Below are 71,813 nucleotides of genomic sequence, written 5' to 3'. Positions count from 1 at the left end.
CCTGAAGCAAAGAGCATTTGGTCCCCTTCGGAGGAGGGGGTTTGGGGAGTCCAGCCTCTGGTAATGCCCAGGGAACTTTCACCTATGTGAATGGAACTATGCCTGGATGGGTTCATGATGCCCGGTTGCTGGAGGCATCCAGTCTGCTTCCTTGGCTGGAGAGCTGGCCTGACAGCCGAGGCTGGGGGCTGGGTAAGTTTAGTGCATGGCAAATGGGAGGGAACAGGGGGGACTCATACAGATGCTGATGGCTATTTTTCCCCCACTCCAGCTGATTGGGGCTATCCTCTCCGGCCATTCCTACAGACACCGTATCCTAAGGACCTCCCTGGATGCATCAGCCCCTATAATGAAGCACACAGGAAAAACAGAATGTTGACAGAGCGAGGGATCCTTTGGGGTGGGGAAAGCGCATTTCTGTCTTTTGCAGCACGTAGGGGGTCGCCTGCTCCGCAAATCAGAAAAGGTGTCAAAGACCTTGCTAGTGTGTGCTGTGCTACATAACTTGCCCCCCTAGATCCCCCCCCAGATGTGGGGACTCTTATAGCCATGACTTCCCATGTGTGTTTTGAATGTGACGGGGGAAACATCCCAGGGCCAGGATCCACAGGAGGTACAGTTGTGGGATGACGTGGCCCATGCCTACTTTGGGCCACGAGGCAAGCAAGCTGCTGCAGGATGTGATCCGTCTTGCCCTCTCCCCACTTTTTTGGAACTGCAGAGCTGCCTTTCACATTCCCAAGCATTTCCCAAGGATTCTCCTGCCGAAACCCACCCCCTTGTTCCTAGTGACCTCCCTACAAGCGATGACACCCTCTTTCCGTGTGATGGCCTCGTCTTACTCCCTTTTCCCTCCCTTCTAACTCGACATCAGTGGCAACTATAGCAACCAGAGCTGTGCAGAGTTGGACTTTGGGCAACCATTCCTAGGCTGGGCATGTTAGGGATCACGGGGGCTCTCGTCCCTCTGACACAACTCTACACAGCTCAGGGGCTGACCTTTCACTGTCCATCTTCCTGTCTTCTTTTCTGGTTGGCTAATGTTTAGGGACTTAACTTGGGCTCTTTTCCCCATGACTGGGCAGCCGGGTTGGCTTCCACCCTCTCCCTCCGCCTCCTGGCTCATGATTGGGGGGCTGCGTGGATCCATCTGACCCTAGTCCTGCCCACCCTCAGCCTCCTGGGTCCTTATTGGACAGCCGGCACAGGCCTCACCCACTCCTAGAGCTCATGATGGATGGATGGGCCCCTCTGCATTTGTTATCACTCTCCACCCCATGTTAAAGGCCAGCCATGGGGTTTCTTCCACCCTTCCCCTGACATTATGGTGGAAAATGGAGTTATTGTTCCTTCCTTTTTCCTGCCACATCCTCCCCTAGGAGAAAGGCCTTGGGCCTACTTGTGTAATCACGTAATTACAAGAACAAACAAACTTGACACAGTTGTTGTAGGTGGCGTTTTATTGAGCAGGTTCAAAGAAAGGGTGCTAGGAACATAGTGTTCCTTGGCACTGGCATTTTGCCTCAGAAGCACCCTTGTATCTTCGACAAAGAGAAGACAGACAGACAGACAGACAGACAGCAGAGAGACATTGCCAGTGTCCAGGTGCAAGGCTCAGGCACTGCTTAGTGAAATGGCTGTGGTCACACACGGCTGAGTGCTTCGGGAGCTGCACCCATAGCACAGCTACCTATATAAAAAAGAGAGATGGGGGGGACCACAGTCAAAGCCCTAGCCTAGTATGGAAAGGAGAGGACAGCGGGCCATTGCTTCTTTTGAAGATGTAGAGCACTGGAAATGGCGGTGCTGTTGGGAGATAGCTAAAGAGGTCACCAAGGGGGTATGGACTGATCTGGCTCATGGGCTTTGGTGTCTCCCTGAAGTCTATTGTGAGCATGCAGAGTCTCAGCTTTATCACAACAACTTCACTTCAGCCCTAGAAGACACAGGCAGGAGAAGAAATCAAGTCTGATTTGTTGCTAGTAAGAAGTACTCTCATGAGAAATGCAAGACTGGCATTTCATGGCTTCTTCCCCTTCACTTAACTGGGTTTTCATTTCTAGAAGCTGGAAGCCCCAGGCAGACAGAGAAGAGAAATTACATGCTTTGGAGTGGGTATTTTGTGTGTGCGTGCGTGTGCTGTCCCCACTTTTGTGCTGAGCCTTTTGTGTTGCAAAGTGCCATTTCCCATAGTGAGCTGCCACCACCACCACGACTCAAGTGTCTCCTCGTGAGTCCAAAGTGAGTATGCTGCAAAGCCATGGACCGTACGTTGTCATCTGAGCGAGGGGTATACAGTATATACTGGTGGTGGTGTGCTGTATCTTAATGTCAGCTGAGTGTGTCTCCCTGAGAGGTGGGAGGATTGGGGCCTTAATTATGTTGGGAGCTCCCATTGGGTTCCATGTGCTGGAAATTACTTTGGAGTATTTTTTTTTCCTGGCCTGACTTGTGCCAGCATAAGTGTGAGGAGTTTGAGCTTGGTGTAACTCAGCTCCTCCCCTGCCCCTCACTTTCTCCTCCGCTTCCCCTCCCCCTTTTGGCCCTTCTCCCCATTGATCAGACGGGGGATCAGCCCACACAGAGGGTTAGGCCAGCCTCAGGGGGCTAGGCCAGCAGAAGGATAGTTGTGCCAGCAAAAGGGACTTAGGCCTAATCCAAAATATCTACAGCAAGCCTATCTGAGATTTTGGATTCTGACCTAAATTGGTGCATTAATCCTATTTCCATATTACAATCGTCTACTGATAGCACAATAAAGATTTTGTCTGCCTTATACTGACTGGGAAAATAATCCACTGAAAATTAAGGCCAGATGTGACTAATACTTTCCTCGCCTCCCATCAACCACTGGAACTCAATCTATCGTGGGACAAAAGGGGGAAGGATAGAGCCAGCCTTCTTTCACAGCAGCATTTCAGGGAAGGCTGGTGTCTTCAAGGTCAGTGGTGTGGCCAATCTGCTCTGGGTTTTAGTTTAGACCATGAAAACCCTGAGTGAGTTGCTCAGCTCCTTTTGACAAGAAGGTTCCCTACTTCGGATGGCTCTTGTAAAGTTCAGAATAAAACCCAGAGCAGGTTCACCAACATATTGACCTCTTGAAGCCATCAATCTCCACTGCGCCATTCAGTTGAGGCAAGAGCCTATATTCTTCTATGGGCCGAGTCTCTCTCTGCATTTTCTCACCATCAAACTGCAGTGCCGTGTTGCTCGCTTAAATGGTGAAAGGAGTACACTGGTTCTTTCCAGGCCTCTCTCTGCATTCGGCCCCTCAGCCGTCTTTCCTGGCTATGGTGAGTGACTTGAGTAGATCTACGTGGAACAGAAGGCGATCCGCTAGGTATCGAGGTCCTAAACCGTTTAGGGCTTTATATGTCATTCATTAACACTTTGAAATCTATGAGGAAATGGATTAAATATATAGGAAATGTATTTTATATATATATATGATATAATAATCATTTAAGAAATAATTAATCAATTAATTTTGTAATTAATTATGTAGTTGCTGGCCTATCATTCAGCGGGCTCTCCCCAGGGCTCTAACAACGACTAAGGAAGACAATACCCACAGTTCTTTGGATGAAAGGCCACCACTTGATTGTTTACAGCAGCAGGCCCTAGCCAGCACTGGGGGGATTGGATCCAGTGCATCGAGACGCCCGAGGGCCACCTGGCGCCCACCACTGTTCACTTCAGCAGCTGCTGAAGTTTCCACCAGAAATGGCCATCTCCTGGAAACCACACGGGTGTATGCCGCTCTGTGATTCTCACATATCTGGGGCAGATGTTGGGCTTGCGGGCCCCCAAGCGGGACCAGATCCTGCCCCTGCCACAATCCCCCCCCCCACGTACAAGGAGGTGTGTTAACTGTTCTGGGTGAGTAGACTCCTATCATCACCCTTAAGCCATCCAGATCAAACCCCAATGTCCCAAGCCTCCACAAGAGCTGAGCCCTGTTCAGCTCCCGCCAGAGAACTGCAGCTGCAATCCATTTGCTACGGCTACGTTGACATCAACCAACCATATTTCCTGCCCCAAGTCTGATAAGTGGATCCCCGTCAGCCCGGTAGAGGTGTGACTCCTGAAAAGAAATGTCTGGGTGTTTAATCCAGTGGCAAACCCAGCATGCCATCAGTCCAACAACATACCAATGCAACGTTTTGCCTTGCAATATCTACTTATCCTTGGATCTCATGCCCCTTGCCACTCCTTCGTGTCAAGGAGGTCTGACCACATGATATGGACAGTGGGGCAGCGATCATGAATAACTTCCAGATCCACTGTAATGAAAATATCAGGTCCATCCTCTTAGTTGCCAGCAAGTCTCCCTCTCAACCTCTGGGTTTCAATGAGAGGGAAAGTCTCAGTGCCAATGATGGGGCTCTGGGGCCAGGATGAGTGCATGTGTGTAACCAAGGCGGCTTTGGATTTGGTGAATCGCGACAGCCTTCCTCTGACTTTGAATGCCCCTGCATTAATCCATACTCATGGATCTGAATTAGGGTAGCCGCCTCTTTCCTTCCTGGCAGGATGCTCAGTTTTAATAGTTACATGGCGAGCAGCAAGAACCTGGCCCTCTTTCCCCCTCGTGTCGAACCTGTCCGCTTCAGGTTGTTAGGAAACATGTTCCATTCCTGTTTGACTAGAACTTGCCCAAATCCACAGATGTGTACATAAACACATTGGAAACAGCATGAGATTGAATCACTTCAAACACAAGAGACGGAACAAGTGTCAGACTTGCCCATCTTTTGCACGACTGGAACACCCCGGGTGCCAGAGCTATCCAGTGGCAGCCAGTCAAGAGAGAAATTCTGTAGGGAACTTTCCTCGTTACCCACAGGATCCCCTCAGAAGACCATAGGGGTACGTTCTATCTTCTCTCATTTTTACCACACGTTGTTGCTTTTAATACGTGCGTGGCACAAGAGACAGGAAAAGTAGATTTTTGTGTTTCCATTCAAAGCACAAGCTTTTAACATAACATTGAAAGGTTGGCAATTCATCAATCTGCTTTTGATTGATAGTGCTTTTGGACAAGTGCTCATTATAGCTAGTTTAGGGATTGAGGACTTATCTTTTATACATCAAATTACAGAGACTCCAGTGGCATAGCGGAGCCAGGACTTAAAGGGTCAAAGCCCCAAGGTAATTTGACCACCACAGATGACGAAATGCAACAACTCTCTGCTTTCCCCGATTCCCTTTGAGCCCAGCTGCAACACTCACAGGAGCAGAAAAAGAACTAGGGATATTTTTGTGTTTGTGTGTGCTGAAAGGTATCCCTGTTACATTGCACATTTGGTGTAGGGTAGACTGGACTGCAAAGGGTCTGTTAAAGTCGAGGGGAGGAACGACATGACATTTAACACACTCCTCCTTACCGAACTGCAAAGGACCCTTGATCGATTCTTTCAGCAGAATGTGGTCACGTAGCTGCTCTCTGCTTCCCAACCACGGACAAGGGCTGGAAACCAGCCTTGGTGCCGGAGTGACTTCCTGCCCCTTTTCGCTGCTCCTGGCGCTCTTCTCTTCACTGCAAATCAGGGAGGCCCAGAGTCACTCACAGCTTCCTAGCCAAGGGTCCTCACCTGTCAGCTGTTCTTGGCCCTTCCTCGGCTGATTGTTGCAGCCGCTGGGAGTTCAGCAAAAGGTGGAAGAAGTCATCTGTGGAGCCGCAGCAGTGGCAACACCAGCCCTTGATGCGCAGCACTGTCGCGGTGCGGTGGGGAGCTGGTGTGCAGCATTTGCCTCACCCTGAAAGGTTGCTGATGAGCCTTCACTGGCCTTCAAGAACTGTCGCACAACTACTTTTGAATCCCACTGAATTGTGCCAAACAGAAGACGTGCCCCAAGAATATTGCAAAAAAGGTGCAGGGCAGCTCTTCAAAAGGGAACTAACAAAACCCACCCACCCCCATAAAATCACCAGTCTGATACCTATTTTCATGGTGAAAATCTATCCAAAAGCTGCAGTCATACCTGGAGGAGCAGGACTGCCTTGACCTTTCCAGTCTGGATTCAGGCCACAATGGGGAGGAGCTGTCTCAACTTTCGCCCCTTCAGTGTGGGCTTCTTCAGGGATTGGCACTATCCCCAGTGCTGTTTAACATCTATGTTAAGCCATTGTGGGAGGTCATCAGGAGTTTGGAGTAAGGCATCATCAGTATGCTGATGGCACGTAACTCTATATCTCTGTTAACACCTCTGCAGTGGATGTTGTCTGGAAGCCGGAGCGTTGCCTGGTTGCAGTACTGGAATGGATCCAGGCTCAAACTGAACCCAGACAAAACAGATTTTGTTCCTTGGGGAGACCTCTGATAGGTTGGGGGGTATGGTCCTTAGGCTGGATGATACCTCCAGTTTAGAGACCAAGTGCGTAAGTTGGGTGTTCTTCTGGACCTGTGTCTCTCTTGGGAGTCCCAGATTGCAGCCATGTCTAGATCAGCCTTCAAGCAGCTTAGGCTAATCACCCAATGTTGCCCCTATCTAGACAAGGACTCCTTCAGGACTTTGGTGCATTCCCCAGTCATCTCCCACATCGACTGCTGCAATGCCCGTATGTGGGGCTTCCCTTGAACCTGATCTGGAGACTTCAGAAGGTCCAGAATGCGGCAGCCAGACTGATGGTTGCTGCAAGTAAATTTGACCACTCCAGGTCTAGCTCACCTCCATTGGTTGCCCATCGCGTTCTGGATTAGGTTGAAGGTTCTGACAATCACATACAAAGCCCTCTGTGGTTTGGGCCCATGTTACGTGTCAGAGTGTCTGTCCTTAATGTCATCTGCCTGACCCACAAGGTCATCCCAGTTGAATGGATGAATGAATGATTTAATTAATGAATTAAGTTGGAAAACATGTTGTTCTTGTTACTCTTCTTATTGTGCCTCAAAAAATCCCCCAGCCAGCATGGACCATGACTATGTTCTGACCCTATTTGGGAGAGCTCAGTACAATTTCCCCTACCTGCCAACTTAAAAGCAAACCTAAAAGGCAAATCACAGAAGCCTTTATACATGACAAGGTTTCCTAGGTTCATCATAGCTGACATTACCCCAGTAAAAGTTTAGTTCCACAATGAAATCAGACCATCATGAACAAGCATTTCAAAATTTCATCCGATTACCTTAAGTGTAGGTATTTTCTTTGTTGCAATAATTCCAGGCAACTTTAAAACTTTTTAATTTCTTCAAGTTGTTTTCCACATTGCTTCTATATTTTATACGGTGCTTTAAAATAATCCTTACAGCTCTGAGCAAAGTTGTAGGTACAATTGCTATGAATGAGCCATGTTCAAAGTAGTCTATCCTAGAGAGGATGTTGACAAATATTTCATGTCTTTTTATCAGGGATATGGTTGCTCGGCTATGAACGGCTTCAGCCATCTCCTTGAAAGTCACTCTTCAAGTTCTGCAAAGGATTGGCTGGATCTCAGAGGGACCAGAGCATCAATGCAGATAAGTGCTTTTCATAACAGGATAAGTTGTGGCTGGGCACATACATGTTATTTCCCCCATTGTCATCTACAGGGGCGTTCCATCCTTCCTTTCAGCACTATCCTTCTGTTGCTTGGCTGTATCCTGTAACTACACTCATTCTTCTCGAAAGTAACTTTTTAACTTCTGCAGGAGTACTCTAATTGGCAGCGAACTGCACAAGCCAGAATAATCAACATACCCTTGCCATTACTAAACAGAAGTATCTTTTTTATGAATAGCTGTTTTGCACTCACTGTTCAGATTGCAGAAACCTCTTTGGAGCAGCTGTCAGGTTGCCCTGTTTTGTGTATATATTTAACTTAAGTTGATTCTAGCCTATGGTAGTCAGTCAAAACTACTGCAATGACTGTAAAATATTGGTTTCGATAAACAGACTGCTCCATTCGTGGGTAGTCTGCCTAAATATTTTGGATTTTATAACCACAGACTCCCTGCCCTTCCACGTGCTCAGAAAGAGCAAGCACAACCCAGATGATGGGAGGAGTAAGGGAGAAAGGCCAAGTTTCAGAAAAAAAGCAGCTTGCCAGCATCGTGGCTTGTTCAGTGGGGGGCACTGGAGCAGTTGAAAAAGAAGTCAACATTCCACCCCATTCTGGCTGCATAGTTAAGGTCTCAGAAGTAGGGGATAATTTGTCATGGAACTATTGCGGAGAAGGAGGAGTTTTTGTTATCTACAAATTTCTACAAACTCTTCACCCCCCCGCCAAAGAATCTTGTTCATATCTTTAGGAGGTAACATCTGAGACAAAGGCAAGCAATGTTGTCTGCATCATATTTTGCAGAAGATTCACTGCAAGATCTTTGTCATTATCATCCACTTTCTTATTTAGGAGGAGCAGGTGGAGTGAAATTATTATTATTATTATTATTATTATTATTATTATTATTATTATTATTATTATTATTATTATTATTATTATTATTATTATTATTGTTGTTGTTGTTGTTGTTGTTGTTGTTGTTGTTGTTGTTGTTGTTGTTGTTGTTGTTGTTGTTGTTATCAGCATCAGCATCAGCATCAGCATCAGCATCAGCATCAACAACAACAACAACAACAACAACAACAACAACAACAACAACAACAACAACAATAATAATAATAATAATAATAATAATAATAATAATAATAATAATAATAATAATAATAATAATAATGGAATACTAGAAGCAGATAATATTGTGCATACAAAAGTTAAAAAACTGACACAAAGGGAATATATCAAAAGGCTGCAGAAAATCTTAAAATAAAAATTAAATGTGGGAAATACAATCAAAACCAAAAACACATGGGCTGTTCCAGTAATTAGATACCTAGCTGGAATAATAGATTTGACTAAAAACAAATGAGAAGTACTGGACTGAAAAACACAGAAAGTAATAAACATGCATCACATAGTACATCCAAAAAGTGATGTGGACAGATTAGGACTCTGGCAAGAAAAAGATGAAACTTTTTCTTGGCAGAGAAGGTGTCAGAAAATGAGGAAGTCAAGATCTTGTGGGTTTCCTGGATCCAAATCGATAGATACCTTGAACATAACACATCAGACATAGAAGCAATAGAACGAAGAAATGTCTGGATCACTGACATTGCAATTCCAGAGGACGCCAGCATTGAAAAGAAAGAATTGGAAAAATACAGAGATTTGGCAATCGAAACATTTTGCTTGTAGATGAAATACACTTCAGTGGTCATTGGAGCTATGGGAACAATATCAAGAAATTTCACACAGTACTATAAGCAGTTGCAGATCTTGGAAATCAAAACATCAGAGCTACGAAAAAGGTAATATTAGGAACAGCATACATACTGCGCCGCTCTTTAACAGATACTATTGCTTTTGGTTAAAACTTGTATCTGTCATATACAGTGGAGTCTTGACTTGAGAACTTAATCCGTATTGGAAGGCGGTTCTCAAGTCAAAAAGTCTGTAGGTCAAGTCTCCATTGACCTACAGTGCATTGAAAACCGATTAATCCCGTAACAGGCCGTTTTTGTTCCATTTTGGTTTTTTTCTGGTCTGTAAGTCAAATCTCAGTCTGCAAGTCAAACCTAAATTTTGTGGCCAGAGAGGTCTGTAACTCAAAAAGTCTGTAAGTCAAGCCGTCTGTAAGTCAAGGCTCCACTGTAATGCCAGTCAATATTTTTAAAATTATGATTGTCTGGTGAATTGTTGTTGTTGTTGTTGTTGTTGTTGTTGTTGTTGTTGTTGTTGTTGTTGTTGTTGTTGTTGTTGTTGTTGTTGTTATTCCCCTGTCCCTCCACATAGGGGGAAGTGTTCAATTTGCCAATATCTTGAAGCAGCTTATTTTTAAAGCCATTTCACAATACTGGACATTGACACTGACTATGGAGCTGCAAGGCTAAATTTCAGTGCATTCCCAGCAATTACACACACGGGGAACAGACTAAACTAGAGTTGCACAAACCTGCACCTAAAATGTAGAAGCCCCTGACAGGGATTTAAAACTGTGCACGTGGGGGGGTTGTAGTGGCAAATTGGTTCACTCTAGCAGTTACATTATGTGGTTGTAAGAAAAAAGAGCAAAACATTTGCTCCTGAAGCACATCAAACAATACCTCTCTGAATTAGCCCATACTTTATTTTAGTGTATTTATTAAACTGTGAGCTGCTTTCAGTCCCAGACCTAGTAGAAAGGCAGCATATTTAAAGTTAGAGTAACGGTAAAGGTTCCCCTTGACAATTAGTCCAGTCGCGTCCGACTCTAGGGTGCGATGCTCATCCCCGTTTCCAAGCTATAGAGCTAGTGTTTGTTCACAGACAGTTTCTGTAGTCACGTGGCCAGCACGACTAGAAACGGAACACTGTTACCTTCCCGCCGAGGTGGTACCTATTTATTCACTTGCATTTTAAACATGCTTTCGAATTGCTAGGTTGGCAGGAGCTGGGACAAGCGATGGGAGCTCACTCCGTCGCGTGGATTCAAACTGCTGGTCTTTTGACCTATCAGCCCAGAGGCTTCTGTGGTTTAATCCGCAGGGCCACCACATTAAATGTAATTAATTAAAGGTACTAAGAAGCAAAGCTGGCTTTCTGAGCTCCAGTCAAGACCTCTAACCACCACTACAGTGCTAGGAGATCAGTAGATTTAACCTGTGGATTCAGCCCGTGACCATCAAAAGGCGGTTAGTGGAAGCCTCTTTACTTTTAGAAATCACATTCAGACACTGGCTTATGAGAAAAATGTATAAAGCTAGTATGTCTTAGAGACATACTTTGATATATAAAAGATGTTAGGATTCCTGCTTTCCAACCAACTTCCAACCACCAACCACGTTTTTTCTCCCTAAGGCTATTCATGCTTTCTAGAGAAGCACTTAGAGGCACAAAGGGTTACAGTCAAGAAGCGGGTCGGGAAATCTTCCAGAATTCCCCTCTTTCCCCCGCCCTCCCATCGGCCTCGGCCCACACCTTATTTATGGTATTCAGAGGTCTTTCAAGACCGGACGAGCGTACCTGCTTACAGAGGGAACCAGAGACCATCTGCCGGCCACAGCCCACTGGGTGAAAGGCAGTGGAACTGTGGTTGGGCCCCTGTTGGATGCCAGCTCTTTCTCAAGGGAGCTGGCTCAGCCTTCCCCTGTGCCTGCAGGATCAGGCCCTGCTGCTCCTGGCTGCCTCATTCCCCTCTCAACATGAGCTACATGGCTGGGAGGGAGAGAAGGGGCTTTAGAAAAGTTTTATTTTTAAAATGTTTTTAAATTGTTATTAATTGCCATCAATTAAGAAGAGACCCACAGCGGATCTAATGGAACAGGAAGGGGGGAGGGCATTGGAGGGGGCAGCCATTGAGGTGGTGCTGGGTAGGGGAAGGAATGGCGGTGTGGGTAGGACATGCCCGCGTAGGAGAAGAGAGGTTAGATATCTTACATCTATCCCCTCTTCTAGTCCTGCCCCCAACCAGATGGTATCAGGCGACCATATCAGCAAACCCTCGAGCCACACGGTGCTGTTGATGAACGCCTGGTCAGTACAAAATAAAACTGCCCTCATCCATGATGTAATTCTGGATGAGGCTGCTGACCTGGCGTTCATTACTGAGACCTGGGTGGGAGAGGAGGGTGGTGTTCCCCTCTCCCAGTTGTGTCCGCCTGGGTACTTGGTCCAGCACCAAGGTCGCTTGGAGGGTCGGGGAGGGGGAGTTGCTATAGTCTATAGAAGTTCTATCTCCTTGACCAGGCTTCCTGTCCCTTTGAGAGGAGGTCTCGAGGGCCTGTATTGTGTGTTGGGCTCGCGAGACAGGTTAGGGATTCTGTTGGTGTACCGCCCACCCTGCTGCGTACCAACAGTCTCCCTGCCTGAGCTGACGGAGGTAGTCTCGGACCTGGTGTTGAGGACTCCCAGGCTGTTGGTGCTGGGGGACTTCAACATCCATGCCGAGGCTGCCTTGACTGGGGCGGCTCAAGACTTCATGGCCACCATGACAACCATGAGGCTGTCTCAATGTGTCATCGGCCCGACGCATGAGAAGGGCCACACCTTGGACCTGGTTTTCTCAACGGGACTGGAAGATGGTGGTTTGGATGTGGAGGGGCTGGCCGTGACCCCATTGTCATGATCAGACCACTTCCTGGTCAAGTTCAGTCTATTAGCTTCTTCTTCCCTCTGCAAGGGTGGGGGATCTATTAAGATGATCCGCCCTCGGAGACTAATGGATCCAAATGGATTCCTGAATGCTCTGGGGGATTATCCGTCTGATATGGTTGGCGCTCCTGTCGAAGCTCAGGTCACCCTATGGAATAGGGAGATGACCCGGGCAGTTGACACGATTGCGCCTAAGCGCCCTCTCCCTGCTCGCCGAGCCCAGAAAGCTCCTTGGTATACTTCTGAACTGCGGGCGATGAAGCGAGAGGGGAGACGGCTGGAGCACAGGTGGAGGAAATCCCGCTGGGAGTCCGATCGAACACGACTTAGAGCCCATTATCGGGCCTATTTCGTGGCAATACGGCTGGCGAAACAGCAATATTTCTCCAGCCAAATTGCTTCCTCAGAATGTTGTCCAGCAGAGCTGTTTCGGGTGCTCCGGGTTCTTCTTCAACCGGGAAATCCGGTGGAGGTCCCGGACTGCTGTGATGAGTTTGCCATACATTTTGAGGGGAAAATCGCTCAGATTCGCAGTGGGTTGGACTCTACAGTTACTGCACAATCAGAGGATGTGTCCAGTGTGCCGTGCTTAGGTCCAGTATTAATGGATGAGTTTCAATTGTTGAGACCCGATGATGTGGACAGGGTGCTTGGATCTGACCGTTCTACCACCACTCCGCTCGACCCTTGCCCATCCTGGCTAATTGGAAGATCAGCCAGGGGGGTTCGCACCTGGGTCCAGGAGGCTGTGAACGCCTCTCTGAGAGAGGGAGTGCTCCCTACCGCCTTGAAAGAGGCGGTAATTCGACTATTCCTTAAAAAGCCTAACCTGGACCCAAGGCTGGTGGTCAACTACCGACCAGTGGCGAACCTCCCTTATTTGGGAAAAGTGTTGGAGCGGGTTGTGGCCGGGCAACTCCAGGCGCTGCTGGATGAAACGGATTTTCTGGATCCATTTCAATCGGGTTTCAGGCCGGGTTTTTGTACAGAGACTGCCTTGGTCGCCCTGTATGATGACCTTTGCTGGGAGAGAGACATGGGGAGTGTGACCCTGTTGATACTCCTGGACCTCTCAGCGGCTTTCGACACCATCGACCATGGTGTCCTTCTGGATAGGCTGGCTGGGTTGGGAGTTGGGGGCACCGTTTTACGGTGGTTCCGCTCCTTCCTGGCTGACCATGTCCAGAGGGTGGTGCTGGGGGACAGTTGCTCTGCCCCATGGCAATTGAGTCATGGGGTTCCTCAGGGCTCAGTACTGTCCCCCATGCTGTTCAACATCTACATGAAACCGCTGGGAGAGGTCATCAGGAGGTTTGGGCTGAGGAGTCAGCAATATGCTGACGATACTCAGCTCTACCTCTCGTTTTCCACCAATCCAGGTGACGCAGTTTCAGTGCTGAACTCGTGTCTGGACCTGATAATGGACTGGATGAGGGTTAATAAATTGAAACTCAATCCAGACAAGACGGAAGTGCTGTTAGTGGGTGCTTCACCAGACAGGCTGGAGGGCCATTTCCCCACCCTGAATGGGGTTACACTCCCTCTAAGGAACAGGGTCCACAGCTTGGGGGTGCTCCTAGACCCCAGTCTAACACTGGAAGCCCATGTGGACTTGGTGGCCGGGGCGCCTTCCTTCAGCTGCAGAAATTATACCAGCTACGGCCCTACCTGGACGAGCGGAGTCTCATGACACTCACACATGCACTGGTAACATCCCGCATAGATTACTGCAATGCGCTTTACGTGGGGCTGCCTTTGAAGACGGTCCGGCGACTGCAACTGATCCAGAATCGAGCTGCGCGGCTGGTGAGTGGTGCAGCGGCCAGGGAACATATCAAGCCGATTCTGTATAAGTTACATTGGCTACCAGTTGCTGCCCGGGCCCAATTCAAAGTGCTTGTTTTGACATATAAAGCCCTAAACGGCTTGGGCCCTGGATACCTGAAGGACCGCCTCCTTCCATATGAACCTAGCCGGCAGTTGAGATCTAGCCAGGGGGCCCTTTTGAAAGAGCCGTCCCTTAAGGAGGTAAGAGGGACGGTTTGTAGACAAAGGGCCTTTTCGGCAGCTGCCCCCAGACTATGGAATACCCTCCCCACTGAGATTCGTCTGGCGCCGACGCTGATGACATTTCGGCGCCAGGTCAAAACCTTCCTGTTCCAGAAGGCTTTTAATAGAAATAATATTAGCTGTGGGTCTGATGGCAATTTTAATTGTATTTTAATTGTATTTTAATTATTTTATCTTTTACTGCATTGAATTTTAATTATTGTAAGCCGCCCAGAGAACTCTGGGTAGTGTGGGCGGCATATAAATTGAATAAATAAATAAATAAAATAAATAAATATCTGGAATGCATTAATTTCTGGCCAACGATTTCCATTTCCAATCAAGGAAGAAAGAGAGTGACTGACTTTGTGTGGGGGTGGATGTTTTACCACGGGGGGAGGACACACACGACTGGGCTACTTCATCTGGTCACGGCACCCAGAATACAACCACGTGTTGTAAAGACTCCAAACAACGCCATCTTTCAAAAAGCTCCTTCCCTTTTTACTGCCAAGGCAGGGATGTTCAAGCCCACACAAGGCATGATTTACACAGATGAATTAAATGGGCTAAACTTCTTTGCCTACTTTACTTGCCCTGTACAGTTATCTGACACCTACTCTCCAAAGAGTTGTTTGCGAAGGAAGAAACAAACACACGTCTCCTGAGTGCAAATGGCTGGCTGAAGTTGTGCCAAGAAGAACCGTATGATATGACAAATAATAAAGCAAAAACAATCAGGCAGGGGAGTGCAGCATGAAATGGAGCTACGTGGAAAACATCACAATAAGCCCACAATATGCAAGTCAAAAGATTTTTGCTCTTGTTGCACTGGAAATAATGTACCTGTAAATGCAGAGCAGGGAATCTGCAGATATGCAAAGGATATAACTTCTGAAAGTGAATTGCTATATGTTAAGAACTTTCCATAGTCTGATACTGAGTTACACAAACTGGCATGCAACCGATACATCCTCACAGATTTCTTAACTTACAACCATTCAATTCCAAATGCTACATCTTTTGTTTAACAATGCAACAGGATTTCCGTCATAGAATAAATAAGCAAGGAAAAGAAACAAGCATCCTGGTTTTCAGGCAGCATACTGTTATTCTGAGAGTCATACTTCTCACAAGGACTGAAAAAAATATCTAATTCTATCTTTTCTGTTCTACGGCACATTTTTATTCATATCATAATACATAATCATTATACAGGTTAAAAGAGACGATGTTTGAGACCTAATTGATAAACGGAAGATCAATAAGTTACTGCGCCCAGATGGCAGCCACCCAAGGGTTACTAAGGAACTGAGAAATCAAGTTCCTGATCTCTCAACTAAAATATACACCTTGTCCCTTAAAACAGTCACAGTGCCAGATGTCACACCAATCTTTAAATAGGGAGGAAGGGGGGACTCGGGAAACTACAGGCCGGTTAGCCCAACGTCTGTTCCAGGGAGAAACCTTTTAGAATTCTTTGAAAAGGTCAACAGGCATGTGGATGTGGGCGAACCATTAGAGATTATCTATTTGGATTTTCAGAAGACGTTTGACGTGGTCCCTCACCGAAGGCTGCTGAGAAAACTCCACAGTCAGGGGATAAGAGGGCAGGTCCTCTTCTGAATGGGTTGAAAACCAGGAAACCAGTACTTTTCAATCTGTACAGAAATGACCTGGAGGCAGGGAGAAGCAGGGAGGTGGCCAAGTTTGCCATATGCTTACAAAACGGGAGCATTCCCAGAAAGCATAACTAAATTGTTTCTTTAATTCATGGCTGAAGGATGATACCAGTTCAAGAGTCTAAATTTAGCCTCCAGCTACTGCAGTACAGAAAAGTAAATCAAGTAAAATTAAATGAAATAAACAAGACCTGGAACTCATTATGTCCGATAATAATCATTGTTTGCCATCAATTTAATTCCAACTTATAGCAACTCTAACCAGGGATTTGTAGGTATACTTTTCAAGTGGTCTACATTTTCTTCTTCTGATGGTACCCTGAGACAGTGCAGTTTGTTCAGGACTAAAGAGGTTGGCTCTTTACCTCGGACACACACTGGAGAACTGAACTCAGAACCTCTGACATTTCAGCCAAATATTTAACTCACTGAGCCATCTATGCTCTCCAAGTAATGTTCACCTGGAAACATGCAGTGTATTCTGGTGGTTTGTTACAACTTTCTGCTGCAGAAGCTGGGAGAGTAGAAAGACTTGCACCCTAATACACTGAGCCTCCTGACACAGTGGTTAAACTGACGTACTGCATCTAAAACTATGCTCACCACCCAGGGTTCAATCCCATGTAGCCGGCTCAAGGTTGACTCAGCCTTTTATCCTACTGAGGTTGGTAAAATGAATACCCAGCTCGCTGGGGGGGGGGGGGGCAATGTGTAGCCTGCTTAATGAACTTGTAAACCGCCCAGAGTGTGCTTGAAGCACTATGGGGAGGTATATCAGCAGCACACTTTGCTTTTTGCTAATGCAAAATTACATCTAAGTGAGAACCACTATCCACCCTGGAGTGGAAATGGTGGCCATTTCTTGGCAGAGCACAGCCATGGCACACATGGCACCAGGGCTTGCATCGAGGAGTGAATGATTGGAGGGGAGGGTTTTCAACCGCACTTGAGGTGGGCAGGAAAAGGCCATGGGCATTAGATGAGATGCATCGAGGAGGGACTGACAAGAGGGCAGGGCGAGTGGGAGGGACCATGCTTGGGTTGGGCCAGAAAGGCAGGGTGGGGATAGAGGGGGCTTGAGGGGAGGAGAGAGAAGAGGGTTGGGGGTGAAGGGGGATTTGTGGTAGGCAGGGCACACAGCGGGGAGCAGAGGGGGCATTACGGGAGGGTTTGTGAAAGGAAAGGGGTGGGCCTGGGAGTCAAGATGGACGGACAAGAGGGGTTTATTTGCTTAATGGAGGTGAATGAGAACAAAGGAATGTTATTTTCTTGGGTATATAAGGGGAAAATGAAACCCAGTCTATCAGAGGTGTTTTCTTCTCTCTACACCAAGACAAACTGTTCATAACTGACTGAATCCACCTCAGGGAAGACCATGAAAAGCATTTCCTCGACATCGAACCCAGATAAGGCCCGAGACATATGTCCCCCACCCGAATATTGAAGCCAAGCCTGATGTTGTCTTTGAACAGAAGAGAAATCACCACTTCTGTTCAGGAACGCCCACGGAAGGGATTTCCTTGACAACCAATCGCTCAAGACGGGTAGAGGATATACGTCGCCTAATCCAGTATGAAAGGCGCCTAAGGACGCACGCCACCGAAGTGAAACAATGCAAAGTCTGATAGTTTCCTTCAACCAGAAGAGAAATTACTTCTTCTCTTCAAGAAAGCCATGAAAGTCATTTCCTAGAAATCCAATCACACAGGACGGGTAAAGGAAATCCTTTTCGTAATGAAAATCGCACTACGAACCCAGCCCCCCAATTACGACGAAGCCAAGCCTGATGTTGTCTTTGAACAGAAGAGAAATCACCACTTCTGTTCAGGAAAGCCCACGGAAGGGATTTCCTTGACAACCAATCGCTCAAGACGGGTAGAGGATATACGTCGCCTAATCCAAGATGAAAGACGCCTAAGGACGCACCACGCCACCGAAGTGAAACAATGCATAGAATGATAGTTTCCTTCAACCAGAAGAGAAATTACTTCTTCTCTTCAAGAAAGCCATGAAAGTCATTTCCTAGAAATCCAATCACACAGGACGGGTAAAGGAAATCCTTTTCGTAATGAAAATCGCACTACGAACCCAGCACCCCCAATTACGACAAAGCCAAGCCTGATGTTGTCTCTGAACAGAAGAGAAATCACCACTTCTGTTCAGGAAAGCCCATGGAAGGGATTTCCTTGACAACCAATCACTCAAGACGGGTAGAGGATATACGTCGCCTAATCCAATATGAAAGGCGCCTAAGGACGCACCAGGCCACTGAAGTGAAACAATGCAAAGACTGATAGTGTCCTTCAACCAGAAGAGAAATTACTTCTTCTCTTCAAGATAGCCATGAAAGCCATTTCCTAGAAATCCAATCACACAGGACGGGTAAAGGAAATCCTTTTCGTAATGAAAATCGCACTACGAACCCGGCCCCCCCAATTACGACGAAGCCAAACCTGATGTTGTCTTTGAACAGAAGAGAAATCACCACTTCTGTTCAGGAAAGCCCACGGAAGGGATTTCCTTGACAACCAATCGCTCAAGACGGGTAGAGGTTGTAAGTCACCTAATCCAATATGAAAGGCGCCTAAGGACGCACCACGCCACCGAAGTGAAACAATGCAAAGACTGATAGTTTCCTTCAAGCAGAAGAGAAATTACTTCTTCTCTTCAAGAAAGCCATGAAAGTCATTTCCTAGAAATCCAATCACACACGACGGGTAAAGGAAATCCTTTTCGTAATGAAAATCGCACTACGAACCCAGCCCCCCCAATTACGACGAAGCCAAGCCTGATGTTGTCTCTGAACAGAAGAGAAATCACCACTTCTGTTCAGGAAAGCCCACGGAAGGGATTTCCTTGACAACCAATCGCTCAAGACGGGTAGAGGATATACGTCGCCTAATCCAATATGAAAGGCGCCTAAGGACGCACCACGCCACCGAAGTGAAACAATGCAAAGACTGATAGTTTCCTTCAACCAGAAGAGAAATTACTTCTTCTCTTCAAGAAAGCCATTAAAGTCATTTCCTAGAAATCCAATCACACACGACGGGTAAAGGAAATCCTTTTCGTAATGAAAATCGCACTGCGAACCCAGCCCCCCCAATTACGACGAAGCCAAGCCTGATGTTGTCTTTGAACAGAAGAGAAATCACGACTTCTGTTCAGGAAAGCCCACGGAAGGGATTTCCTTGACAACCAATCGCTCAAGACGGGTAGAGGATATACGTCGCCTAATCCAATATGAAAGGCGCCTAAGGACGCACCACGCCACCGAAGTGAAACAATGCAAAGACTGATAGTTTCCTTCAACCAGAAGAGAAATTACTTCTTCTCTTCAAGAAAGCAATGAAAGTCATTTCCTAGAAATCCAATCACACAGGACGGGTAAAGGAAATCATTTTCGTAATGAAAATCGCACTACGAACCCAGCCCCCCCAATTACGACGAAGCCAAGCCTGATGTTGTCTTTGAACAGAAGAGAAATCACTACTTCTGTTCAGCAAAGCCCACGGAAGGGATTTCCTTGACAACCAATCGCTCAAGACGGGTAGAGGATATAAGTCGCCTAATCCAATATGAAAGGCGCCTAAGAACGCACCACGCCACTGAAGTGAAACAATGCATAGACTGATAGTTTCCTTCAAGCAGAAGAGAAATTATTTCTTCTCTTCAAGAAAGCCATGAAAGTCATTTCCTAGAAATCCAATCACACAGGACGGGTAAAGGAAATCCTTTTCGTAATGAAAATCGCACTACGAACCCAGCCCCCCCAATTACGACGAAGCCAAGCCTGATGCTGTCTCTGAACAGAAGAGAAATCACCACTTCTGTTCAGGAAAGCCCATGGAAGGGATTTCCTTGACAACCAATCACTCAAGACGGGTAGAGGATATACGTCGCCTAATCCAATATGAAAGGCGCCTAAGGATGCACCACGCCACTGAAGTGAAACAATGCAAAGACTGATAGTGTCCTTCAACCAGAAGAGAAATTACTTCTTCTCTTCAAGATAGCCATGAAAGCCATTTCCTAGAAATCCAATCACACAGGACGGGTAAAGGAAATCCTTTTCGTAATGAAAATCGCACTACGAACCCGGCCCCCCCATTTACGACGAAGCCAAACCTGATGTTGTCTTTGAACAGAAGAGAAATCACCACTTCTGTTCAGGAAAGCCCACGGAAGGGATTTCCTTGACAACCAATCGCTCAAGACGGGTAGAGGATGTAAGTCGCCTAATCCAATATGAAAGGCGCCTAAGGACGCACCACGCCACTGAAGTGAAACAATGCAAAGACTGATAGTTTCCTTCAAGCAGAAGAGAAATTACTTCTTCTCTTCAAGAAAGCCATGAAAGTCATTTCCTAGAAATCCAATCACACAGGACGGGTAAAGGAAATCCTTTTCGTAATGAAAATCGCACTACGAACCCAGCCCGCCCAATTACGACGAAGCCAAGCCTGATGTTGTCTTTGAACAGAAGAGAAATCACCACTTCTGTTCAGGAAAGCCCACGGAAGGGATTTCCTTGACAACCAATCACTCAAGACGGGTAGAGGAAATACGTCGCCTAATCCAATATGAAAGGCGCCTAAGGACGCACCACGCCACCGAAGTGAAACAATGCAAAGACTGATAGTTTCCTTCATCCAGAAGAGAAATTACTTCTTCTCTTCAAGAAAACCATGAAAGTCATTTCCTAGAAATCCAATCACACACGACGGGTAAAGGAAATCCTTTTCGTAATGAAAATCACACTACGAACCCAGCCCCCCCAATTACGACGAAGCCAAGCCTGATGTTGTCTTTGAACAGAAGAGAAATCACCACTTCTGTTCAGGAAAGCCCACGGAAGGGATTTCCTTGACAACCAATCGCTCAAGACGGGTAGAGGATATACGTCGCCTAATCCAATATGAAAGGCGCCTAAGGACGCACCACGCCACTGAAGTGAAACAATGCAAAGACTGATAGTGTCCTTCAACCAGAAGAGAAATTACTTCTTCTCTTCAAGATAGCCATGAAAGCCATTTCCTAGAAATCCAATCACACAGGACGGGTAAAGGAAATCCTTTTCGTAATGAAAATCGCACTACGAACCCGGCCCCCCCAATTACGACGAAGCCAAGCCTGATGTTGTCTTTGAACAGAAGAGAAATCACCACTTCTGTTCAGGAAAGCCCACGGAAGGGATTTCCTTGACAACCAATCGCTCAAGACGGGTAGAGGATATACGTCGCCTAATCCAATATGAAAGGCGCCTAAGGACGCACCACGCCACCGAAGTGAAACAATGCAAAGACTGATAGTTTCCTTCAACCAGAAGAGAAATTACTTCTTCTCTTCAAGATAGGCATTAAAGTCATTTCCTAGAAATCCAATCACACACGACGGGTAAAGGAAATCCTTTTCGTAATGAAAATCGCACTGCGAACCCAGCCCCCCCAATTACGACGAAGCCAAGCCTGATGTTGTCTTTGAACAGAAGAGAAATCACCACTTCTGTTCAGGAAAGCCCACGGAAGGGATTTCCTTGACAACCAATCGCTCAAGACGGGTAGAGGATATACGTCGCCTAATCCAATATGAAAGGCGCCTAAGGACGCACCACACCACCGAAGTGAAACAATGCAAAGACTGATAGTTTCCTTCAACCAGAAGAGAAATTACTTCTTCTCTTCAAGATAGCCATTAAAGTCATTTCCTAGAAATCCAATCACACACGACGGGTAAAGGAAATCCTTTTCGTAATAAAAATCGCACTGCGAACCCAGCCCCCCCAATTACGACGAAGCCAAGCCTGATGTTGTCTTTGAACAGAAGAGAAATCACCACTTCTGTTCAGGAAAGCCCACGGAAGGGATTTCCTTGACAACCAATCGCTCAAGACGGGTAGAGGATATACGTCGCCTAATCCAATATGAAAGGCGCCTAAGGACGCACCACGCCACCGAAGTGAAACAATGCAAAGACTGATAGTTTCCTTCAACCAGAAGAGAAATTACTTCTTCTCTTCAAGATAGGCATTAAAGTCATTTCCTAGAAATCCAATCACACACGACGGGTAAAGGAAATCCTTTTCGTAATGAAAATCGCACTGCGAACCCAGCCCCCCCAATTACGACGAAGCCAAGCCTGATGTTGTCTTTGAACAGAAGAGAAATCACCACTTCTGTTCAGGAAAGCCCACGGAAGGGATTTCCTTGACAACCAATCGCTCAAGACGGGTAGAGGATATACGTCGCCTAATCCAATATGAAAGGCGCCTAAGGACGCACCACACCACCGAAGTGAAACAATGCAAAGACTGATAGTTTCCTTCAACCAGAAGAGAAATTACTTCTTCTCTTCAAGATAGCCATTAAAGTCATTTCCTAGAAATCCAATCACACACGACGGGTAAAGGAAATCCTTTTCGTAATAAAAATCGCACTGCGAACCCAGCCCCCCCAATTACGACGAAGCCAAGCCTGATGTTGTCTTTGAACAGACAATAAATCACCACTTCTGTTCAGGAAAGCCCACAGAAGGGATTTCCTTGACAACCAATCACTCAAGACGGGTAGAGGATATACGTCGCCTAATCCAATATGAAAGGAGCCTAAGGACGCACCACACCCCCAAAATTAAACAATGCAAAAACTTGCCAGAACAAACCCTTCTTCAAAATGTGACGATGCCAAACCTGCTATGACCATGGAGCAGAAGAGAAACTAACAATTCTCAAATGCTTAAGTGCTCTCCTTGACACCCTCCCTCCAATGACGGGTAGAAGGAGCTCTCCTGCCTGAAGATTAGAACTTCAGCCAGCTGCAGCACGAGACGATGCCAAGCCTGCCTATTTCCCTCTAAGGGAAGAGAAGCCAATGCTTCCCTTCCTGAAAAAATTGAATACCAGGATTATCTTAACACCCACCCACGAGACGGGTACATGAAATATTTCTCCTGTCTCAGCTTTAAAACAGCACCCCTCTCTAAAAGGCAATGACAAAAGCCAGCTGAATTCACAATAACACTGGAGAAGCTATCACTTCCCATCAGCCAAGGAAATAAGCAGACTTTGCATTGTCTCATTTCAGAAAGTACCACTGATGGGTCAATTTTAATATTGGGGTAGGGGACATGTTTCTCAGCCCCTACCTGGGTGGATGTCAAGGAAATGCTTTCCATGGTCTTCCCTGAAGAGCATTCAGTCAGTTATTAAGAGTCTCTCTTGGGGTAGAGAGAAGAAAAGAAGTCTGATGGGGTTGTTTGTAGCTTCTGGGAATAGCTGATTTGAAATTTGGGATGCAGCACACTATTTTAAGCAGAAGCGTGCATTAAATGGGTAGAAACACACCCATAAAAAGACTGTTTCTCTTTCCCCTTATATACCCAAGAAAATAACATTCCTTTCTTCTCATTCATCTCTATTATGCAAAGAAACCCCTCTTGTCCATCCCCCTCCACTCCCAGGACCACCCCTTTCCTTTCACAAACCCTTCCGCAACGCCCCCTCTGCTCCCTGCTGCGCGCCCTGCCTACCACAAATCCCCCTTCACCTTCAACCCTCTTCTCTCTCCTGCCCTCAAGCCCCCTCTATCCCCACCCTGCCTTTCTGGCCCAACCCAAGCATGGTCCCTCCCACCCGCCCCGCTCTCGTCAGTCCCTCCTCGACGCATCTCATCTAATGCCCATGGCCTTTTCCTGCCCACCTCAAGTGCGGTTCTGCCCCCTCCCCACCCCTCATTCCCTCCTCGACGCGAGCCCTGTCTATCCCCCCGTATTTTTCCGGCCACCATGACCGTGGTTCTCCCCCCCCCCATTCTGCAGTCATTCCCTCCATGACCCAAGCCCTGTCCATTTCCTCCCCCCACCCCACAAGTTTGGTTCTCTCCCCCCCCCCGCGGAGCAAGTTCTGTCATTCAGTGCTTGCCACACCATCTGTCTTTCCCCTCTCAGGTCATTTCCTCCCCAACACACATCCCTTCCTGATGCCAGCTGTGTTCTATTGTTTTTCTTTTGCTATCAAGGGTGCCAACTCAAGTCTCTCATAAGGAGGCATTTTCCCCTCGTTTTGCCAATGGTTGTTGGCCACAGGTTGAAAGAAAAAAGAATGGCTGGACTATGTTTCAAGTTCAGGTTTGGCAAATATAGCACTTCCATATGGTCTAGTGTGGGAACGCTCCCCTCCAGGTCACTAGCTGATGTCTGTTCTTCAGTGCAGAGTACACTCTCCTGGCATAGTGAGAGCGACTCCTGACGGGGAGGGGTGACTCACCCATTCTGCCTATTTTCCCTTAGAGTTAGAGCATAACTTCAAAGGATTTCTCCGGCCTATCCTGAGTGGCCATGAGGTAACTAGTGTCCCATCTGAATTCTGTCAACAATCTGTAAGCTTGTTAAGGTTCATAAAAGGGAGTTCTCAGGGCCTTGCCCAAGGAATTCTGCTGGTGGACATCTACATGTCCAATGACATCTTGCTTCTCTCTAAAGTTAATTGCTTTCTCTTTGTTCTGTGATCACCTAAACCTTTAGCCTTTTCGTTTCGTGATCACTGCAGTCTAGGATGTCTCTCAGGCATGAGACGTTTCAGCAGATGCAGAAGCCACTTTGTTTTATATGCCGTCACTCCAGTTCTTTCAACCAAGAGTTCATGTGCTTGCATTTGATGGCTCACTGAGCTTTCTAATGCAAAGTGCACATCTCCGACGTTCTGCAGGGAGAAAATAAGACAAAATTGCAATGGTCAGAACACTGATTTTTTTCCAGGAATAAGTACTTTTGCACTGAAATACTTCTGCTGCAAGTTCACAAAAGCATTAAAGGCAACACACCTGCATTGTTAAGATTTTGCATTTGGAAACACAGCTCTAAGCAGAAAAACACACTGGAGGCACTAGAAACCTGACATTTTCATCCATGAAAAATCAGTCAAGATTATTAGAATGAGATATGTAGAATAGAAATCTAAAATCTGACACAGAAGATCTTTCTTCTTTACATAAGGAAAAAACTGTCAGATGAGACTAGAGTAAATGTGGGAAAATGCACCTTTATTTTGGCCATTTGACAATCCTGAATCAACTGTATGCTTTGATCTTAACTCCCGAAACTCTCTCATTCACTCTTTTTGACTGCTGCTTTTATTTTTTTTATTCTGAAGTAACCTAAGTGATGCCGTGTACGCTCTCCTAGTCTTTGATCCTTACATGGATGAACACGAGTTTTCACCTATTCATAACCATGTTCTCAACCACTGTGTTACAGTTCTCAACATCAGGTGGAGAACTTTCAAAAAGAATTTACAATATCATAACATTGTCTAATCCTCCATTTCTTTCTCTCTGTAAAGGCGGCTCAGATGCATCCTTTCTCTGAACCTGAAAAGTCGCTTGCACTCTTAGAGAGGCATTTGGCAGGCACATCTGGTTTGCTATGAACGGAAAAGGCCTTGCGACACACGTCCCTTAATAGCTCCTGGACAGACTGTGAAGACAGTCCAATTCCAACCAGCTTTTAATGACGTACTGTGCAAGAACAGATTTACCTTTGCCACTGTTTTAATGATACTTTGCCGACTACTGATTTTGTTTTAATTTTTTTAAAAAAATGCTGTACATCTCTTTATTTTACGTGCCTTAAATAAGTTTCTTTAAAATGAAGAAGAAAAGAAATACTTCCTTCTAAGGTTTACCTGACTTATTCAACAGTTTTCAGTCAAGAGTTTTCATTTCAACCAGACAATCATAGCATTTGGCATCCCGTTTCTGCCATGTTTCTTCCTTGCTACCCATTATGCTCATTCAACCATCGGCGCACAGACGTACTTCAAAAGTCTGAAAACAAAATGCACACCAAATAAACCAAAATGACAATGCAGCAGCTATCAAGACATAACATGCAAAACAGATAAGTACACTCTTAACATAACCTAGATCTTCATTTATTGCTTCATATGGACAATATGAAATGGGGGGGGGGGAATGTACCTGTTAACACCTTAAACTGAAAAGGAAAGCAGTCAAAAACTGTGCAATCTTTTCCTTATCATACCTTAGATGAAAGGGTTTGATCCCCTCCAGACACTTAAGATCAAAAAGCCCTGAGGAAATGATCAGTTTAGAAGAGACTCTACAAGGGTGACTCCCGCCCCCAACGCCCCCCCCCCCAAGCAAGCTGGGACCTTAGAAGGGAAAAAGAGAGACAGACAGAAAGAGGTGGCAGGCAACAAGGCAGCCCCTGGGATGGCATTTTCTTCCACCCCCCTCCCCACTCCTGGTCTTTGGCAAACTGTGGAGTCCTCTGACGTTGGGGTAAAGAAACAAGAACCTGCGCTGACTGGGGCCAAGAGCCCAGCCCTCGGTCCAAAGGGTCACCACCCTCTCCCGCCAGGCGCAGCGACCTACCTGCCTTGCCTTGCCTGGCCAGCTGCCGATGCCCCTTCCGCTAGAGCACGCCAGAATGGGGGATGCCGGAGGGTTGCTCGGCAATGGGTTTGGGCCCTGCCTCAGGGCGGAGCAGCGCCGGCCTTCGTTCGCGGGAATCCTCCCAGGGCGATTTGGGCGGTGAGAGAGCGGAGGACGAGGCTTTCCCTTCGCTGGGCGGGGCTTGCAGGCCCTTCACGAAAGAGGCTGTGGGGCAGAGAAGGGCCCTGGCCGCCGCCTTGGGGGGACACATCCAGTTGCCATAGGCAGCAGCTCTGGTAAAGCGCCCTGTCCACGCCTCACTCTACCTTGGAGGAGGAAAGGCAGACAGAGAAAGAGAGACACCATCAAACTTGAGAACCAGGGAAGGCATGGCTAGAGAAAGAGAGAGAGAACTGCTCTGCTGCCACCTACAGCTCAGACTAAGCCTTGCATGCAGAGAGAGTCAAAGGCCCTTTTATTGCACCGGCTAGGAATGCCCCCAATGGATGGGAGGCAAAAGCAAGGCCATCAAAAGGGCCCACCTGAAACAAAGGAAGCTGAACAAGTCTTCTGCCTAATCAATACTCAAAGACCTAACAGCAAAGTCAACAACGTTTGGGGGAAATGCATTCCCCTGAATAACCAAGCAAAGCTAAACCAGTTGAAAGGAACTGCTGACCCAGCTTAATTGTTTTTTTTTTTCCCCTTAGACTCTTCCAGGTTCACTATTAGTGAAGTGGGAAGCCTCTTACAGAGAGGATGCACTGACCACTTTAGTCATACTTTGAGCCAGGGTGATGCAAAAGCACATCCAGGCTCAAAAGCAACTTTAAGGATAAAAACTATTCTGAGATTTAGGCAGCTAAGAGCTGTTCCCACCAAAAACAATAACAGCTTTCTTACCTCTCGGCTCTCCCCACAGAGTAACAAGGTTCCAGTGCTCAAGCAGAGTTCCTCATAACAGGAGGCTGGAGGACATGTTCCAAACAGAACAAAGCTGCAGCCCAGAACTGCTGAGCTCAGCCATTTCCTCTGGCTGGCCTTCTATCCCATCTCCCTCCATCAGAGCCTGCAGCCTTTCCAACCAATCAGGTGCAGTCCTTTCTGAAGCCAACTAATTGGTAACGCCTGGAAGAGTAGCTCCTGGAGGTCGCCAGGTGTGCCTAATTAGCCCACCAAGGGAAGCCAAAAATTTCCTCCCCAGTTTCAAGGCCTATAGAAAGCATTCTTCACAGCCAGGATGGGTCCTTCGTTGCCTGAGCCTTCTTTCTCTCTTCTCCACTCTTTTTTAGCTGTGAAGTGAATAAGACATCCAAAATATATAAACAGGTAGCTGAACATTTAGGTACACTTGAATTCATACAAAATGCATTTGTGACTGTTTGTGATTTTTGAGCTCAAAATAAACTGCTGTTTTACTCCAAGAAACTCTCTGGTCTTTCCTCTGCTCTGTTTTCTGAAAGATGGTTAGAGTGGCAGCTTTCCTGGTGCCAAAACCAGGAATCTCTGAGTCAGGGAGAGGGACTGAGTTTTAAATGCTTTTGAACTCCCCCACTGCTGGCACCAGGGAGGCAAGGGTCTCTCTGAAGACAGGCAGACGACGGTGTGGTGATGCCCTTGACACGCCCTCTGGCCGAACTCAGTCTTTTTGACTGATGGGTTTCTCGATGCTTCTCCAGCAGATCCCTGGTTCCAGCCCTGCCTGCTGCAGCCTTGGTAGGTATACTGGGAAATGCCTGCTGAGGGAGGGTCACGGCTGTAAAAAGGTGAAAGGGGAAGTGAGAAATCTTTCATAAATGCCATTAACATGATAGCCTCTGGTAATGCCCAGGGAACTTTCACCTATGTGAATGGCACTGTGCCTGGATGGGTTCATGATGCCCAGGTTCATGAAGCCGAGGCTGGTGGCTGAGTAAGTTTAGTGCCTGGCAAATGGGAGGGAACAGGGGGGACTCATCCAGATGTTATCGGCCAGGTTACCCCCACTCCAGCTGATTGGGGCTGTCCTCTCCGGCCATTCCAGAAGACACCGTACCCTGAGGACCTGTTTCTGTCTTCTGCAGCACGTAGGGGGTCGCCTGCTCCGCAAATCAGAAAAGGTGTCAAAGACCTTGCTAGTGTGTGCTGTGCTACATAACTTGCCCCCCTAGATCCCCCCCCAGATGTGGGGACTCTTATAGCCATTACTTCCCATGTGTGTTTTGAATGTGACGGGGGAAACATCCCAGGGCCAGGATCCACAGGAGGTACAGTTGTGGGATGACGTGGCCCATGCCTACTTTGGGCCACGAGGCAAGCAAGCTGCTGCAGGATGTGATCCGTCTTGCCCTCTCCCCACTTTTTTGGAACTGTAGAGCTGTCTTTCACATTCCCAAGCATTTCCCAAGGATTCTCCTGCCGAAAGCCACCCCCTTCCTCCTAGCGACCTCCCTACATGCGATGACACCCTCCTTCCGTGGGATGGCCTCGTCTTATTCCCTTTTCCCTCCCTTCTAACTCGACATCAGTGGCAACTATAGCAACCAGAGCTGTGCAGAGTTGGACTTTGGGCAACCATTCCTAGGCTGGGCATGTTAGGGATCACGGGGGCTCTCGTCCCTCTGACACAACTCTACACAGCTCAGGGTCTGACCTTTCACTGTCCATCTTCCTGTCTTCTTTTCTGGTTGGGTAATGTTTAGGGACTTAACGTGGGCTCTTTTCCCCATGATTGGGCAGCCGGGTTGGCTCCCACCCACTCCCTCTGCCTCCTGGCTCATGATTGGGGGGCTGTGTGGATCCATCTGACCCTAATCCTGCCCACCCTCAGCCTCCTGGTTAATTTCTGGGAGGGTGGTTTGGGTCCCTTAAGAGTAGCATTCTGCCCACCCTCAGCCGCCTGGGTCATTACTGGACAGCCGGCACAGGCCTCACCCACTCTCAACCTTGTTCCTAGAGCTCATGATGGGTGGATGGGCCCTCTGCATTTGTTTTCACGCCCCACTCCATGTTAAAGGCCAGCCATGGGGTTTCTTCCACCCTTCCCCTGACATTATGATGGAAAATGGAGTTTATGTTCCTTCCTTTTTCCTGCCACATCATCCCCTAGGAGAAAGGCCTTGAGCCTACTTGTGTAATCATGTAATTAAAAGAATAAACAAATGACATGTTGTAGATGGCATTTTATTGAGCAGGTTCAAAGAAAGGGTGCTAGGAATATAGTGTGCCTGGGCACTGGCATTTTGCCTCAGAAGCACCCTTGTATCTTCGACAAAGAGAAGACAGACAGACAGACAGACAGACAGACAGACAGACAGACAGACATGTGCAGGGAGCCTTCGTGTAGCTGTGCTGCACCTGACCCATAGCTGTCTGGCCATACCATTGCCAGTATCCAGGCGCAAGTCTCAGGCAGTGCTTAGTGAAATGACTGGGGTCACACAGGGCAGAGTGGTTCGGGAGCTGCACCCGTAGCACAGCTACCTGTGTAAAAAAGAGAGATGGGGGACCACAGTCAAAGCCCTAGCCTAGTATGGAAAGGAGAGGACAGCGGGCCATTGCTTCTTTTGAAGACGTAGAGCACTGGACATGGCGGTGCTGTTGGGAGATAGCTAAAGAGGTCACCAAGGGGGTATGGGCTGACCTGGCTCATGGGCTTTGGAGTCTCCCTGAAGTCTATTGTGCGCATGCAGAGTCTCAGCTTTATCACAACAACTTCACTTCAGTCCTAGAAGACACAGGCAGGAGAAGAAGTCAAGTCTTGTTGCTAGTGAGAAGTACTCTCATGAGAAATGCAAGACTGGCATTTCATGGCTTCTCCCCCTTCACTTACCTGGGTTTTCTTTTCTAGAAGCTGGAAGCCCCAGGCTTCGGGGTGTTTGTGTCTTGCAGCTGCATTCCGGGATGGCTCTACCTGTTAGGATACGAGGCAGGCAGATTAGTGGCCCTACCTGTTAGGACAGTGGTCCCCAACCTTGGTCCTCCAGATATTCTTGGACTACAACTTCCAGAAGCCTTCACCACCACCTCTGCTGGTCAAGATTTCTGGGGGTTGAAGTCTCTACCTGTTAGGATACGAGGCAGGATGCGAGGCAGACAGATGTTAGAGAACTTACACGCTTTGGAGTGGGTCTTTTGTGTGTTTTGTGTTGCAAAGTGCCGTTTCCCATAGTGAGCTGCCACCACCACCACGACTCAAGTGTCTCCTCGTGAGTCCAAAGTCAGTATGCTGCAAAGCCAGAGAGAAAGAATCCCCTGGCCCGTATGTTGACATCTGAGTGAGGGGTATATATACCGGTGATGGTGTGCTGTATCGTAATCTCAACTGAGTGTGTCTCCCTGAGAGGTGGGAGGATTGGGGCCTTAATTATTTTGTGAGCTCCCATTGGGTTCCATGTGCTGGAAATTACTTTGGAGTATTTTTTTCCTGGCCTGACTTGTGCCAGCATAAGGGTGAGGAGTTTGAGCTTGGTGTAACTCAGCTCCTCCCCTGCCCCTCCCTTTCTCCTCTACTTCCCCTTCCCCTTTTGGCCCTTCTCCCCACTGATCAGACGGGGGATCTGCCCCCACAGAGGGTTAGGCCAGCCTCAGGGGGCTAGGCCGGCAGAAGGATAGTTGTGCCAGCAAAAGGGACTTAAAGGCCAATCCAAACCTTCTACAGCAAGCCTATCTGGGATTTTGGATTCTGACCTAAATTGGTGCATTAATCCTATTTCCATATTACAATCGTCTACTGATAGCACAATAAAGATTTTGTCTGCCTTATACTGACTGGGAAAATAATCCACTGAAAATTAAGGCCAGATGTGACTAATGCTTCCGTAGCTTCCCATCAACCACTGGAACTCAATCTATCGTGGGACAAAAGGAGGAAGGATAGAGCCAGCCTCGTAGTTTATCCCTCACAGTGGCATTTCAGGGAAGGCTGGTGTCTTCAAGGTCAGTGGTGTGGCCAATCTGCTCTGGGTTTTAGTTTAGACATTGAAAGTCCTGTGTGAGATGCTCAGCTCCTTTTGACAAGAAGGTTCCCTACTTCGGATGGCTCACGTAAAGTTCAGAATAAAACCCAGAGCAGGTTCTCCAACATATTGACCTCTTGAAGCCATCAACCTCTACTACGCCATTCAGTTGAGGCAAGAGCCTAGATTCTTCTATGGGCCGAGTCTCTCTCTGCATATTCTCATCATCAAACTGCAGTGCCGTGTTGCTTGCTAGAATCTCGAAAGGAGTCCACTGGTTCTTTCCAGTCCTCTCTCGGCGTTCGGCCCCTCAGCCGTCTTTCCTGGCTATGGCGAGTGACTCGAGTAGATCTAGATGGGAGAAGGCTAGTTATCGAGGTCCTAAACCTTTTAGGGCTTCATATGTCATTCATTAACACTTTGAATCAATGAGGAAATGAATTAAATATATAGGATATATCATCATTTAAGAAATAATTAATCAATTAATTTGTGATTAATTATGTAGTTGCTGGCCTATCATTCAGCGGGCTCTCCCCAGGGCTCTAAAAACTACAAAGGAAGACAATACGCACAGTTCTTTGGATGAAAGGCCACCACTTGATTGTTTACAGCAGCATTCCCTGGCCAGCACTGGGGGGATTGGATCTGGTGCATCGAGACGCCCGGGGGCCACCTGCCGCCCACCACTCTTCACTTCAGCAGCTGCTGAAGTTTCCACCAGAAATGGCCATCTTCTGGAAACCACACGGGTGTATGCCACTCTGTAATTCTCACAAACCTGGGGCAGATGTTGGGCTTGCGGGCCCCCAAGCTGGACCAGATCCTGCCCCTACCATAATTCTCCCCCCACCCCTCGGTACAGGGAGGTGTGTTAACTGTTCTGGGTGAGTAGACGCCTATCTTCACCCTTAAGCCATCCAGATCCAACCCCAATGTCCCAAACCTCCACAAGAGCGGACCCCTATTCAGCTCCCGCCAGAGAACTGCAGCTGCAATAAATTTGCTACGGCTACGTTGATATCACCCAACCATATTTCCTGCCCCAAATCTGATTAGTGGATCCCCATCAGCCTGGTAGAGGTGTGACTCCTGAAAAGAAATGTCTGGTTGTTTAATCCAGTGACAAACCCAGCATGCCATCAGTCCAACAACATACCAATGCAACGTTTTGCCTTGCAATAGCCACTATCCTTGGATCTCATGCCCCTTGCCACTCCTTCGTGTCAAGGAGGTCTGACTACATGATATGGACAGTGGGGCAGCGATCATGAATAACTTCCAGATCCACTGTAATGAAAATATCAGGTCCATCCTCTTAGTTGCCAGCAGGTCCCCCTCTCATCCTCTGGGTTTCAATGAGAGGAAAAGTCTCAGTGTCAATCATGGGGCTCTGGGGCCAGGATGAGTGCATGTGTGTAACCAAGAAGGCTTTGGATTTGGTGGATCCTCTGACTTTGAATGCCCCTGCATTAATCCATACTCATGGATCTGAATTAGGGTAGCCGCCTCTTTCCTTCCTGGCAGGATCCTCAGTTTTAATAGTCACATGGCGAGCAGCAAGAACCTGGCCCTCTTTCCCCCTCGTGTCAAACCTGTCCGCTTCAGGTTGTTAGGAAACATGTTCCATTCCTGTTTGACTAGAACTTGCCCAAATCCACAGATTTGTACATAAACACATTGGAAACAGCATGAGATTGAATCACTTCAAACACAAGAGACGGAACAAGTGTCAGACTTGCCCATCTTTTGCACGACTGGAACACCCCGGGTGCCAGAGCTATCCAGTGGCAGCCAGTCAAGAGAGAAATTCTGTAGGGAACCTTCCTCGTTACCCACAGGATCCCCTTAGAAGACCATAGGAGTACGTTCTATCTTCTCTCATTTTTACCACACGTCGTTGCTTTTAATATGTGCGTGGCACAAGGGACAGGAAAAGTAAAGAGAGAAAAAAAGACTTTCTGTGTTTCCATTCAAAGTACAAGCTTTTAACATAACATTGAAAGGCTGGCAATTCATTAATCTGCTTTTGATCGATAGTGCTTTTGGACAAGTGCTCATTATAACTAGTTTAGGGACTCAGGACATAGTGGCATAGCGGAGCCAGGGCTTAAAGGGTCAAAGCCCCAAGATTGTTTGACCAACACAGATGATGAAATGCAACACCTCTCTGTTTTCCCCGGTTCCCTTTGGGCCCACCTGCAACACTCACAGGAGCAGAAAGAGAACTAGGGATATTTGTGTGTGTGTGTGTGTGTGTGTTTTGAAAGGTATCCCTGTTACATTGCACATTTGGTGTAGGGTAAACTGGACTGCAAAGGGTCTGATAAAGTCGAGGGGAGGAACTGCAAAGGACCCTTGATCGATTCTTTCAGCCGAATGTGGTCACATAGCCGCTCTCCGCTTCCCAACCACGGACAAGGACTGGAAACCAGCCTTGGTGCCGGAATGACTTGCTGTCCCTTTTCGCTGCTCCTGGCGCTCTACTCTTCACCGCGAATCAGGGAGGCCCAGAGTCACTCACAGCTTCCTAGCCAAGGGTCCTCACCTGTCAGCTGTTCTTGGCCCTTCCTCGGCTGATTGCTGGGAGTTCAGCAAAAGGTGGAAGAAGTAAACATTGGAGCCGCAGCAGTGGCAACACCAGCCCTCGAGGCGCAGCACAGTCGCGGTGTGGTGGTGAGCTGGAGCATAGCATTTGCCTCACCTTGAAAGGTTGCTGATGAGCCTTTCCCTGTCACACAACTACTTTTGAATCCCACTGAATTGTGCCAAACAGAAGACGTGCCCCAACAATATTACAAAAAAGGTGCAGGACAGCTCTTAAAAGGGAACAAACAAAGCCCTACCCCCTAACCCCATCAAATCCCCAGTCTGATACCTCTTTTTATGGTGAAAATCTATCCAAGAGCAAAAGACAGAGATGAACATACACTAAAATTGTTCTCACATACTTTCCAATTAATCCAACCAAACTCAAGTCATGACTCACTAACTGGCACCACCAAGCCCAACAAAGATACCAGGATATAATTCCCTGTGTCTAACTTTTTATGTCTGGACTTGAATGCAGCAGGATCCTTATGCACTAGCAATTATTTTAATAGAAATCTTGGCATTCAAAGGCTCTTCTTTTTCCTTTAGATACCCTGCCAGCAATTCCAGTAACGCCCACCAGAGGGCAGAACGTACACTGTCATGTAGTTTTGCAAACTGGGAGCTCGGCTCATTTGCTTTCTTTTTAAAAGATTTGGTGGAGGAAACCCTTTCTGAGTATGCAGCCCATGAGTGCCCCTTAGTGTCTTAGTATCCCATTGGCTTCTCTTCTGTTTGGCATTAAGAAAACTCAAATCCCAATTACTCAAAATATGCTGGGGAGAAATGTAAAATTACTATCTGTTGGGTCTTTAAGCAGCATGACTCACTCCTTGACTTTTAACATCCAGAGGAACGGGTGAGGCTGTGAACCGACAAGTGGAATTATTCTGGGTGGCCCATGACCTTACCAGTTCTGGCCATTCAGGGCCTCATTTGGAGTTCACCAGTGATCAGTGTGCAGCCTTTTTTAGAACAAGAATGGATGCCATTCGTGCTGACCTTGACTCTACCAGCAGTTTAGCTGATCCGGGGAGTGACCATTGCTGCTCCATCTCCCATTGCCCAGTTAGTTCAGTTTGACCCTGCAGTAAAGGAGGAAGCCTCCCTGGTGATGGCTAGCTGTAGACCCACCTCCTCCTCGCTGGATCCTTGCCCGGTGTGGCTGATCAGAGCCACAAAGGAGGCTATCACTGATTGGTCATGAACATTATTAATTCATTACGGAGGGAGAGAATGCTTCCCTCTCGCTTAAAACAAACCATCATCCAACCCATCATCAGATGCCCCCAGTTAGCGTCGGGCAATCTTAACAATTTCCATCCGATACCATTCCTGGGCAAGGTGATAGAGAGGGTGGTGGCCAATCAGCTGCAGTCATACCTGGAGGAGCAGGACTGCCTTGACCTATTCCAGTCTGGATTCAGGCCACAATGGGCTACTGAGATGACATGGGTCACTCTGCAGGATGACCTTTTAAAGGAAGAGGCAAAGTGACGGGGCAGAGGCACCCTGTTTGTACTCCTAGATCTCTCATTGGCTTTTGATACCATTAACCACAGTATCCTCCTGAACAGGTTCTCCAAGGTTGGGATTGGGGGCTTAGCCTTGAGCTGGCTCCGATCATTCCTCGAGGACCATGTCCAGAAAGTTCAGCTAGGGGAGGAGCTGTCGGTACTTTCGTGCCTTCAGTGTGGGGATCTTCAGGGATCGGCACTATCCCCACTGCTGTTTAACATCTATGTTAAGCCATTGTGGGAGGTCATCAGGAGTTTTGGAGTAAGGCGTCACCAGTATGCTGATGGCACACGACTCTATATCTCTGTTAACACCTCTGCAGTGGATGCTGCCTGGAAGCTGGAGCGTTGCCTGGTTGCAGTACTGGAATGGACCCAGGCTCAAACTGAACCCAGACAAAACAGAGATTTTGTTCCTTGGGGAGACCTCTGATAGGTTGGGGGTGGTGGTCCTTAGGCTGGATGGTACTCACCTCCAGTTTAGAGACGAAGTGCGTAAGTTGGGTGTTCTTCTGGACCTGTGTCTCTCTTGGGAGTCCCAGATTGCAGCCATGTCCAGATGAGCCTTCAGCCAGTTTAGGCTAATCACCCAATGTTGCCCCTATCTAGACAAGGACTCCTTCAGGACTTTGGTGCATTCCCCGGTCATCTCCCACATCGACTGCTGCAATGCCCTTATGTGGGGCTTCCCTTGAACCTGATCTGGAGACTTCAGAAGGTCCAGAATGCGGCAGCCAGACTGATGGTTGCTGCAAGTAAATTTGAACACTCCAGGTCTAGCTCGCCTCCATTGGTTGCCCATCGCGTTCTGGATTAGGTTCAAGGTTCTGACAATCACATACAAAGCCCTCCGGGGTTTGTGCCCATGTTACTTGTCAGAGTGTCTGTTATTTCCCCCATTGTTATCTACAGGGGGGTTCCATCCTTCCTTTGAGCCTCTGATCTCCCAAATGTAACTCATGAGCTGTTCTCCCAAGCTAGGAGTCCTCCTGAAGCTCTCCATGTTCCTGATCTCTATGACTTGGGGCAGAAGCAGAAACTGTAAGGAGAGAAACATTCTTAAGGCCTGGTTGTCTGAGAGTCTCACTCCTGAAGCTTCTCTCCCCTCTCAAAGTCTGCAAACAATCTTGCTTTGTTTTGTGGTCAGTCTTCCAGACTTAAGCATGGGATTCCTTTCCAGCCTGTTATCTCAGCCAGGAAAGACTGCCTTGGCCACATCTCTCCCATCCTGATGTGCTTCCGGCTTTAACGACAGCTTGTCTATAAAAACCTATCCCTGGACTTGTTGTGAATGCTAGACAGGGGGAAGATAATGCCCTTGTAACTTCCTTAACTCCTATGGCTGACCGATGACTTAGGGAACCACTCTATAATTTTCTGGTGCTACTTCGGTTCCTGAATTTTCCCTTCCTTGTGGTTCTGAGATTTTGTTTTCTTATATTGAAGAGAGGTGCTGCTGTATGCAGGGAATTACTACTGGATGTTTGTTGCTTGTCTGGTCCCTCCTTCCGTTTGCCATTATTGAGCCAACAGAGCAGGGGTCCCCAACCCCCCCCTTCCTTGGCCTCGTAACCGGGCTGTGGCCTTGTCAGGATCGGGCCATGGAAACAGATCTCCTGCCCCCCCCGCATGCACGCACACCCACTGCACAGATGGCCCACCCACCCCGACAGGTGCCCCGTCCCCCCAAACAGTCCACGGTTGGGAAAAGGTTAAGGATCACTGCAATAGGGGACATAGGTTGTCAGTTCATATACCGTAGAGAAATCGGAAATGTAGCTCAGTCATAATTGCCCCATCCAGCTGTTCAGAAAAGGGTTAAACTGAATGTCCGAGGAAGGTGAGACTTCTAGCCCTTGTTGGTCTCCTTGTATCTGGAGTCACCGTCTAAAGAGGAAAGCTTTGGTCAACATGGGTAAATTGTCTTCCATGGCATGAAGAGAGGCGGCAGTGAGAACCTCTTCGCATATTCAGATGAATCCTTCCCTTGAAAACAGTAAATACTGATATCTGATGGGTAAATGGTGCACATATATTTCTATGGCTGTTTACTAGCAGAGGTTTGTGATGTAAGTTTGGATTTCACTTAAACTGAAAAAAGTAAATAGGTGAGCTTTATTTAGAAGTGCTTTTCTGTGTGTCTAAAAATGCTTAAAGCAAAGTGCCTCTCTCTGTGTGTATAAACTTTACATGTTTTTACATTTTAAAACTTCAATATTATAAGAGATATATTTCTGTTTTCTGCTGTTTTATTGTGCCTTATTTTAAGGCTATAAGCCATTATATTTTTAGAATGAATTCAACACATTCTCATTGTTCTTTTTCACTTTCAAAACAATTTTTAATCTAAAAAAATTATGCTCCTGTATTTCAGGTGCAAGTGCATGCCTACAACTTAAGCTCTATTTTCATATAATACATTACGTCAGAGGTGACTCAGTGGCATGCAATAACAACACTGTTAGGAATATACTCTCTCTGTGTCTATATATATATTTGTGAACCGGTGCCCCAAAGCACTATCCTTCTGTTGCTTGGCTGTATCCTGTAACTACACTCATTCTTCTTAAAAGTAACTTTTTAACTTCTGCTGGAGTACTCTAATTGGCAGCGAACTGCACAAGCCAGAATAACCAACAAACCCTTGCCATTACTAAACAGAAGCATCTTTTTTATGAATAGCTTTTTTGCACTCACTGTTCAGATTGCAGAAACCTTTTTGGAGCAGCTGTCAGGTTGCCCTGTTTTGTGTATATATTTAACTTAAGTTGATTCTAGCCTATGGTAGTCAGTCAAAACTACTGCAATGACTGTAAAATATTGGTTTAGATAAACAGACTGCTCCATTCGTGGGTAGTCTGCCTAAATATTTTGGATTTTATACTCACATAACCACAGACTCCCTGCCCTTCCACGTGCTCAGAAAGAGCAAGCACAACCCAGATGATGGGAAGAGTAAGGGAGAAAGGCCAAGTTTCAGAAAAAAGCAGCTTGCCAGCACCATGGCTTGCCCAGTGAGGGGTGGGGTGGCACTGGAGCAGTTGAAAAGGAAGTCAATATTCCACCCCATTCTGGCTGCATAGTTAAGGTCTCAGAATTAGGGAATAATTTGTCATGGAACTGTTGCGGAGGAGAAGGAAGATTTTATTATTATTATTATTATTATTATTATTATTATTATTATTATTATTATTATTATTATTGTCGTCGTCGTCATTGTTGTTGTTGTTGTTAGTAATATTACTATTATTGTTGTTGTTATTAGTAATATTACTATTGTTGTTGTTGTCTCTGCTAGACTATCACTGGCACGCTGAATCACTTAAATTAAACTTTAAAATTACTTTAAATTTCTGTGAAATGATGATCAAAACTATGGCCATGGGCAGTTTCTTGATTGGCATTATGCACAGAGCAAAATATATATATATTTTAAAATTTAATCTAAGTGATACAGTGCATCAGTGATGATCTATCAGAGGATGATGATGATGATAATAATAATAATTTGCCAATATCTTGAAGCAGCTTATTTTAAAAGCCGTTTCACAATACTGGACATTGACACTGACTATGGAGCTGTAAGGCTAAATTTCAGTGCATTCCCAGCAATTACACACACGGGGAACAGACTAAACTAGAGTTGCACTAACCTGCACCTAAAATGTAGAAGCCCCTGACAGGGATTTAAAACTGTGCACGTTGGGGGGTTGTAGGGGCAAATTGGTTCACTCTAGCAGTTACATTATGTGGTTGCCAGAAAAAAGAGCAAACCATTTGCTCCTGAAGCACATCAAACAATACCTCTCTGAATTAGCCCATATTTTATTTTAGTGTTTTTATTAAACTGTGAGCTGCTTTCAGTCCCAGACCTAGGAGAAAGGCAGCATAAATTAAAGTTAAAGTTAAATGGTAAAGGCTCCCCTTGACAATTAGTCCAGTCGCGTCCGACTCTAGGGTGCGATGCTCATCCCCGTTTCCAAGCTGTAGAGCTAGTGTTTGTTCACAGTTTCTGTAGTCACGTGGCCAGCACGACTAGAAACGGAACACTGTTACCTTCCCGCCGAGGTGGTACCTATTTATCCACTTGCATTTTAAACATGCTTTCGAATTGCTAGGTTGGCAGGAGCTGGGACAAGCGATGGGAGCTCACTCCGTCGCGTGGATTCAAACTGCTGGTCTTTTGACCTTTCAGCCCAGAGGCTTCTGTGGTTTAATCCGCAGGGCCACCACATTAAATGTAATTAATTAAAGGTACTAAGAAGCAAAGCTGGCTTTCTGAGCTCCAGTCAAGACCTCTAACCACCACTACAGTGCTAGCAGATCAGTAGATTTAACCTGTGGATTCAGCCCGTGACCATCAAAAGGCGGTTAGTGGAAGCCTCTTTACTTTTAGAAATCACATTCAGACACTGGCTTATGAGAAAAATGTATAAAGCTAGTATGTCTTAGAGACATACTTTGATATATAAAAGATGTTAGGATTCCTGCTTTCCAACCAACTTCCAACCACCAACCACGTTTTTTCTCCCTAAGGCTATTCATGCTTTCTAGAGAAGCACTTAGAGGCACAAAGGGTTACAGTCAAGAAGCGGGTCGGGAAATCTTCCAGAATTCCCCTCTTTCCCCCGCCCTCCCATCGGCCTCGGCCCACACCTTATTTATGGTATTCAGGGGTCTTTCAAGACCGGACGAGTGTACCTGCTTACAGAGGGAACCAGAGACCATCTGCTGGCCACAGCCCACTGGGTGAGAGGCCGTGGAACTGTGGTTGGGCCCCTGTTGGATGCCAGCTCTTTCTCATGGGAGCTGGCTCAGCCTTCCCCTGTGCCTGCAGGATCAGGCCCTGCTGCTCCCAGCTGCCTCATTCCCCTCTCAACATGAGCTACATGGCTGGGAGGGAGAGAAGGGGCTTTAGAAAAGTTTTATTTTTAAAATGTTTTTAAAATGTTATTAATTGCCATCAATTAAGAAGAGACCCACAGCGGATCTAATGGAACAGGAAGGGGGGAGGGCATTGGAGGGGGCAGCCATTGAGGTGGTGCTGGGTAGGGGAAGGAACGGCGGTGTGGGTAGGACATGCCCGTGTAGGAGAAGAGAGGTTAGATATCTTACATCTATCCCCTCTTCTAGTCCTGTCCCCAACCAGATGGTATCAGGCGACCATATCAGCAAACCCTCGAGCCACATGGTGCTGTTGATGAACGCCTGGTCAGTACAAAATAAAACTGCCCTCATCCATGATGTAATTCTGGATGAGGCTGCTGACCTGGCGTTCATTACTGAGACCTGGGTGGGAGAGGAGGATGGTGTTCCCCTCTCCCAGTTGTGTCCGCCTGGGTACTTGGTCCAGCACCAAGGTCGCTCGGAGGGTCGGGGAGGGGGAGTTGCTATAGTCTATAGGAGTTCTATCTCCTTGACCAGGCTTCCTGTCCCTTTGAGAGGAGGTCTCGAGGGCCTGTATTGTGTGTTGGGCTCGCGAGACAGGTTAGGGATTCTGTTGGTGTACCGACCACCCTGCTGTGTACCAACAGTCTCCCTGCCTGAGCTGACGGAGGTAGTCTCGGACCTGGTGTTGAGGACTCCCAGGCTGTTGGTGCTGGGGGACTTCAACATCCATGCCGAGGCTGCCTTGACTGGGGCGGCTCAGGACTTCATGGCCACCATGACAACCATGGGGCTGTCTCAATGTGTCATCGGCCCGACGCATGAGAAGGGCCACACCTTGGACCTGGTTTTCTCAACGGGACTGGAAGATGGTGGTTTGGATGTAGAGGGGCTGGTCGTGACCCCATTGTCATGGTCAGACCACTTCCTGGTCAAGTTCAGTCTATTAGCTTCTTCTTCCCTCTGCAAGGGTGGGGGATCTATTAAGATGATCCGCCCTCGGAGACTAATGGATCCAGATGGATTCCTGAATGCTCTGGGGGATTATCCGTCTGATATGGTCGGCGCTCCTGTCGAAGCTCAGGTCACCCTATGGAATAGGGAGATGACCCGGGCGGTTGACACGATTGCGCCTAAGCGCCCTCTCCCTACTCGCCGAGCCCAGAAAGCTCCTTGGTATACTTCTGAACTGCGGGCGATGAAGCAAGAGGGGAGACGGCTGGAGCGCAGGTGGAGGAAATCCCGCTGGGAGTCCGATCGAACACGACTTAGAGCCCATTATTGGGCCTATTTCATGGCAATACGGCTGGCGAAACAGCAATATTTCTCCAGCCGTATTGCTTCCTCAGAATGTTGTCCAGCAGAGCTGTTTCGGGTGGTTCGGGATCTTCTTCAACCGGGAAATCCGGTGGAGGTCCCGGACTGCTGTGATGAGTTTGCCATACATTTTGAGGGGAAAATCGCTCAGATTCGCAGTGGGTTGGACTCTACAGTTACTGCACAATCAGAGGATGTGTCCAGTGTGCCGTGCTTAGGTCCAGTATTAATGGATGAGTTTCAATTGTTGAGACCCGATGATGTGGACAGGGTGCTTGGATCTGACCGTTCTACCACCACTCCGCTCGACCCTTGCCCATCCTGGCTAATTGGAAGATCAGCCAGGGGGGTTCGCACCTGGGTCCAGGAGGCTGTGAACGCCTCTCTGAGAGAGGGAGTGCTCCCTACCGCCTTGAAAGAGGCGGTAATTCGACTATTCCTTAAAAAGCCTAACCTGGACCCAAGGCTGGTGGTCAACTACCGACCAGTGGCGAACCTCCCTTATTTGGGCAAGGTGTTGGAGCGGGTTGTGGCCGGGCAACTCCAGGCGCTGCTGGATGAAACGGATTTTCTGGATCCATTTCAATCGGGTTTCAGGCCGGGTTTTGGTACAGAGACTGCCTTGGTCGCCCTGTATGATGACCTTTGCTGGGAGAGAGACATGGGGAGTGTGACCCTGTTGATACTCCTGGACCTCTCAGCGGCTTTCGACACCATCGACCATGGTGTCCTTCTGGATAGGCTGGCTGGGTTGGGAGTTGGGGGCACCGTTTTACGGTGGTTCCGCTCCTTCCTGGCTGACCGTGTCCAGAGGGTGGTGCTGGGGGACAGTTGCTCTGCCCCATGGCAGTTATGTCATGGGGTTCCTCAGGGCTCAATACTGTCCCCCATGCTGTTCAACATCTACATGTAACCGCTGGGAGAGGTCATCAGGAGGTTTGGGCTGAGGAGTCAGCAATATGCTGACGATACTCAGCTCTACCTCTTGTTTCCCACCAATCCAGGTGAGGCAGTTTCTGTGCTGAACTCGTGTCTGGACCTGATAATGGACTGGATGAGGGTTAATAAATTGAAACTCAATCCAGACAAGACGGAAGTGCTGTTAGTGGGTGCTTCACCAGACAGGCTGGAGGGCCATTTCCCCACCCTGAATGGGGTTACACTCCCTCTATGGGACAGGGTCCATAGCTTGGGGGTGCTCCTAGACCCCAGTCTAACACTGGAAGCCCATGTGGACTTGGTGGCCGGGGCGCCTTCCTTCAGCTGCAGAAATTATACCAGCTACGGCCCTACCTAGACGAGCGGAGTCTCATGACAGTCACACATGCACTGGTAACATCCCGCATAGATTACTGCAATGCGCTTTACTTGGGGCTACCTTTGAAGACGGTCCGGCGACTGCAACTGGTCCATAATCGAGCTGCGGGGCTGGTGAGTGCTGCAGTCGCCAGGGAACATATCAAGCCGATTCTGTATAAGTTACATTGGCTACCAGTTGCTGCCCGGGCCCAATTCAAAGTGCTTCTTTTGACATATAAAGCCCTAAACGGCTTGGGCCCTGGATACCTGAAGGACCACCTCCTTCCATATGAACCTACCCGGCAGTTAAGATCTAGCCAGGAGGCCCTTTTGAAAGAGCCGTCCCTTAAGGAGCTAAGAGGGACGGTTTGTAGACAAAGGGCCTTTTCGGCAGCTGCCCCAGACTATGGAATGCCCTCCCGACTGAGATTCGTCTGGCGCCGACGCTGATGACATTTCGGCGCCAGGTCAAAACCTTCCTGTTCCAGAAGGCTTTTAATTGAAATAATATTAGCTGTGGGGCTGATGGCAATTTTAATTGTATTTTAATTGTATTTTAATTATTTTATCTTTTACTGTATTGAATTTTAATTATTGTAAGCCGCCTAGAGACCTCTGGGTAGTATGGGTGGCATATAAATTGAATAAATAAATAAATAAAATAAATAAATATCTGGAATGCATTAATTTCTGGCCAACGATTTCCATTTCCAATCAAGGAAGAAAGAGTGAGTGTCTTTGTGTGGGGGTGGATGTTTTACCACGGGGGGAGGACACACACGACTGGGCTACTTCATCTGGTCACGGCACCCAGAATACAACCACGTGTTGTAAAGACTCCAAACAACGCCATCTTTCAAAAAGCTCCTTCCCTTTTTACTGCCAAGGCAGGGATGTTCAAGCCCACACAAGGCATGATTTACACAGATGAATTAAATGGGCTAAACTTCTTTGCCTACTTTACTTGCCCTGTACAGTTATCTGACACCTACTCTCCAAAGAGTTGTTTGCGAAGGAAGAAACAAACACACGTCTCCTGAGTGCAAATGGCTGGCTGACGTTGTGCCAAGAAGAACCGTATGATATGACAAATAATAAAGCAAAAACAATCAGGCAGGGGAGTGCAGCATGAAATGGAGCTACGTGCAAATCATCACAATAAGCCCACAATATGCAAGTCAAAAGATTTTTGCTGTTGCTGCACTGGGAATAATGTACCTGTAAATGCAGAGCAGGGAATCTGCAGATATGCAAAGGATATAACTTCTGAAAGTGAATTGCTATATGTTAAGAACTTTCCATAGTCTGATACTGAGTTACACAAACTGGCATGCAACCGATACATCCTCACAGATTTCTTAACTTACAACCATTCAATTCCAAATGCTACATCTTTTGTTTAACGATGCAACAGGATTTCCGTCATAGAATAAATAAGCAAGGAAAAGAATCCAGCATCCTGGTTTTCAGGCAGCATACTGTTATTCTGAGAGTCATACTTCTCACAAGGACTGAAAAAAATATCTAATTCTATCTTTTCTGTTCTACAGCACATTTTTATTCATATCATAATACATAATCCTTATACAGGTTAAAAGAGACGATGTTTGAGACCTAATTGATAAACGGAAGATCAATAAGTTAATGCGCCCAGATGGAAGCCACCCAAGGGTTACTAAGGAACTGAGAAATCAAGTTCCTGATCTCTCAACTAAAATATACACCTTGTCCCTTAAAACAGTCACAGTGCCAGATGTCACACCAATCTTTAAATAGGGACTCTGGAAACTACAGGCCGGTTAGCCCAACGTCTGTTCCAGGGAGAAACCTTTTAGAATTCTTTGAAAAGGTCAACAGGCATGTGGATGTGGGCGAACCATTAGAGATTATCTATTTGGATTTTCAGAAGACGTTTGACGTGGTCCCTCACCAAAGGCTGCTGAGAAAACTCCACAGTCAGGGGATAAGAGGGCAGGTCCTCTTATGAATGGGTTGAGAACCAGGAAACCATGAGAGTAGGTCCAGTCAACAGGTGATATTCACAATGGTGAGAGGTAAAAAGCGGTGTGCCCCAGGGATCTGTCCTGGGACCAGTACTTTTCAATCTGTACAGAAATGACCTGGAGGCAGGGAGAAGCAGGGAGGTGGCCAAGTTTGCCATATGCTTTCTGGGAATGCTCCCGTTTTGTAAGCATAACTAAATTGTTTCTTTAATTCATGGCTGAAGGATGATACCAGTTCAAGAGTCTAAATTTAGCCTCCAGCTACTGCAGTACAGAAAAGTAAATCAAGTAAAATTAAATGAAATAAACAAGCCCTGGCACTCCTTATGTCCGATAATAATCATTGTTTGCCATCAATTTAATTCCAACTTATAGCAACTCTAGCCAGGGATTTGTAGGTATACTCTTGAAGTGGTCTACATTTTCTTCTTCTGATGGTACCCTGAGACAGTGCAGTTTGTTCAGCACTAAAGAGGTTGGCTCTTTACCTCGGACACACACTGGAGAACTGAACTCAGAACCTCTGACATTTCAGCCAAATATTTAACTCACTGAGCCATCTATGCTCTCCAAGTAATGTTCACCTGGAAACATGCAGTGTATTCTGGTGGTTTGTTACAACTTTCTGCTGCAGAAGCTGGGACAGTAGATCTACTTGCACCCTAATACACTGAGCCTCATGGCACAGTGGTTAAACTGCCGTACTGCAGCTAAAACTGTGCTCACGACCCAGGGTTCAATCCCATGAAGCCGGCTCAAGGTTGACTCAGCCTTTTGTCCTACTGAGGTTGGTAAAATGAGTACCCAGCTCACTGGGGGGGGGGGCAATGTGTAGCCTGCTTAATGAACTTGTAAACCGCCCAGAGTGTGCTTGAAGCACTATGGGGAGGTATATCAGCAGCACACTTTGCTTTTTGCTAATGCAAAATTACATCTAAGTGAGAACCACTATCCACCCTGGAGTGGAAATGGTGTCCATTTCTTGGCAGAGCACAGCCATGGCACACATGGCACCAGGGCTTGCATCGAGGAGTGAATGATTGGAGGGGAGGGTTTTCAACCGCACTTGAGGTGGGCAGGAAAAGGCCATGGGCATTAGATGAGATGCATCGAGGAGGGACTGACAAGAGGGCAGGGCGAGTGGGAGGGACCATGCTTGGGTTGGGCCAGAAAGGCAGGGTGGGGATAGAGGGGGCTTGAGGGGAGGAGAGAGAAGAGGGTTGGGGGTGAAGGGGGATTTGTGGTAGGCAGGGCACGCAGCGGGGAGCAGAGGGGGCATTACGGGAGGGTTTGTGAAAGGAAAGGGGTGGGCCTGGGAGTCAAGATGGACGGACAAGAGGGGTTTATTTGCTTAATGGAGGTGAATGAGAACAAAGGAATGCTATTTTCTTGGGTATATAAGGGGAAAATGAAACCCAGTCTAACAGAGGTGTTTTCTTCTCTCTACACCAAGAGAGACTGTTCATAACTGACTGAATCCACCTCAGGGAAGACAAAGAAAACCATTTCCTCGACATCGAACCCAGATAGGGCCCGAGACTTATGTCCCCCACCCGAATATTGAAGCCAAGCCTGATGTTGCCTTTGAACAGAAGAGAAATCACCACTTCTGTTCAGGAAAGCCCACGGAAGGGATTTCCTGGACAACCAATCGCTCAAGACGGGTAGAGGATATACGTCGCCTAATCCAATATGAAAGGCGCCTAAGGACGCACCACGCCACCAAAGTGAAACAATGCAAAGACTGATAGTTTCCTTCAACCAGAAGAGAAATTACTTCTTCTCTTCAAGATAGCCATGAAAGTCATTTCCTAGAAATCCAATCACACAGGACGGGTAAAGGAAATCCTTTTCGTAATGAAAATGGCACTACAAACCCGGCCGCCCCAATTACGACGAAGCCAAACCTGATGTTGTCTTTGAACAGAAGAGAAATCACCACTTCTGTTCAGGAAAGCCCACGGAAGGGATTTCCTGGACAACCAATCGCTCAAGACGGGTAGAGAATATACGTCGCCTAATCCAATATGAAAGGCGCCTAAGGACGCACCACGCCACCGAAGTGAAACAATGCAAAGACTGATAGTTTCCTTCAACCAGAAGAGAAATTACTTCTTCTCTTCAAGATAGCCATGAAAGTCATTTCCTAGAAATCCAATCACAGACGGGTAAAGGAAATCCTTTTCGTAATGAAAATCGCACTGCGAACCCAGCCCCCCAAATTACGACGAAGCCAAGCCTGATGTTGTCTTTGAACAGAAGAGAAATCACCACTTCTGTTCAGGAAAGCCCACGGAAGGGATTTCCTTGACAACCAATCGCTCAAGACGGGTAGAGGATATACGTCACCTAATCCAATATGAAAGGCGCCTAAGGACGCACCACGCCACCGAAGTGAAACAATGCAAAGACTGATAGTTTCCTTCAACCAGAAGAGAAATTACTTCTTCTCTTCAAGATAGCCATTAAAGTCATTTCCTAGAAATCCAATCACACACGACGGGTAAAGGAATTCCTTTTCGTAATGAAAATCGCACTGCGAACCCAGCCCCCCCAATTACGACGAAGCCAAGCCTGATGTTGTCTTTGAACAGAAGAGAAATCACCACTTCTGTTCAGGAAAGCCCATGGAAGGGATTTCCTGGACAACCAATCACTCAAGACGGGTAGAGGATATACGTCGCCTAATCCAATATGAAAGGCGCCTAAGGACGCACCACGCCAGTGAAGTGAAACAATGCAAAGACTGATAGTTTCCTTCAACCAGAAGAGAAATTACTTCTTCTCTTCAAGAAAGCCATGAAAGTCATTTCCTAGAAATCCAATCACACAGGACGGGTAAAGGAAATCATTTTCGTAATGAAAATGGCACTACGAACTCAGCCCCCCCAATTAGGACGAAGCCAAGCCTGACGTTGTCTTTGAACAGAAGAGAAATCCCCACTTCTGTTCAGGAAAGCCCACGGAAGGGATTTCCTTGACAACCAATCGCTCAAGACGGGTAGAGGATATACGTCGCCTAATCCAATATGAAAGGCGCCTAAGGACGCACCACGCCACCGAAGTGAAACAATGCAAAGACTGATAGTTTCCTTCAACCAGAAGAGAAATTACTTCTTCTCTTCAAGATAGCCATGAAAGTCATTTCCTAGAAATCCAATCACACACGACGGGTAAAGGAAATCCTTTTCGTAATGAAAATCGCACTGCGAACCCAGCCCCCCCAATTACGACGAAGCCAAGCCTGATGTTGTCTTTGAACAGAAGAGAAATCACCACTTCTGTTCAGGAAAGCCCATGGAAGGGATTTCCTGGACAACCAATCACTCAAGACGGGTAGAGGATATACGTCGCCTAATCCAATATGAAAGGCGCCTAAGGACGCACCACGCCAGTGAAGTGAAACAATGCAAAGACTGAGAGTGTCCTTCAACCAGAAGAGAAATTACTTCTTCTCTTCAAGATAGCCATTAAAGTCATTTCCTAGAAATCCAATCACACACGACGGGTAAAGGAAATCCTTTTCGTAATGAAAATCGCACTGCGAACCCGGCCCCCCCAATTACGACGAAGCCAAGCCTGATGTTGTCTTTGAACAGAAGAGAAATCACCACTTCTGTTCAGGAAAGCCCATGGAAGGGATTTCCTGGACAACCAATCACTCAAGACGGGTAGAGGATATACGTCGCCTAATCCAATATGAAAGGCGCCTAAGGACGCACCACGCCAGTGAAGTGAAACAATGCAAAGACTGAGAGTGTCCTTCAACCAGAAGAGAAATTACTTCTTCTCTTCAAGATAGCCATTAAAGTCATTTCCTAGAAATCCAATCACACACGACGGGTAAAGGAAATCCTTTTCGTAATGAAAATCGCACTGCGAACCCGGCCCCCCCAATTACGATGAAGCCAAGCCTGATGTTGTCTTTGAACAGAAGAGAAATCACCACTTCTGTTCAGGAAAGCCCACGGAAGGGATTTCCTTGACAACCAATCGCTCAAGACGGGTAGAGGATATACGTCACCTAATCCAATATGAAAGGCGCCTAAGGACGCACCACGCCACCGAAGTGAAACAATGCAAAGACTGATAGTTTCCTTCAACCAGAAGAGAAATTACTTCTTCTCTTCAAGATAGCCATGAAAGTCATTTCCTAGAAATCCAATCACACACGACGGGTAAAGGAAATCCTTTTCGTAATGAAAATCGCACTGCGAACCCAGCCCCCCCAATTACGACGAAGCCAAGCCTGATGTTGTCTTTGAACAGAAGAGAAATCACCACTTCTGTTCAGGAAAGCCCATGGAAGGGATTTCCTGGACAACCAATCACTCAAGACGGGTAGAGGATATACGTCGCCTAATCCAATATGAAAGGCGCCTAAGGACGCACCACGCCAGTGAAGTGAAACAATGCAAAGACTGAGAGTGTCCTTCAACCAGAAGAGAAATTACTTCTTCTCTTCAAGATAGCCATTAAAGTCATTTCCTAGAAATCCAATCACACACGACGGGTAAAGGAAATCCTTTTCGTAATGAAAATCGCACTGCGAACCCGGCCCCCCCAATTACGATGAAGCCAAGCCTGATGTTGTCTTTGAACAGAAGAGAAATCACCACTTCTGTTCAGGAAAGCCCACGGAAGGGATTTCCTTGACAACCAATCGCTCAAGACGGGTAGAGGATATACGTCGCCTAATCCAATATGAAAGGCGCCTAAGGACGCACCACGCCAGTGAAGTGAAACAATGCAAAGACTGATAGTTTCCTTCAACCAGAAGAGAAATTACTTCTTCTCTTCAAGATAGCCATTAAAGTCATTTCCTAGAAATCCAATCACACACGACGGGTAAAGGAAATCCTTTTCGTAATGAAAATCGCACTGCGAACCCAGCCCCCCCAAATACGACGAAGCCAAGCCTGATGTTGTCTTTGAACAGAAGAGAAATCACCACTTCTGTTCAGGAAAGCCCACGGAAGGGATTTCCTGGACAACCAATCACTCAAGACGGGTAGAGGATATACGTCGCCTAATCCAATATGAAAGGCGCCTAAGGACGCACCACGCCACCGAAGTGAAACAATGCAAAGACTGATAGTTTCCTTCAACCAGAAGAGAAATTACTTCTTCTCTTCAAGAAAGCCATGAAAGTCATTTCCTAGAAATCCAATCACACACGACGGGTAAAGGAAATCATTTTCGTAATGAAAATCGCACTACGAACCCAGCCCCCCCAATTACGACGAAGCCAAGCCTGACGTTGTCTTTGAACAGAAGAGAAATCACCACTTCTGTTCAGGAAAGCCCACGGAAGGGATTTCCTTGACAACCAATCGCTCAAGACGGGTAGAGGATATACGTCGCCTAATCCAATATGAAAGGAGCCTAAGGACGCACCACACCCCCAAAATTAAACAATGCAAAAACTTGCCAGAACAAACCCTTCTTCAAAATGTGACGATGCCAAACCTGCTATGACCATGGAGCAGAAGAGAAACTAACAATTCTCAAATGCTTAAGTGCTCTCCTTGACACCCTCCCTCCAATGACGGGTAGAAGGAGCTCTCCTGCCTGAAGATTAGAACTTCAGCGAGCTGCAGCACGAGACGATGCCAAGCCTGCCTATTTCCCTCTAAGGGAAGAGAAGCCAATGCTTCCCCTCCTGAAAAAATTGAATACCAGGATTATCTTAACACCCACCCACGAGACGGGTACATGAAATATTTCTCCTGTCTCAGCTTTAAAACAGCACCCCTCTCTAAAAGGCAATGACAAAAGCCAGCTGAATTCACAATAACACTGGAGAAGCTATCACTTCCCATCAGCCAAGGAAATAAGCAGACTTTGCATTGTCTCATTTCAGAAAGTGCCACTGATGGGTCAATTTTAATATTGGGGTAGGGGACATGTTTCTCAGCCCCTACCTGGGTGGATGTCAAGGAAATGCTTTCCATGGTCTTCCCTGAAGAGGATTCAGTCAGTTATTAAGAGTCTCTCTTGGGGTAGAGAGAAGAAAAGAAGTCTGATGGGGTTGTTTGTAGCTTCTGGGAATAGCTGATTTGAAATTTGGGATGCAGCACACTATTTTAAGCAGAAGCGTGCATTAAATGGGTAGAAACATACCCATAAAAAGACTGTTTCTCTTTCCCCTTATATACCCAAGAAAATAACATTCCTTTCTTCTCATTCATCTCTATTATGCAAAGAAACCCCTCTTGTCCATCCCTCTCCACTCCCAGGACCACCCCTTTCCTTTCACAAACCCTTCCGCAACGCCCCCTCTGCTCCCCGCTGCGCGCCCTGCCTACCACAAATCCCCCTTCACCTTCAACCCTCTTCTCTCTCCTGCCCTCAAGCCCCCTCTATCCCCACCCTGCCTTTCTGGCCCAACCCACGCATGGTCCCTCCCACCCACCCCGCTCTCTTGTCAGTCCCTCCTCGACGCATCTCATCTAATGCCCATGGCCTTTTCCTGCCCACCTCAAGTGCGGTTCTGCCCCCTCCCCACCCCTCATTCCCTCCTCGACGCGAGCCCTGTCTATCCCCCCGTATTTTTCCGGCCACCATGACCGTGGTTCTCCCCCCCCCCCATTCTGCAGTCATTCCCTCCATGACCCAAGCCCTGTCCATTTCCTCCCCCCACCCCACAAGTTTGGTTCTCTCCCCCACCCCCCGAGGAAGTTCTGTCATTCAGTGCTTGCCACACCATCTGTCTTTCCCCTCTCAGCTCATTTCCTCCCCAACACACATCCCTTCCTGACGCCAGCTGTGTTCTATTGTTTTTCTTTTGCTATCAAGGGTGCCAACTCAAGTCTCTCATAAGGAGGCATTTTCCCCTCGTTTTGCCAATGGTTGTTGGCCACAGGTTGAAAGACAAAAGAATGGCTGGACTAGGTTTCAAGTTCAGGTTTGGCAAATATAGCACTTCCATATGGTCTAGTGTGGGAACGCTCCCCTCCAGGTCACTAGCTGATGTCTGTTCTTCAGTGCAGAGTACACTCTCCTGGCATAGTGAGAGCGACTCCTGACGGGGAGGGGTGACTCACCCAGTCTGCCTATTTTCCCTTAGAGTTAGAGCGTAACTTCAAAGGATTTCTCCGGCCTATCCTGAGTGGCCATGAGGTAACTAGTGTCCCATCTGAATTCTGTCAACAATCTGTAAGCTTGTTAAGGTTCATAAAAGGGAGTTCTCAGGGCCTTGCCCAAGGAATTCTGCTGGTGGACATCTACATGTCCAATGACATCTTGCTTCTCTCTAAAGTTAATTGCTTTCTCTTTGTTCTGTGATCACCTAAACCTTTAGCCTTTTCGTTTCGTGATCACTGCAGTCTAGGATGTCTCTCAGGCATGAGACATTTCAGCAGATGCAGAAGCCACTTTGTTTTATATGCCGTCACTCCAGTTCTTTCAACCAAGAGTTCATGTGCTTGCATTTGATGGCTCACTGAGCTTTCTAATGCAAAGTGCACATCTCCGACGTTCTGCAGGGAGAAAATAAGACAAAATTGCAATGGTCAGAACACTGATTTTTTTTCCAGGAATAAGTACTTTTGCACTGAAATACTTCTGCTGCAAGTTCACAAAAGCATTAAAGGCAACACACCTGCATTGTTAAGATTTTGCATTTGGAAACACAGCTCTAAGCAGAAAAACACACTGGAGGCACTAGAAACCTGACATTTTCATCCATGAAAAATCAGTCAAGATTATTAGAATGAGATATGTAGAATAGAAATCTAAAATCTGACACAGAAGATCTTTCTTCTTTACATAAGGAAAAAACTGTCAGATGAGACTAGAGTAAATGTGGGAAAATGCACCTTTATTTTGGCCATTTGACAATCCTGAATCAACTGTATGCTTTGATCTTAACTCCCGAAACTCTCTCATTCACTCTTTTTGACTGCTGCTTTTATTTTTTTTATTCTGAAGTAACCTAAGTGATGCCGTGTACGCTCTCCTAGTCTTTGATCCTTACATGGATGAACACGAGTTTTCACCTATTCATAACCATGTTCTCAACCACTATGTTACAGTTCTCAACATCAGGTGGAGAACTTTCAAAAAGAATTTACAATATCATAACATTGTCTAATCCTCCATTTCTTTCTCTCTGTAAAGGCGGCTCAGATGCATCCTTTCTCTGAACCTGAAAAGTCGCTTGCACTCTTAGAGAGGCATTTGGCAGGCACATCTGGTTTGCTATGAACGGAAAAGGCCTTGCGACACACGTCCCTTAATAGCTCCTGGACAGACTGTGAAGACAGTCCAATTCCAACCAGCTTTTAATGACGTACTGTGCAAGAACAGATTTACCTTTGCCACTGTTTTAATGATACTTTGCCGACTACTGATTTTATTTTAATTTTTTTAAAAAAATGCTGTACATCTCTTTATTTTATGTGCCTTAAATAAGTTTCTTTAAAATGAAGAAGAAAAGAAATACTTCCTTCTAAGGTTTACCTGACTTATTCAACAGTTTTCAGTCAAGAGTTTTCATTTCAACCAGACAATCATAGCATTTGGCATCCCGTTTCTGCCATGTTTCTTCCTTGCTACCCATTATGCTCATTCAACCATCGGCGCACAGACGTACTTCAAAAGTCTGAAAACACAATGCACACCAAATAAACCAAAATGACAATGCAGCAGCTGTCAAGACATAACATGCAAAACAGATAAGTACACTCTTAACATAACCTATATCTTCATTTATTCCTTCATATGGACAATATGAAATGGGGGGGGGGGGGAAATGTACCTGTTAACACCTTAAACTGAAAAGGAAAGCAGTCAAAATCTGTGCAATCTTTTCCTTATCATACCTTAGATGAAAGGGTTTGATCCCCTCCAGACACTTAAGATCAAAAAGCCCTGAGGAAATGATCAGTTTAGAAGAGACTCTACAAGGGTGACTCCCGCCCCCAACGCCCCCCCAAGCAAGCTGGGACCTTGGAAGGGAAAAAGAGAGACAGACAGAAAGGGGTGGCAGGCAACAAGGCAGCCCCTGGGCTGGCATTTTCTTCCACCCCCCTCCCCACTCCTGGTCTTTGGCAAACTGTGGTGTCCTCTGACGTTGGGGTAAAGAAACAAGTAGCTGCGCTGACTGGGGCCAGGAGCCCAGCCCTCGGTCCAAAGGGTCACCACCCTCTCCCGCCAGGCGCAGCGACCTACCTGCCTTGCCTGGCCAGCTGCCGATGCCCCTTCCGCTAGAGCACGCCAGAATGGGGGATGCCGGAGGGTTGCTCGGCAACGGGTTTGGGCCCTGCCTCAGGGCGGAGCAGCGCCGGCCTTCGTTAGCGGGAATCCTCCCAAGGCGATTTGGGCGGTGAGAGAGCGGAGGACGAGGCTTTCCCTTCGCTGGGCGGGGCTTGCAGGCCCTTCACGAAAGAGGCTGTGGGGCAGAGAAGGGCCCTGGCCGCCGCCTTGGGGGGACACATCCAGTTGCCATAGCCAGCAGCTCTGGTAAAGCGCCCTGTCCACGCCTCACTCTACCTTGGAGGAGGAAAGGCGGACAGAGAAAGAGAGACACCATCAAACTTGAGAACCAGGGAAGGCATGGCTAGAGAAAGAGAGAGAGAACTGCTCTGCTGCCACCTACAGCTCAGACTAAGCCTTGCATGCAGAGAGAGCCAAAGGCCCTTTTATTACACCGGCTAGGAATGCCCCCAAAGGATGGGAGGCAAAGGCAAGGCCATCAAAAGGGCTCACCTGAAACAAAGGAAGCTGAACAAGTCTTCTGCCTAATCAATACTCAAAGACCTAACAGCAAAGTCAACAACGTTTGGGGGAAATGCATTCCCCTGAATAACCAAGCAAAGCTAAACCAGTTGAAAGGAACTGCTGACCCAGATTAATTGTTTTTTTTTTCCCCTTAGACTCTTCCAGGTTCACTATTAGTGAAGTGGGAAGCCTCTTACAGAGAGGATGCACTGACCACTTTAGTCATACTTTGAGCCAGGGTGATGCAAAAGCACATCCAGGCTCAAAAGCAACTTTAAGGATAAAAACTATTCTGAGATTTAGGCAGCTAAGAGCTGTTCCCACCAAAAACAATAACAGCTTTCTTACCTCTCGGCTCTCCCCACAGAGTAACATGGTTCCAGTGCTCAAGCAGAGTTCCTCATAACAGCAGGATGGAGGACATGTTCCAAACAGAACAAAGTTGCTGCCCAGAACTGCTGAGCTCAGCCATTTCCTCTGGCTGGCCTTCTATCCCATCTCCCTCCATCAGAGCCTGCAGCCTTTCCAACCAATCAGCTGCAGTCCTTTCTGAAGCCAACTAATTGGTAACGCCTGGAAGAGTAGCTCCTGGAGGTCACCAGGTGTGCCTAATTAGCCCACCAAGGGAAGCCAAAAAATTCCTCCCCAGTTTCAAGGCCTATAGAAAGCATTCTTCACAGCCAGGATGGGTCCTTCATTGCCTGAGCCTCCTTTCTCTCTTCTCCACTCTTTTTTAGCTGTGAAGTGAATAAGACATCCAAAATATATAAACAGGTAGCTATTAGCTATAAAGGAGCTGAACATGTAGGTACACTTGAATTCATACAAAATGCATTTGTGACTTTTTGAGCTCAAAATAAACTGCTGTTTTACTCCAAGAAACTCTCTGGTCTTTCCTCTGCTCTGTTTTCTGAAAGATGGTTAGAGTGGCAGCTTTCCTGGTGCCAAAACCAGGAATCTCTGAGTCAGGGAGAGGGACTGAGTTTTAAATGCTTTTGAACTCCCCCACTGCTGGCACCAGGGAGGCAAGGGTCTCTCTGAAGACAGGCAGGCGACGGTGTGGTGATGCCCTTGACACGCCCTCTGGCCGAACGCAGTCTTTTTGACTGATGGGTTTCTCGATGCTTCTCCAGCAGATCCCTGGTTCCAGCCCTGCCTGCTGCAGCCTTGGTAGGGAGGGTCACGGCTGTAAAAAGGTGAAAGGGGAAGTGAGAAATCTTTCATAAATGCCATTAACATGATAGCCTCTGGTAATGCCCAGGGAACTTTCACCTATGTGAATGGCACTATGCTTGGATGGGTTCATGATGCCCAGGTTCATGAAGCCGAGGCTGGTGGCTGAGTAAGTTTAGTGCCTGGCAAATGGGAGGGAACAGGGGGGACTCATCCAGATGTTATCGGCCAGGTTACCCCCACTCCAGCTGATTGGGGCTGTCCTCTCCGGCCATTCCAGAAGACACCGTACCCTGAGGACCTGTTTCTGTCTTCTGCAGCACGTAGGGGGTCGCCTGCTCCGCAAATCAGAAAAGGTGTCAAAGACCTTGCTAGTGTGTGCTGTGCTACATAACTTGCCCCCCTAGATCCCCCCCCAGATGTGGGGACTCTTATAGCCATGACTTCCCATGTGTGTTTTGAATGTGACGGGGGAAACATCCCAGGGCCAGGATCCACAGGCGGTACAGTTGCGGGATGACGTGGCCCATGCCTACTTTGGGCCACGAGGCAAGCAAGCTGCTGCAGGATGTGATCCGTCTTGCCCTCTCCCCACTTTTTTGGAACTGCAGAGCTGCCTTTCACATTCCCAAGCATTTCCCAAGGATTCTCTTGCAGAAACCCACCCCCTTCCTCCTAGTGACCTCCCTACATGCCATGCCACCCTCCTTCCGTGGCAGGGCCTCGTCTTACTCCCTTTTCCCTCCCTTCTAACTCGACATCAGTGGCAACTATAGCAACCAGAGCTGTGCAGAGTTGGACTTTGGGCAACCATTCCTAGGCTGGGCATGTTAGGGATCACGGGGGCTCTCGTCCCTCTGACACAACTCTACACAGCTCAGGGTCTGACCTTTCACTGTCCATCTTCCTGTCTTCTTTTCTGGTTGGGTAATGTTTAGGGACTTAACTTGGGCTCTTTCCTCCATGATTGGGCAGCCGGGTTGGCTCCCACCCACTCCCTCTGCCTCCTGGCTCATGATTGGGGGGCTGCGTGGATCCATCCGACCCTAATCCTGCCCACCCTCAGCCTCCTGGTTAATTTCTGGGAGGGTAGTTTGGGTCCCTGAAGAGTAGCATTCTGCCCACCCTCAGCCGCCTGGGTCATTATTGGACAGCCGGCACAGGCCTCACCCACTCTCAACCTTGTTCCTAGAGCTCATGATGGGTGGATGGGGCCCTCTGCATTTGTTTTCACGCCCCACTCCATTTTAAAGGCAAGCCATGGGGTTTCTTCCACCCTTCCCCTGACATTATGATGGAAAATGGAGTTTATGTTCCTTCCATTTTCCTGCCACATCATCCCCTTGGAGAAAGGCCTTGAGCCTACTTGTGTAATCATGTAATTACAGGAATAAACAAATGACATGTTGTAGATGGCATTTTATTGAGCATTTTCAAAGAAAGGGTGCTAGGAACATAGTGTGCCTGGGCACTGGCATTTTGCCTCAGAAGCACCCTTGTATCTTCGACAAAGAGAAGACAGACAGACAGACAGACAGCAGAGAGACATGTGCAGAGAGCCTTCATGTAGCTGTGCTGCACCTGACCCATAGCTGTCTGGCCATACCATTGCCAGTGTCCAGTTGCAAGGCTCAGGCAGTGCTTACTGAAATGACTGTGGTCACACAGGGCAGAGTGGTTCGGGAGCTGCACCCGTAGCACAGCTACCTGTGTAAAAAAGAGAGATAGGGGACAACAGTCAAAGCCCTAGTCTAGTATGGAAAGGAGAGGACAGCGGGCCGTTGCTTCTTTTGAAGTCGTAGAGCACTGGACATGGTGGTGCTGTTGGGAGGTAGCTAAAGAGGGCACCATGGGGGTATGGACTGCCCTGGCTCATGGGCTTTGGAGTCTCCCTGAAGTCTATTGTGTGCATGCAGAGTCTCAGCTTTATCACAACAACTTCACTTCAGCCCTAGAAGATACAGGCAGGAGAAGAAGTCAAGTCTTATTTGGTTGATGTGGGTTTCTCGGGCTTCTTGGCCGTGTTCTGAAAGTGGTTCTTCCTAACGTTTCGCCAGTCTCTGTGGCCAGCATTTTCAGAGGACAGCAAACTGTGCTCTGGGTAGGCTTGAGAGTGGGTGGAGTATTTATGGCTGTGAGAAGGCTAGTTTGTGAGATAGGCTATTGTCCGAATGAGGAGATGGTTGATGTGACGTTCCTCTTCCACGTCACAATGGTCAGGACACTCTCTCATTCACAATTTATTTACGCTGCCACCAACCAATCCCTCATAAAACTCTTCAGACAAAAGTATGATTTTTAAAATAAAAACTTAAGTTTATTGATAACAACAGAAGGAATGGTAAATCAGTTTATCAACTAAAATAAAAAGGCAATCAGTAATAATAAAGTATCCCCTCATACACACTATCACTCAGACCTTAACTCTTCATGACTCTTAACTCCAAAACTCTTAACTCTCACTCTAACTCTTAACTGACTCACATCATTCACTCCCCCCCCTTATATACACAGCTCCACCTCCTGGAGTCCCACCTCCTGCTCTGCTATAGGCAGATGGGTTCCAGCATAACCATGATAGGCAGGTGACGTCATCGCAGCCGTCACATACCTTCCCCCTTAATAAGTTGTTTTGTGATGAAAAGCTATAGTGCTTTTCACCACAAAACAACAGCAAGCAAATTACATTGTTATCTACAACATTTCAATAACACACATAAAATAACACATTTCTAAGCATACCTATACTTACCACTACTTACTTTAAACAATAAAAGCACATATAATAATGCATTGAAAACACACTCGACATTTCAACACATAGTATAACCATTTACATTCACATATACTTTAAATGTCCATATAAGTTCATCCGTTGTCTTCTGGTCTTCTGGATAAGGCGTCAGCCACACAGTTCAGAGTCCCTCTGACCACCTTAACCTCAAAGTCATAGTCCTGTAAGAGAAGCGCCCACCTCATCAGCTTACTGTTCTGGGCTTTCATTGTCCTTAGCCACATTAGAGGTGAGTGATCAGTGCACAAGGTAAAATGACGACCCCAGATGTAGGCCTTCAATTTCTTAATTGCAAAAACGATGGCCCAACACTCCTTCTCAATGGTAGACATGTTCTTCTCACTTGGATTCAGCTTCTTGCTTAGGTACGACACAGGATGTTGGTCTCCGTCGTCATCTTGTTGACACAGCACCGCTTCAACACCGGCATTGGATGCGTCGGTATAGATGATAAACTCTCTGCTGAAGTCAGGAGCATGCAGCACAGGATGGTTGGTTAAAGCTTCTTTCAGCCGACCAAACGCCACCTTGCAGTCTTGGGACCAGGAAACACGGTCACTGCTCCTTTTCTTCGTTAGCTCTGTCAATGGTGCAGCAATTTCACTAAAGCAGGGTATAAACTTTCTATAGTACCCTACCAGACCTAAAAAGGATCTCACTTTCTTTTTGGTATTGGGTCTGGGCCATTTAAGGATTGCATCTATCTTGGCCTCTAGGGGTTTGATAAGACCTCCTCCAACTCTATGACCCAAGTATTTCATTTCAGTGCTTCCTAGCTGACACTTACTGGCTTTGACAGTTAACCCAGCGTCTTTTAGTCTTTGTAGCACTATCTCTAAATGATATAGGTGATCTAGCCATGTGTTGCTAAATACCCCAATGTCATCGATATAAGCCACAGTAAATGCACTGAGCCCTTGCAAAGTTTTGTCCATGAGCCTTTGAAATGTAGCTGGTGAATTTCGCAGGCCAAAACTAAGAACCCGGAATTCAAACAGACCAAATGGACTACAAAATGCTGTTTTCTCTTGGTCCTTTGGGTCAATTCTTACTTGCCAGAACCCTTTCGTTAGGTCCAGACAAGATATGAATCTGCAACCCCCAATGGTTTCAATTAGGTCATCAAGCCTGGGCATAGGATACGCATCAGGTTTGGTTACTGCATTTAACTTTCTGTAGTCCACGCAGAACCTGATGGAACCGTCCGGCTTGTCCACTAAGACTACCGGGGCTGACCAAGCACTAGAAGAGGGTACAATAATTTGGTCTTTCAGCATTTCATCCAGTTCTTTGCGCACTTTCTCTACATAAGGACCTGTTACTCTATATGGTGTTACAGATTGAGGGGAAGCATTCCCTGTGTCAATCCTGTGTAGCACTCCCTTGGCAACACCAGGTTTGCTTGAGAACACTTCTTGATATTTTGTAACCAGAGTCCTAAGACTACTCTGCTGTTCACTAGATAGACTAGGGCTGATCTGCACATCTTGTGGATTAAACTTCTGCTGACCCCTCCCTTCCCAGAAGGGTAACTCATGTTCCTCTTTATCAGCAGCCTTCATGGCAAACAGCACCTGGTTCGTTTCTCTATAATAGGGCTTAAGGGCATTGACATGAACAACCCTCCTGCCTAAACTTCCATCGTCCTCAATAATATAATTAAGGTCACTCATTTTCTGATTCACTCTATATGGTCCATCCCATTTAAGTTGTAATTTGTTCCCCTTAATGGGTCTCAGCCTAAGAACCTCATCCCCTGGGTTGAATTGACATTCTCGTGCTCGTTTGTCATACCACTGTTTCTGTTTGGCCTTTTTAGTTGTTATATTTTCCACAGCCAAATCCATATTTCTCTTGAGGCAGTTCATTAGTGAATCAATATAAGTTACTACATCGTGGGGATCATCTTCAATACACTGTTCCCAATTCTGCTTGATTAAATCTAGTGGTCCCCTTACATGTCTCCCAAATAATAGCTCGAAAGGACTAAACCCAGTACTTTCCTGTGGGACTGATCTGTATGCATATAAGAGTAGTTGTAACTTTTGGTCCCAATTATTTGGATTCTCCTGTAAGTAAGCTCTGATCATCCTGATGAGAGTACCATTAAATCTTTCCGTTAACTCGTTACATTCTGGGTGATAAGGAGAAGTTTCGAGGTGTCTGATCCCACATATCTGCCATAACCTTTTCATAAGTCTGGATGTAAAAGAGGTTCCTAAGTCTGTGATAATCTCAGAAGGGAAACCCATTCTACTCATATAATTTACTAAAGCCTCCGCTACAGTCTGGGTCTCTATGTTTCGTAAAGGAATTGCCTCAGGGTACCTAGTGGCATGGTCCACAATAGTTAAAATAAATCTGTTCCCTCGCTTAGTGACTGTGGGCAATGGACCTATGATATCCACTCCTAGATGTTTAAAAGGTGTTGAAATTACTGGTAGAGGACACAGCTTTGCTTTTGTCTTGTCACGGTTATGTCCCTGTTTTTGACATACAACGCATCTCTGGCAGAAACTCCTAATATGTTTTCCCATATCAGGCCAATAAAAGTTTTGGGCTATTCTCTGTTTGGTCTTATTTATCCCCAAATGAGCTGAGAAAATGTCTGCATGTCCCTTTTCTAGCAGCATAGGGCGATATTTATCAGGAACAACCAACTGCTTTTTAATCTCAGGCCCTCCCTTTGCCATATTAATCAGTTTTTCCTTATAGAGCAACCCACACTTTATAATGAAACGTTCAGGACATTCAAGCATTAATTCTTTGTCATCCACCTTTTCAAAACAGCTTTTTAAAGTGGGGTCTGCTATCTGAACCCTGGCAAATACACTTTTCTGAGGTATTTCTAACGAAAATGCCTCAGCCTGGGGTATGTTCTCTTCTTGTTCTTGAGAGCCAGTACCATTACTAGCTTCCCTTTGTTCAGGTTGTGATCGCGTAATCACCAAGGCACTCTTGACATGCTTTGTTAAGTCAGTGCCAATAAGACAAGGTGTAGGAATTTGAGAAGAAACCCCCATTCGCCACACTCCCCGTCATCCTTGATAATCAACTAAAACATCTGCCACAGGCAAGCTCACTAACTCCTTCCCAATTCCTCTGAGAGTCATATTCTGACCAGGAATTATACATTCCTGAGGTACAATATCAGAGTGGCAGTCCGACACTTGTGAGCAAGTGTCTCGTAAAGCAGTGTAATTCTGTCCTAAAATTTTTATTCTGTCCCCAGCTGATTCCAGTAGCTGAGAATTTATCTGAATGTACAAACAATGTCTTATTTCAGCTATTGGCAGATCCTGATATTCTGTACTCTGGCCACTAGAAGTATCCATTTCTGAAGAGCTAGCTGCTGCTTCTGGCTGCGTTCCCATGGCAACAGGGCTATCTCTAGAGGGACTCATTTGGCTGTTCTGTATACAATACACAGACTTTGCCTCTTTCAAATTCACTTTCTGAGGAGAAATTTCTTTCTTTTGAGTTGTGTTAAAACACTGGGAAGCAATGTGTCCCCTGCCTTGACAAGCAAAGCAAATTTTATCTCCCCATGAGCCTCTGTTAGTGAACTTTTCTGATTTTTCTTTTCCCTCCAAAATCGGGTTCCTGGACTGGCTCTGCCCAGAAGTTTTACCCACAAAATGGCTGCCCATTTTAGCCTGACCCTGACCTGGCTCTTTGGAGTACTTTGGGTCCCATGTTTTCCTCATACCTTTTTCCTCATAACTTACAGGCCCCCTTATTTGTGAAATAAAATCAGCAATCTGTGCAGCCTGTCTAATGTCAGTAGGTTTCCTTTCCTGAACCAAATATTTAAGTTCACCACGGAGCAAGGAATAGAACTGCTCCAAACCTACAATATTTTTTAACTGTTGAAAAGTCTGTACATTCTTCTGTTCCAACCACCTGTCCAAACATCTCTCTAAGTTATAACCCAGCTGTGTGAAACTTTCATCTGATTTCTTGGTGAGCTTTCTGAATTTCTGTCTGAGGTGTTCTGAATTAATGCCAAATCTAAGAAAAACCAACTTTTTAAACTCCGAGTAATCTTTACTGAGTTCTATTGGCATATCAGCATATATTTCTGCCATTTTCCCACTAATCAGAGACCTTAAAACTACCATTTTCTCTGCTTCTCTGAGAGAAAAATCTGAGGCTGCTCTCTCAAAACTTGTAAGGAACGCTTCAACCGAATCCCCTTGTTTATAGGATGGAAATTTCTTTAAATCTGCTTTTGATAATTGGCTCTCCTCATTTTCCCTATTATTATTATTGTTCTGGTTCAGTAATTCCATTCTTCTTATCTCCAATGCCATACGCTGTTTCTCCAGTTCAAATTGTCTCTCTCTTTCCTCCTTTTCCATCTCCATTTGTCTCATTCTTTCCTCCTTCTCTAGGGCAATTCTCTCTCTCTCAGCCTCCCTTTCCAATTGTCTCATTCTATATTCATGTTCCTGGGCTAATTGAATTTTCCTCAGTTCTGATAACTGTTCCCCATTAATTTCTTCCTCCCGCTCTGAGGTAAATCTGTCCCCTTCTCCATCAATCACCTCTCCAGTTCCCTCAGACATCTCTGGAGATTTAGGCTCACTTTCAGCCATTTTACTGCGCGTCAAAGGCATGTTTCTTACACAAAAGGCTCCTGACTATTTCCAAGCCTCTGTTTAAAATACTTTTTCCCTTTCTGTGTTAAGGTCTGATATATATTTGCAGTGTGTTCCAGCTGATCTGACACTAGAAACTGTAACTAAGCTTCTATGTCGTCTTCTTTTTCCCCTTTTCTGGGCCTCTTGCCAACTAAGGATACTTATTTTATATTATTGCCTTTAGAATCACCACAGCTCTCTCCACCCATTGGAGCTGTTTAAAATGGAGATCCCTCAGCTTTGCTGGGCTTGGTCTGTCCTCTCAGAGTTCACCTAACTCAGGACACTCTGACCAACTCGCCACAGTCTCTGCTTTGGGGCTACTCTCCCTCACAAAATGGCCACTACAGAGCTCATACGACAGTCCTCTCACACTGAAGCTTGAGCGCCTCTCCACTAGATTTGCTCCCCTTGAGACAAATCCTAGAGAGTTACCCATGCTCTCCACTTCAGGTGACCCTCACTGAAGTCCTTTTGCTCTTGCCACTTTAGCCAAGGCTTTACTGGCCAACTGGACAAGTGGACAACTCGTATCCCACACACTGCCACCAATTTTCGTTGTGACGCTCCTCTTCCACGTCACAATGGTCAGGACACTCTCTCATTCACACTTTATTTACGCTGCCACCAACCAATCCCTCATAAAATTCTTCAGACAAAAGTATGATTTTTAAAATAAAAACTTAAGTTTATTGATAACAACAGAAGGAATGGTAAATCACTTTATCAACTAAAATAAAAAGGCAATCAGTAATAATAAAGTATCCCCTCATACACACTATCACTCAGACCTTAACTCTTCATGACTCTTAACTCCAAAACTCTTAACTCTCACTCTAACTCTTAACTGACTCACATCATTCACTCCCCCCCCCCTTATATACACAGCTCCACCTCCTGGAGTCCCACCTCCTGCTCTGCTATAGGCAGATGGGTTCCAGCATAACCATGATAGGCAGGTGACGTCATCGCAGCCGTCACAGTTGATTCGTGTGTTTTGTTGTGGCTGTATTGTTTTGATAAGGAGGGGAGATTATCTGTCCCTGTGGTTGATGGGTGTCATTAGCTGTTTCTTTTGTGTGCAGTAATCCCTTGACCTTGTGGCTGGGTGGAGTTCATTGACCTTTTGCACTATGTGTTTTTGAGAGCTGGGAGCCAGGTTTTGTTGAGTTTCAGACATTCCTCCTTCCGGTTGAAGTTTTGTTGATGCTTGTGGATTTCAATGGCTTCCATGTGTAGTCTGACGTAATGATTGCTGGTGTTGTCCAGTATTTCAGTATTTTGAAATAGAATTTCATGTCCACTTTGTTTTATGGCATGTTCAGCTACTGCAGATTTTTCTGGTTGTTTTAGTCTGCAGTGTCTCTCATGTTCTTTCATTCTGGTGTGGATGCTTCGTTTTGTGGTTCCAATGTATACCTGGCCACAACTGCAAGGTATCCGGTATACTCTTGCAGTGGTGAGGGGGGTCCCTTCTGTCCTTTGCTGACCGTAACATTTGTTGTATTTTTGTGGTGGGCTTAAATACTGTTTGTAAGTTGTGTTTTTCCAGAAGTTTCCCCATGCGGTCTGTGACCCCTTTGATGTATGGCAGGAGTACTTTGTTTGTGGGTGGCTGTTTTTCTTCTTCAGTTCGGTGTTGTTTTCTTGGTTTGATGGCTCCTGTGATTTCACTTTTTAATTTGCCTGTAGGGCCCAATTCAGATGGTTGAGTTCAGTGCTGAGAAACTGAGCTTCACGGTTCCGATTTGCACGGTCTACCAGTGTTTTGATTATGCCTCTTTTTTGCCGTGGGTGGTGGTTGGAGTTTTTGTGTAGGTACCTGTCTGTGTGGGTGGGTTTTCTGTAGACCTTGTGTCCTAGTCGGAGGTCAGTTTTGCGTAGGACCATGACATCTAGGAATGGGAGTTGGCCCTCTGTTTCTTTTTCCACGGTGAATTATATATTTGGATGGATGCTGTTGAGATGGTTGAGAAATTCTTCCAATTTTTCTTCACCGTGACTCCAGATTGTAAAGGTGTCATCCACATATCGGAACCAGACTGTGGGTGCGAGGGGTGCTGAAGCCAGGGCAAGTTTTTCAAAATGCTCCATGTAGAAATTTGCTATAACCGGGCTGAGAGGGCTGCCCATGGCCACTCCATCTGTCTGTTCGTAGAATTCATTATCCCACTGGAAATAGCTGGTTGTAAGGCAGTGCTGGAAGAGGGCCTTGATGTCTTCTGGGAATATCTGCTGGATGAGTATCAGGGTGTCCTTTACCGGTACCTTAGTGAACAGGGATACTACATCAAAACTGACCAGTCTATCCCCAGGGTTGAGTTTTAGAGTGCTGATCTTGCTTATGAAATGCCCTGAGTCCTTGATGTAGGATGAGGTTTCTCCAATGTGGGTCTGTAGAAGGGTTGCTAGGTGTTCGGCTAATTCATATGTTGGGGAACCGATGGCACTTACAATGGGCCCACCCACCCACTCTCAAGAATACCCAGAGCACAGTTTGCTGTCCTCTGAAGATGCCGGCCACAGAGACTGGCGAAACGTTAGGAAGAACCACTTTCAGAACAAGGCCAAGAAGCCCGAAAAACCCACAACAACCATTAGATCCCGGCCGTGAAAGCCTTCGCGAATACAAGTCTTATTTGTTGCTAGTGAGAAGTACTCTCATGAGAAAGGCAAGACTGACATTTCATGGCTTCTCCCCCTTCACTTACCTGGGTTTTCTTTTCTAGAAGCTGGAAGCCCCAGGCTTTGGGGTGTTTGTGTCTTGCAGCTGCATTCCGGGATGGCTCTACCTCTTAGGATACGAGGCAGACAGATTAGTGGCCCTACCTGTTAGGACAGTGGTCCCCAACCTTGGTCCTCCAGATATTCTTGGACTACAACTTCCAGAAGCCTTCACCACCACCTCTACTGGTCAGGATTTCTGGGGGTTGAAGTCTCTACCTGTTAGGATACGAGGCAGGATGCGACGCAGACAGATGTTAGAGAAGAGAACTTACACGCTTTGGAGTGGGTCTTTTGTGTGTTTTATGTTGCAAAGTGCCGTTTCCCATAGTGAGTTGCCACCACCACCACGACTCAAGTGTCTCCTCGTGAGTCCAAAGTCAGTATGCTGCAAAGCCAGAGAGAAAGAATCCCCTGGCCCGTATGTTGACATCTGAGTGAGGGGTATATATACCGGTGATGGTGTGCTGTATCGTAATCTCAACTGAGTGTGTCTCCCTGAGAGGTGGGAGGATTGGGGCCTTAATTATTTTGCGAGCTCCCATTGGGTTCCATGTGCTGGAAATTACTTTGGAGTATTTTTTTCCTGGCCTGACTTGTGCCAGCATAAGGGTGAGGAGTTTGAGCTTGGTGTAACTCAGCTCCTCCACTGCCCCTCCCTTTCTCCTCCACTTCCCCTCCCCCTTTTGGCCCTTCTCCCCACTGATCAGATGGGGGATCAGCCCCCACAGAGGGTTAGGCCAGCCTCAGGGGGCTGGGCCGGCAGAAGGATAGTTGTGCCAGCAAAAGGGACATAAAGGCCAATCCAAACCTTCTACAGCAAGCCTATCTGGGATTTTGGATTCTGCCCTAAATTGGTGCATTAATCCTATTTTCATGTTGCAATTGTCTACTGATAGCCCAAAATTTTGTCTGCCTCATACTGACTGCGAAAATAATCCATTGAAAATTAAGTCCAGATGTGACTAATGCTTCCCTCGCCTCCCATGAAACATTGGAACTCAATCTATCGTGGGACAAAAGGAGGAAGGATAGAGCCAGCCTCGTAGTTTATCCATCACAGTGGCATTTCAGGGAAGGCTGGTGTCTTCAAGGTCAGTGGTGTGGCCAATCTGCTCTGGGTTTTAGTTTAGACATTGAAAGTCCTGTGTGAGATGCTCAGCTCCTTTTGACAAGGAGGTTCCCTATTTCGGATGGCTCTTGTAAAGTTCAGAATAAAACCTAGAGCAGGTTCACTGACATATTGACCTCTTGAAGCCATCAACCTCCACTACGCCATTCAGTTGAGGCAAGAGCCTATATTCTTCTATGGGCCGAGTCTCTCTCTGCATATTCTCATCATCAAACTGCAGTGCCGTGTTGCTTTCTAGAATCTCGAAAGGAGTCCACTGGTTCATTCCGGGCCTCTCTCGGCATTCGGCCCCTCAGCCGTCTTTCCTGGCTATGGCGAGTGACTCGAGTAGATCTAGATGGGAGAAGGCTAGTTATCGAGGTCCTAAACCTTTTAGGGCTTCATATGTCATTCATTAACACTTTGAAATCAATGAGGAAATGAATTAAATATATAGGATATATCATCATTTAAGAAATAATTAATCAATTAATTTTGCGATTAATTATGTAGTTGCTGGCCTATCATTCAGCAGGCTCTCCCCAGGGCTCTAAAAACTACAAAGGAAGACAATACACACAATTCTTTGGAGGAAAGGCTACCACTTGATTGTTTACAGCAGCAGTCCCTGGCCAGCACTGGGGGGATTGGATCCGGTGCATCGAGAAGCCCGGGGGCCACCTGGCACCCACCACTGTTCACTTCAGCAGCTGCTGAAGTTTCCACCAGAAGTAGCCATCTTCTGGAAACCACACGGGTGTATGCCACTCTGTAATTCTCACAAACCTGGGGCAGATGTAGGGCTTGCGGGCCCCCAAGCTGGACCAGATCCTGCCCCTACCATAATTCTCCCCCCACCCCTGGGTAAAGGGAGGTGTGTTAACTGTTCTGGGTGAGTAGACGCCTATCTTCACCCTTAAGCCATCCAGATCCGACCCCAATGTCCCAAACCTCCACAAGAGCTGAGCCCTATTCAGCTCCCGCCAGAGAACTGCAGCTGCAATCCATTTGCTATGGCTACGTTGATATCACCCAACCATATTTCCTGCCCCAAGTCCTGCCCCATGTTCCATTCCTGTTTGACTAGAACTTGCCCAAATCCACAGATTTGTACATAAACACATTGGAAACAGCATGAGATTGAATCACTTCAAACACAAGAGACGGAACAAGTGTCAGACTTGCCCATCTTTTGCACTACTGGAACACCCCGGGTGCCAGAGCTATCCAGTGGCAGCCAGTCAAGAGAGAAATTCTGTAGGGAACTTTCCTCGTTACCCACAGGATCCCCTCAGAAGACCATAGGAGTACGTTGTATCTTCTCTCATTTTTACCACACGTCGTTGCTTTTAATATGTGCCTGGCACAAGGGACAGGAAAAGTAGATTTTTGTGTTTCCATTCAAAACACAAGCTTTTAACATAACATTGAAAGGCTGGAAATTCATTAATCTGCTTTTGATCAATAGTGCTTTTGGACAAGTGCTCATTATAACTAGTTTACGGACTCAGGACATAGTGGCATAGCGGAGCCAGGGCTTAAAGGGTCAAAGCCCCAAGATTGTTTGACCAACACAGATGATGAAATGCAACACCTCTGTTTTCCCCAATTCCCTTTGGGCCCAGCTGCAACACTCACAGGAGCAGAAAGAGAACTAGGGATATTTGTGTTTGTGTGTGTGTGTGTTTTGAAAGGTATCTCTGTTACATTTCACATTTGGTGTAGGGTAAACTGGACTGCAAAGGGTCTGACAAAGTCGAGGGGAGGAAGGACATGACATTTAACATACTTGACAGGTCTCAAAGTCAACCTAGGGAATTGTTCATTGCAATTCAGTGTATAAGTGGTAACAGAATCAGGATTTAGTAAGCAACATGTAACAAAGGAGCACAGCTGGGTTAATTGAGGCAGCTGTGTGACAACCAATTTGATTGGAGAATCCAAGAATAAAACTAGCCAAGCTTACAGACACAAACTGTTGGGTAGTTTGGGTTGTTGGGTAGTGGTTGTATTGTTGTGTTGCTGGTGATCGTGTTGCTAAGAACTGTATTTACTGCATCGTTGGATGAAGACTTGCCATATTGCAAGGAGAAGATCCTGGGAGAAGACTATCTCTGTGGTGAGAGGAGAAGACTTCGTGGATGCTGGACTATTTATATTGGTAACAATATTTGGTTACTGAAACTGTAAATTTACCATTGCTAACTGAAGAACTACTGTGAATGACCAGGACTGTATAAAGACCAAGAGAAGCTGTATTTACCCCTGTATATATGGACTTTATTGTAAATAATACTTTCAACACTACAACAGTGTCTGTTTGGTTTCATCTCTGGGCAGTTCACTTCACCATTACGCCCCCTGGCGTAGTCTGGTAACGCAGCACCTCTGTCAATTGGTTATGGGCCCAGACAGCGCACCAGACTGCATCCAGGTATAAATTTAAGAAGTTATTGAAGAAACTGCTGACCAGAGAGAGCCAAGTAGTGTGGGCTACAGTCTGTGGTAAAAATGGCCAACGAAATGTCTATGGCTGGACTGTGCATAAAGAAGTTGAATGGGGAGAATTATGCAACTTGGCAGCAGAAGGTTCAGTTGCTATTACAAAAGGACGCATTATGGGACATTGTAGAAAATCCCCCAGCAGTCCTAGATGAAGAAAAAAGAGCACTAAATTTCAAAGCTCTGGCTATTATTGGGTTAACTCTAGAAGACCGTCTTCTTATCCACCTGAGAGGCCAAAACTCAGCAAAGCAGGCATGGGAGGATTTAAGGAGACTCTTCGTAAGAGATAACGTTGGAAGCCAGATTCAAATTGCCAGAAAACTTTTCCGAACTAGACTGAAAGCTGGAGGGTGTATGCTTCAACATTTAGAGGCAATGAAGTCAATGTTGATGGACTTACGAGAAAAGAACATCACATTTACAGAAATACAAGAAGCATTTATTATCCTGTCTTCATTAGATGAGTCATATGATCAGCTGGTGACCAATTTAGAAATTCTTCCTGAAGCAGAGCTAACAGTAATTAATATAACTAGCAAACTGTTGGAAGAAGAACAAAAGAGGAAAGATAACAAACAGCTCCGAGACTCCAAACTCACTAATCACCGTGATAAGCTGAAAGAAAGTGAGGAGGAGGGGGACACAGCTGCAAGCATTCATTCTGGAAAACGCTGTTTTTCCTGTGGCTCAAGAAAACATCTGATGAAAGACTGTAAATTTAAGAAAGGAAAAGAAAAACAAACCAGACGCAAGAGAGAAACACTAAGCCTGACTGAGGAAATTTATAACTCTGAACAGGGAGAAGAGTGGATTGTTGACTCTGGAGCAACTGCCAGCATGTGTAAGAGTAAACAGCCAATATTTAACTACCAACCTGTATCCAACCAACAAGTATGCTTAGCAAATGGTGTTAGTGCTAAGGTACTGGGAAAAGGTAAAGTGAAATTGCCTTATATTGCTAGACCAATAGATGTTTTACATGTTCCAAATTTGAAGCATAATTTACTTTCTGTGAGTTCATTAGCAAAGAATGGGTTTGTTAGCACTTTCTATGAGGAGAAATGTGTAATAACTAGCAAGAACAATGAAAAAGTGAATTGCTATGCTAGAAACAATTTATATAGACTAAACTGTACTAAGGCTAACAATGTCTATGAAAACAAATGTATACACAAAGATTGTATTCATTTATGGCATCAAAGACTAGGACATGCAAACTACAAAACATTGAGAAAAACAATTGAAAACTCAGTAGGAGTTAATTTAAAGCAATGCAATGAATATGTGAATTGTCAAGTTTGCCAATTAGCCAAGAGTAAGAAAGCTCCTATAATGAAACATAGTGATGTACAAGTGAAAAATATATTAGATTTGGTGTCAGTTGATGTAATTGGACCCAAAAGTGCATCATTAGGAGGAGCCAGATACATTCTCTCTATCCAAGACCAAAAATCCAGGTTTGGATACTGCTATCTCATGAAAGATAAAAGTGCAGTGCATGTAGAGTTTGAAAAATGGCTCAAATTTGTAGAGCGCAAAACAGGGAAAAAGGTTAAGGTGGTACAAACTGACAATGGAACAGAGTTTACAAATGCCAAATTTCAAGCAATATTAAAGAAAAATGGCATTACTCACAGGAGAGCCGCTCCCTATACACCTACTCAGAATGCCTTTATTGAAAGAAGGGGCCAAACTCTGCAGAACATGGCTGAGGCAATGATTAGGGGGAGTAATCTATCAGAGAAATATTGGGGGGAAGCTACACTTTGTGCGAATTTTTATATTAATATTCTTTGGCACAGTGGAATAAACAACATACCCTACACAGTTTGGACTGGGAGAAAACCAAATTTAAAATTTTTACATGTATTTGGATCTCCTGCATGGGTTCACATCCCAAAAGAAATAAGGAGAAAGGGAGAGAAGAAAGCCAGGTTGATGTATTTCCTTGGATACCAACAAAATAGGAGAGCATTTAGGTTTGGGTTGCCAAATACCAACAAACTTGTAATAAGTAGCAGTGCCTCATTTAATGAGCACAGTAACTGGGACAAAATATGCAAACCCCCAGAAGCAATAATTAAAATGCATGAAAGGAATGAAAGTAGTGAAGATAGTGCAGATGATAGTGACTCTCAACCAGAGCAAGAATTAAAAGAGAAGCAGAACCTGAGGAAATGCAAACTGACAAAGAAATTCCATCCAACTCAGAAAGGAGGGAAACTCTCGAGGAGGACAGAGAATTACCTAGGAGGTCTAGCAGAGAGAAAAAAACTCCTGACAGGTACAAGCCTGAGACCTATTATTGTCTCAATGTGGCTGAACCAGAGACATATGATGACATATGTAATATGCCT

The 71,813-nt window shown here is 46.4% G+C and overlaps 5 long non-coding RNA genes across 6 annotated transcripts in view; all 5 read right to left on the bottom strand.

Moving 5' to 3' along the window:
• The window catches only part of LOC144586410 (uncharacterized), a 4,820-nt gene extending 4,040 nt beyond the window's left edge, over positions 1-780 (bottom strand). The window contains exon 1 of the long non-coding RNA XR_013541223.1: positions 1-780. This exon is cut by the window's left edge and continues 820 nt beyond it. This is a non-coding gene — a long non-coding RNA (uncharacterized LOC144586410).
• A 22,958-nt stretch (positions 781-23,738) lies between these two features.
• On the bottom strand, positions 23,739-27,259 carry LOC140704652 (uncharacterized). 2 transcript variants are annotated; one of them, XR_013541222.1, is made up of 4 exons: positions 27,135-27,259; positions 26,232-26,557; positions 25,520-25,661; positions 23,739-24,538 (listed from the first exon to the last, which is right to left on the bottom strand). It is a non-coding gene; the product is annotated as an uncharacterized LOC140704652 (long non-coding RNA). The 2 variants fall into 2 exon arrangements; XR_013541221.1 differs by lacking the exon at positions 27,135-27,259 and having other exon boundaries at positions 26,232-27,001.
• A 2,118-nt stretch (positions 27,260-29,377) lies between these two features.
• LOC144586409 (uncharacterized) lies at positions 29,378-30,691 on the bottom strand. Its single transcript, XR_013541220.1, has 3 exons — positions 30,043-30,691; positions 29,854-29,937; positions 29,378-29,693 (listed from the first exon to the last, which is right to left on the bottom strand). It is a non-coding gene; the product is annotated as an uncharacterized LOC144586409 (long non-coding RNA).
• Positions 30,692-51,428: 20,737 nt separating this feature from the next.
• Positions 51,429-55,171, bottom strand: LOC144586407 (uncharacterized). Its single transcript, XR_013541218.1, has 4 exons — positions 54,855-55,171; positions 53,958-54,278; positions 53,247-53,388; positions 51,429-52,264 (listed from the first exon to the last, which is right to left on the bottom strand). It is a non-coding gene; the product is annotated as an uncharacterized LOC144586407 (long non-coding RNA).
• A 2,800-nt stretch (positions 55,172-57,971) lies between these two features.
• LOC144586408 (uncharacterized) lies at positions 57,972-64,099 on the bottom strand. The gene is made up of 2 exons (XR_013541219.1): positions 64,011-64,099; positions 57,972-58,214 (listed from the first exon to the last, which is right to left on the bottom strand). It is a non-coding gene; the product is annotated as an uncharacterized LOC144586408 (long non-coding RNA).
• Positions 64,100-71,813: the final 7,714 nt, after the last annotated feature.

This window comes from Pogona vitticeps, chromosome 2 (genome assembly GCF_051106095.1).
Source record: "Pogona vitticeps strain Pit_001003342236 chromosome 2, PviZW2.1, whole genome shotgun sequence".
Taxonomy (NCBI): Eukaryota; Metazoa; Chordata; class Lepidosauria; order Squamata; family Agamidae; genus Pogona; species Pogona vitticeps.
The sequence above is the reverse complement of the archived record's forward strand: the minus strand, read 5'-3'. Positions and strand labels throughout refer to the sequence as shown.